General features: G+C 36.3%; 2 protein-coding genes across 2 annotated transcripts; both read right to left on the bottom strand.

The window, feature by feature from the left end:
* Window positions 1-28576: 28576 nt before the first annotated feature.
* On the bottom strand, window positions 28577-30131 carry LOC149033530 (uncharacterized). The gene is made up of 2 exons (XM_089177055.1): window positions 29174-30131; window positions 28577-28821 (listed from the first exon to the last, which is right to left on the bottom strand). The coding sequence occupies exon 1, from the start codon at window positions 29594-29596 to the stop codon at window positions 29180-29182; it is 417 nt and encodes a 138-aa protein (XP_089033181.1). The 5' UTR covers window positions 29597-30131; the 3' UTR covers window positions 28577-28821; window positions 29174-29179.
* A 21887-nt stretch (window positions 30132-52018) lies between these two features.
* LOC149033529 (uncharacterized) lies at window positions 52019-53890 on the bottom strand. The gene has a single exon (XM_089177097.1). The coding sequence runs from the start codon at window positions 53888-53890 to the stop codon at window positions 52019-52021; it is 1872 nt and encodes a 623-aa protein (XP_089033223.1).
* Window positions 53891-72089: the final 18199 nt, after the last annotated feature.

The raw sequence follows: 72089 nt of genomic DNA, 5'->3' as shown, positions 1-72089 counted from the left end.
AGCCGTTGATCTAAAATCATACCAAGAAGCTTAACCTCACTGGTTGGTAAAATTGTTTAATCCTTTATTTTTAATTCAATATTTCTGACACTTAAGTTGTACTTATTGAAAAAAATTAATTCACATTTATGTAAAGCCAATTCAAGGCCTCTATTTTTAAGAAAGTTTAAAACGAGATCAATGACGGGTTCGAGTTTTGTTAATGCCTTCTTGCGGGTTGTCACACTGAGTGAACAAAACCACGTCGTCAGCAAACTCTAAAATTCCTATATCTATCCCTAAAAGTGATTTTTAAAGCCTGATGTAAATGGCATAGAGAATAGGGCTAAGAACGCTTCTCTGTGGAACGCCTTTATTTACTAAATAAGTCGTATTATTATCCGAATTGAGTGGAATAAGAATCCGTTCGTTTATAAGAAATTTGATAAAAATAATAAATTTCTTTGGTAGTCTTAACTTGATCAAATCGTCAATTAATATATCAGGGATAATCTCATTGAATGCGCCTTTAATATCTAAGAAAAAAGCTGCTAGGCTTTTCTTTTTGTAAAAAGTTTCATGGATGTGTGTGGTCAAAATAGAAAGATTGTCGGCGCAGGATTTACCTCTGCGAAAACCAAACTGCGATGGTGAAAAGACGTTATTATTTTCTTACCAAAAGATTAGCCGGATATTAATCATTCTCCCAAATTTTTTTAAGATACACGATGCCATAGAGACAGGACGGACCTTGTCGCTATTGTTTTTCGGTATAAAAGCTAGTAGGTAATTAGACCAGTCTTCTGGGAACTGACCTTGACTGTAACAATCATTGAATATATCTAAGAGTAATCTTTTGTAAAATTCCAGGAGAGATATCAGCAATTCATAACTGATTTTGTCAGCACTGGGTGACGATTTAATATTCATCGAGTTAAGTTCAGATTCGAGTTCTTCAAAGGAAAATGGGATGTCCATAAAATGGTCATCATTATAACTAGAGTATTGTGATTCTATAAATTCAGAGAGATTTTCGTGAGGGGATAAATCTACATTTTTGGGAATACATAGTTCATCAAGGCAGTTTTTCGCATTGACCAATGCTGTTTTGTTACCATCCAGTGAGACGGGTCTACTCAAACCATTTTTGAATATTTTAATTTTACTCCACACGTCTGAAATTCTAGAATTACGATTAATTGAGCTACAAAAATTCTTAAATAAGTTGAACTTTTCTTCTCTCAATGTTCTTACGGTTTGGGCTTCTAACTTTTTATGATCGAAAAAAGATTCTCGATTGCACCTATCATGAATCGACCTAAATGATGCATCCTTTAGCCTAACTGCTTTATCACATTTTTCATTCCACCATATATTTTTCCTAACTTTTTTCTTACGCTTAAAAGTTTTATTATTAGAATTTGGCTTTTTCCTTAAACTGAAGTCGTCTAAAGCTTTATAAATAAAATCTATAAATGAATTATATCTATTGACAGCTGGTTGGTTAGTAAAAACTATATTATTGAAATTTGATTTTTTATCGTCAAGTAGTTTGAAAAATTTTTCTAAATCTATATTTTTTAGATTAATGTGATAATCTGCTCTATATTGTTCGTCAACTTTAAGATTAAAGAAAATAAAAATGGGGTAATGATCGCTACCCCACGAGTCCATAAGCACTGACCAGTCTGCCCTAAAAGACAAATTCACAGATAAAAAGGTTAAATCTACGTTCGAAACGGTATGACCTTTATCCGAGATAAAAATATGAGTAGTTTTGCCATTATTTAAAAGAAAGAAGTCGTCAAAGTCTGTATTATCATATATGATATTGCCGTTTCTACAAGATTTATTATTTCCCCAAAGTGGGTGATGTGCATTAAAGTCTCCTAGTAATATATATAATATAATTATATAATATAATATATATTATAATTAATATATATTATATATATTATAATATAATATATATAATATAAGAATTGAATGTTTTAATTTTATCTGTCAGTGATATCCATTCTCTTGAGGTTCAATTATTAGCTGTTTTGAGCGACCTATAGCAGGATACTATTACTAATTCACCCAAGTTACAGCCTACTGAAATAGCTCCTATTTCCAAACTATTTAGTGTAATATTTAAGTCTACTTTTTGATAAAAAATATTTTTTCTAATAAAAAATGCCAAACCTTTTTCTTTGCAATCGGGTCTATCGAATCTAAGGGTATTAAAACCGTTTAGAGTAAATCTCATATTGTCTATGACTTTCACTAATTTCAATCACATTTTTGTCATTTTCACTAATGACAATCACATCATAATCTGATGCGTAGTTTTGTAAGCATAATTTGTGGGAAATTGATCTACAACTCCATTGTAATATTTTAAAATTTGAATTATCCATAATAGAATAGTATTTATTAGTAAATTTTGGAAGATTTGTTTAATGATATAATAAAATAATATTCTACGCAATTTTATTGCCCTTAATATTCTTACTTTTATCTCTCGTATATGTCTTGAGTGTATTACTAGAATCGTTTATTCTATTCGAAAGTCTTGGACACACCACCTTAGAGGGCGTCTGCTGCTTCGGCCTTGGCGGTTTCGGCGGCCTCCCAGGACTTAGCGTCTCTTCCGACGACGTTCGTTGTGGCGGCTCATAAGTGCCGTAGGTTGCATCTTCAGCTGAAGTAGATGCAGTTGAATTATTTGCAGTAGCAATATTCGGTTGTTAAGTTGTGAATTCAGACGGTGATTGAGTTGCAAATTCATAATTATCAATTCGATAGGTAGAATTGACATCAGAATCCAATTCGTTATTCAATTTAGAGTTGACAGTATTAATTTGTGAATGCAAGTTCGGGTCCTGAGCTTGAGCCTCGGTAGTGAGATCACAAGAAGCATTAGGCATTTGCAACTTATTGATCTGAGAATCTCTTAATCTGTCTTTGGTGTTAATTATCTGATTTTTCTTATTCTTGTTAATAATATTTGAATAATTTTTATTCTGGTCTTGAGAGAGAGCAGGATAATTTTCTTTTGTTCTTATAGGCGCTGCCGATTCAGAATTTACAATTTTACTAGCTTCAGCGAATGAGATGTTATCATAGGCCATCATTTCATTGATCCGTAAGTTCTTTTGGTAGACAGAACAGCTAGAGTCAATAATCTTGTGCGGTACTCTGCAATTGGCGCACTTGGGCGTTGTCATTGGGCATATCTGCTTATTCTTTTCATTATCATGTTCGCTGGCATCAAGCCTGCCCATGATGCATTTTTTCTTCGCTCTACAAGTTTTAGCTGTGTGTCTAAACTTGAAGCAGTTAAAGCACTGCATTGGCTTATTCACATATGGTTTAACATCAGATCTTATATGTAGCATTTTAATCTCTAGAGGCAACACTTGACCAAAGAAAGTCAACTGAACAGTTCGCGTGGGCAGCCATTTGTCATCATCACTCGTAGCGTTATGGTTCTTTCTCATTTGCCGTCTGACAGCACTAACTTCGAAAGGTGAAATACTAGATTCAAGTATTTGTTGCTCTGAAATATGTAATAGAACTCTGGCTATCAAACCTTTCCTAGACTTCCTATATCCAGGAATAAAAGTTTCCAAATTACGCTTAATAAAACAATCGTCTGCTAAAATCTTATTGGCTTCATCTCTGCTCTTGCACAGTATTTTATCCTTGTATCTGCCTCTGTTTACTATATCATTAACATCTTTATACTTTTTGAAAATTACCTCGCCCACGGTGTAAGCGCTTTGCTCTCCACTATCATGAGCTTTTCTCCTAACCCAGACTCCAAAGGGACTCTTGTTATCAGGACTGAAAAAATTAACAGGCCAATTCTGTGCTTTTGGTGTAGGTTAAGCGCCCCCGCCATCACTCGTAGCTGGAATGCGCTTACTGGTTCTGCCTCTCTCTAGGTCTCCATCATAGCGTTCATCATTTCGAGTTCTTTTCTTCTTTGAGTCATTAAAACAACCACTTCCATCTACATCCATCTGCATCAACTTACCTTTCAAGTCTCCATCCATGATAACCATGGTGGGCGTATATAAAATAAAGTTGCCCGGCAAGCGGGGGCTATGGCTAGTAGCACCTCAGTAGAAGTTAGAAAATGTGCCCGGGCAAGCCCGGAGCGAATCACAATTATATGAAGTCAAAGACCTTAAATAAAACAATACGTTATTCAAAATAAATTATTTTTAGGTGTGCCCTTCTACGAGCTATAATTTTAATATATTCTTTCTATGTTAACACTATGTAAATAGGATTTAATCGATCACCACCACGTGCATAATCGATCATGATCGCGACGCGACTCCGTTAGCTATTATGTATCGTTTTATTTATTACGCGAAGCGCTATACGTGCAGTGATCCCAGAGACTTTAGTTCGTTTAATCGGCAGAAAATTATCGTACGCCCCGGGAGAATTTGAAATCCGACAAATCTCGGACAAAATTTTGAAAAAGTCGGAAAAAGTGTCCAAGTTCCAACTTTTTCAAGTTGATGACCTTTTTTTGTTTTTTTTTTTTTACTCATCAAGTTCCCGAACCCTATCGAACCCTATCATGAAGACGATAAAAACAAACGATCAAACGATCGTTCGCCGAAGGATCGTACGCCACGATTTTTGGATCGTACAGGACCTCAGATTATCGTACGAATGGGATCGCTGTATACGTGCTACTTACACTAAGCTCAACAAGGCAAGGCGGGCTGTGTACCGGCTGGTTAATTGCCCGCTTACCGGAGTGTTCCGGTTTCTCCTATGATATGCCGTGAGCGATTCCTATTTTACCGACCGCCGATCTTTTACTTTGTTTAATCTTCTGACAGTGTCTACTTTAAGACACTTTAATTTTATACTTTCCTTTGTTCCCGCCCTCCCCGCAAATCGGGCGTCGCCATTTCCCATCTCTTTTACCTTTATGACTACTCATTGACGACAGCCCACCCGGTTCCTGTTTTTAATTTTTGAAATAAAAACTTCTTTGGAATGGGAGTGATCTGAAAAGTAAATAAACGCGGTCGGCTAGGAAACGGCGCTATGAATCGGAGCTATGAAACGGCTGCTGTACTAAATAATGAGAGAAAAAGAGACAAACATATAGGATTGAGCCTGCATGAGAATGAGACGAAATATAGCTATATATAGTTTTTCCTATTCTGGGTCTCCTCTTTATGCTATGCTTCGTAGTTATTGCTCCTGGTTGTATGTATATGTGTGTATTTGTTGACGACTGCATGCTACAAAGCGTGAACACATATTATTTCGATGCTCGAAATGTTTGTAGGTAGGAGCGATAGAAGAGTAGAAGAATAAACAGAGATAAGCACGTAAGTATGCGACAAAAGTATATTGTCCAGTCACAATAGCCCTGAAATCGGATTTTTGGCCTATACGGCTGAAAAAATATGGAAATAATCAGAAAAATTCATACAAAACTGTGGGCAAAGTAAAAAAGTTCTCAACCTCCGGGAAAGGGGTGAAAAAATTTAAAACTACCCCAAAATACGATTTTGGGATTATTTGTTTAAAATATCAAAACAAGTTTTAAATAAAAGTTGTAGAGCATAAAATCTTAGGCCTATCTCTTTCAGACCATTTTCCCCCTAAAATGCACCCTTTCACCCCTACGACGGTTCAAAGTACTAAAAAAATGAAAATTCAATAAAAAATATAAAAATTAGACTTTTTTAATTTTTTTTTTTAATTATCTTTAAAAAACTACAAAGAACAATCGTAGGAAAAAAAATTTTTTTTTCATCCCTTCTATTAAAAATCAAGGGGTGAAAACGGTTTTTGCTGGATATTTCGCTTAAAACGGGTTATTTAAAAAAATTTTCTTTTTCATATGAATTCTTAATTTATTTTTTAAATTTTCATGTTGGATTTATATTTATAGATATTTACCTGTAGGAAATATCCCAATTTAAAGACAGGTAAGTAGTCCCTTAGTCCTACGCCTTTGTAGAAAGAAACAGAAAATGAAGCTATCTTGCTCTTACTCATTGTGACATAGGTCGCAATGGCACGCACGCGCAAACTCTTAGCTTACATGCGTGCAAGAAAGATAGACAACCTATTGTTGGCCTCGTTTCAATGAAAACAGTATAACGCAATAAAACACTTTTTCTTAAATATATTATCTTTTTCTTCTATATTCTCTATAGCTCGAGAGTCTCGCGCGCATCTGTGACAGCATGATAGATTTTTGAAAATATCTCCAAAAGTAAGCGAGATAAAGCGATTTTTTATAAATTATGTTTTGTAGACAATTTTATTTGCTACAAAAAAGGTCCAGTACTAAAATATTTTATCTCCCTTACTTTTCGAGATATATTAAAAAAATATGATTACTCTCTTACCTGATATTTTTTATTAAGTTTCACCACTGACAAGGACAGCGCAAGGTCTTGCCCTCTCGGATTTTGTTCAAATTTTGCAGGATGATAGATTTTGCTTCCCTTTTTACGAATATATATGGTTATAGGGGCCACTACTCAATAATTTTTGAGATATTTGCAATTAAAAATGCTTATGATGTTATCTAGTGTTTAAGTTTACTTCTCAAGTAAGGAATGGTATGTAATAGGTTTAGGATAATGACAACGATTTGGCGATTCGTTCCAATAGTGGCCGAGTCTTTAAGGGTTCGAATCTTGGGAGGTACATTTTTTTTTCTATTTTTATATGTAATGTTTCGTTTTATATCCATATGTTCGCGTCCGAACACATGGACACGAGTCGCTTTCATAGTGTGCTACTCCGGCGTGCCCGCCAAGTGCCAACTTCGGTTACACTCGACTTCTTTCGACATCCCGAACACACGGACATGGGTAACTTTCATTGTGTGCAATCCCACAGTGGCACAGGGAGAGGGTAAGATTTACCCACGATCTGGCAGCACAGTTTATAAATAGGATCAAGACGCGAAGCGAGCCATTTTTGTTCGACCTGTTGAGTCTTATGTTCTTTTTTTCGTTGGTAAAATTGATCTGTTTTACGTAAAATCAGTGTACCTTTTATACGGATTGATCGTTAACAAAAAGAATAATTTTGATTAAGCATAATCAAATTTGAGAAAAAATATTTTTGATATTACCTGCAACTAGTATTATTTTATTATTGGTTATTGAAAATGTGCGTGCCGGAGGTCTCAGTCCATGAGCTACTACAGAAAAGGTAAGAAGCTTACTTTAGTTCTTAACATATTGCATGCAGCGTTCTGTTATTTTAGAGCCCACATATTTTTGGGTGCTGTTTATGTATACTAATTTATTATTTATAATAAAAAATGTCGCTTTTATCACCAAGTTCATTTTCCTTTAAAGTATTATTTAGTACATCTGATATTTTATCGAACAAAAATTGACTTAAATTTTTATTTTCATTTAATACTATTTTAGAATTAGTGTTTCTTTCATAAAAAAGTTATTATAAATCATCATTTAATGATTAAAAAAATAATTGATTTTTAAAAAGCTTTTTTCTTACAAATTATCATAATACACGATTCTTGGAATAACAAAATGCCGAACAGTAAACCACTTTTTAAGTTAAGATGTGTAAGAAATATAATATGTAACTATATGTATATATATATATGTTTTTATGTATATTATATAGTAACTAATAATGTCCGTCTGATTTTTACGCTTTCGGACTGTAGACATTCATTTTGTTTTTCGTTAATGTTAGGAGAATATCATATATGACTTTATTACCTTGGTAACGTAACAAGAAAATTTATTTTTAATTCCTTTATTCAATCTTTTTAGTCCAAAAAAATCTGAAAACGATATACTCACACATTATGTTAGCATTATAACATTTTAATTTCTTATTTTAACTACTACCTCTTCTTTATTCTTTCCATTGTCCTATTGTCATTTATTCTCATCTTTTTCCTTAACTTTTTCTTTCTTTGAAATCCCTACTTCTTCTCTCCATAGCAGATAAACGATTTTATGACCGTGTTTTGTTTCTGGCCACGCCATAAGTACGCCGTGCACACAAATACAGACCAGCGCGCACGCGCGGATCACATACATCCGTGCATATACTTGTCTCATATGCTATACAACGCGGACAAAAGAAAGTATATCATTTTTTGTAGCTTTATTTCTAAGAAATTTATCTTATAAAAATATCTATATTCTCAATTCCAATAGCGTTTGTTATTCTACGTCCTTACATTTCTTCTGTTTTTATATATACATAATTCACATACAGCACAAAACACTGCTTCTGGTTCATTCCTGAATTTCTTTTATTGTTACAATTCTTTATATTATGTTTTGGTCAAGATTTTCATATCTTGATTAAGAAGTGGCTATCAGTCGAAATTACTGCTTTTAATGAATCGAGTAATAATTATTAATTTATTTTTATAATATAAATACTATTATAATTACTCATTTTTTTAAATATTAAATAAATATTTATTTCTTTTGTCTGTCAATACTTCATACGTTTTAGCTGATTAGACAGAAGTAGAAGTAGAAATATATTTTATTATTGATAGTACATTTATATGTTTAAATTTAATAACTAATTAAATAATTTATCAATTATATATTTTTTATTTTTATAATGTTAATATCTTTAATATTACATATTTTGTTGTTGTAATTTTTAATAAATATTTATTTTTCTTGTGGGAGGAATTTTATCAATATCCACATATTAGCTGATTTAGTAGAAGTAGAAATTGAAATGTTTTATTGTTGATAGTTTCAGTATTTAGTTAATTAAAGATAAGAGTAAATTGCATTTTATAGATTGTTTGTAAAAATAAGAATTTACAGGAATACGCGTGAGTCGTTCGTTATTTTCTTACAGTAGTATTTTATTATATAATACTACTGTTCTACTATTAAATTATTATAATCACAGACATTATATTATTTAATTATTTAGTTGTTAACATATTCGTCCAATTTTATTTAATTTAAAAATTAACATAAAAAGCGTTTATTTTATTTTTTTTTCGATTTTCTTTTTTCATATAGTATTTTTTGTTAAAAACAGAAAAATATATATTACGTCTCAACAATTAATTAATAGAACTCCTGTCATTAATGTAATAATAAAACATTCAATATAATCATTCTTTTTTCAACATTTGAAATAACGAGAAAACGTTCTTTTATTTTATAATTTGTCAAATAGTCACAGACAGAATCAAAATCGTAGGATGTTTATCGAGGGAAATAGAATTCTGTTTTAAATACACTATCGATCTCTTAGTAAAAGAAAACTCAACTCAGAGATTAAGAGGAATATTCTGGAGGACAATCAATTTCCAAACAAACTTTAGAATTATCGGGACATATTGGTGCGATAAAAACCATTGTGCTGTGTCGGGCTCTTCAAGTAGTTTCGGATTTCAATGTAAACACATGCAACACCCTAAAAAGAAACAATATTCCCTTATTTTAAAACAAAGTTTTTTTATGCAGGATTTCCACTACGTTCTTTACCAAAAACATAAGCTGTACCCATCGGTGGACTATAGGGGGTGGATCCTTTTGCTATTAGTCGATAAGATTCATAATCTCCTTCCTTTTCCAAGATTTCCATTAATCGATGGGTAGAGCTTTTGTTTTTAGTAAAGATCGTAGTTGAAATCATGCATAAAGGAACTTTGTTTTTTCTAAACAACGGAATATTGTTTCCTTCCAATCTCTGAGTAGAGTTTTCTTTCACTAAGATCGATAGCGTATTCAAACAGGAAATAAAATAAGGAAAAACCTAAATTTTATCGTCTACAATAGCGTATTTTAACAGGAAATAAAATAAAGGAAGAATTAAATATTAATTTTATCGTCTATAACGTCGTTCTTTTATTCAAATGTTTTTTTTTTCTTAAATTTAAAAATAACAATGTTTTTTCAAATAAAGAAACTGCACGAATATTAATGTATAATTAAACGTTAAGGGGGTATTCTGGTCTAGAGGCATGAATTTTAAATACTTTTTCAAGTGTAATTACAAAAAGACGAATAATATTTTCACTATGTAAGTTCTTATAAGATATTTATTAATATTTAAGAATATATTAATAAAAAAATAGTGAAAAAATTCAAAATTGAAAAAGATATAGGCTGATGAAGTAGGAGGGGGGTCCCAGAAAACCGGCTCGAGACGGTTGCCCGATTGAAACTCTCCTAGTAATCGGAAATAAAAAAGTAAAACAGATTATTAATTTAGAATAATGCCGCTATCGTACGAACTAAAAGACATGACAAAAATCTTTTTTCTCTCTAAATTACGGCTGTCTGGAAAAAAGATACATTATTTTTACAACTGTTTTTACTGTTCCGAATTTTTTCAAAATAGTAGAAATTGAAAATTGTTGTAAGAAGTTTGATAAGTACGATAGAGAAATGCATAGAGAAGACTCTCACCAAATTTCAAATAAATCGGTTAAGTAGAACTTGAGATATCATTGCAACCGTGACAAAAAAAACAGTTTCGAGAAAAAGGCGTTCAAAGTTTCGCGTAATATGGGTAGGGTATAGAATGCAGCTTCACTAAAACAGCTCCAAAAATAATTTGAATTTTGAAAAATCCTCTTGAGGACATATTCTTAAAAGGTTAAGTTTTGAAAATATGAAAAAAAATCGATTTTTTCAAATCGCCAGAATATCCCCTTGACATACAATTTATTTTCAAGTATAAGATTTTACTTCCTCATATTGAATATACTAAATTCTACTTCTTTTCTTTTGTTTGTTCTTTTGAAATAAAAAAAAACATATTTTTTCAAATGAAAAAACTGTGCACCAATATGTTATTCAAAACCAATCCGTCGTCCATGTTTTTTAGTTCTTTGGCGTCGTTCGGGGAGATTACATGGGAGTGTGATCGTCCCGTTAAGATCAGGTAATTAGAAGATATTTTGTAAGGTACACACCTTTCTATTACAATTTATAAAGGATATAAGCATCAATTTTGATTTTTTGAGTATATTTTGACAATTTTTATGCTCCTATATTGTTTTTTTAATCATTCAAAATTTTTCTTTATTATAGGTGGAAAGAAGAAGTACTGCGCAATGTTTTTGCGCATTACTTTCGCAGCTTTCTTACGAGCCTGTTTTAAGCACAGCAATATGGCGAATCTTTCAAATCTGTTAATCTGTCATTTGTATACTTGTTGCAGCGGATCTTGTTATCCCGTTATTTTTGGAAATTTTTTCAAATAATCTTCTAAATTACATCTTCCTATTATCAAATGATGTTATATATCAAATAATATATCATGTTATGTAATGAAATGATATATAACAAATGATAGCTACATGCAAAATTTTTATACGTGTTTTCATATTTTACTTTTTTTAGCTTCCTTGATATGAGGAGAGTTACACCACGAATTCACATACTAAACCTTTTAACCTTGTGACAGCTCTTTTATTTATTCTCTATATACGTCGAGGTGAGCATTATTTTTTTTAAGTATATTTGGCACATAGAAATTCTACAGAAAAAGAGAGAGATTGAGAGTGAGTGAGAAGAAGTGAAGTGAGAGAGAGGAAGAATAAGAACACAATACTCTCTAAATATAGGCTATTATAAATGTCTATGTATATTTCCAGATATTTCTCGAGTCGACTACAAAACGTTAACAGTCGATAACATTGGTATACTAGCCATGCGTTCGACACTCCCAAGGTCTCTTCTACCAAGGTTACGTAGTAACGTACCTCCTACTCGCCTTCTATTCTTCAACGAGACAACATGAACGAAAATAAGGCGTATTAAATTATTTAATAATTTTATTTCTAACGTTACCTTTTTGATTTTAATAGTTTAAAAAGTTTTTCATTGCATAGAATGGTATAAAATCTGGTTTATTTTTTATGTTACTCTTTATTGAGTTTGCTGATACAATTACCGTTTTATTTAGACAACTTTAAATATTTTTATTGATATTTATACTAACATTACATACTTGATATGTAATATTGCAAGCAAATAGTTGCATACTTTGATCAATTTTACAAATATTTAATAACTTGAATACCATTCTATCAAAAATATTCAATAGTTTTAATGTGTGCCCTGCCTTCAGAAATGATTTACAAGAAATATTGTAATATAGTCTTTAGTATGTTTCAGCTTTTCAGACTTTTTATTTAATTTTATTTTATACATTGTCATCCTAAGGGTAGGATACCCATCCTGCAGTCATCAACGAAGACTAAAAGTAAGTATATTTTACTATCAAACATTTCTATGATAATTTCAATTGATTTTTATTACAACAATGATATTAATTGTTCTTTTTCTTAATATGTTTCAGAAAATCATTGCAATCGAGCGCGTAAGCAATGAGGTTCTCGTGTGTTGCATCGTGTTAAAATAAAATATAAAGAAGTCGACAAGTAAATTCAGTGTTGATCGTCGTATATTAAAGTTTCGTTTGCTCGGTTAAGAAACTCGTAAGTTTCTTTTATTCAGTTTAAACATGTGCTCATCGTCATCCTAAGGGTAGGAGACCCATCGTGCATCCATCAATGAAGAAAAAACGTAAGTCAATTTTTGTATTAAACATTTTCTCAATAACTATAGTAATTTTTATATAACAACGATTTATATCATTTTATTTTTTGTGTTTCAGATCATCGTTGGAATGGTATTCACATTTTATTAATTAAATTCATTTAGAAATTCCTTTAACACTAGATTTGTTCACTATTGTTTTGTTCACTATTTTTTAAAAATTTACAAACATTGTTTAATGAAAAAGTGGATAGAGGAGAGGAATTAATATTTATGTATATTTCGTTACAGCATTAAAAATAACAATTATTTTAAAAAAATATTCTACTTTAAAATTAATTAAATTTAAATTTTATTAAATTACAATTAATTAAAATATTTCTATTTTATATATATGTAACAAAAAAAGTTTGAAATGAAACAAATTTGCTCAGTCCATAAATCTAGTGTTAATTGAATTAACTGAATATAATGCAGTTTTATAGTCATTATTTGTGCATTGTCATCGTCATCCTAAGGATAGGAGACCCATTGTGCATTCGTCAATAAAGATTTAAAGTGAGTATATTTTTTTAATAAATTATTCCTTAAAAATTTTAATGATTTTCTGTAATAGTAATGATATTAATAGTATTGTTTTTTATTTTAGTTTCAGATTGCAATCGTGCACGCATGGCCCATGTGAAGTGACCAGGAATGAAATTTTTATTCTTGCATTTGACTGCGAGCAATACAGTCTTTGAATTAGTGCATTTTAGAATCAGTGATCGGGCGAGCAATAAGTTAAAATAAACGCGAATTAGAGTCAGTGTTGTTCGTCGTATAATAAAATTTCGCTATCGCGATAAGAAACTCATCTATAGTTTCTTATTTTCGTTTATACCGCGCGTTATTAGATTCACGCGAGGTGTGGCATTACAATAATGCCATTGAACTTCATCCCATTAGGATGTGTTGTAGGTATTCATTTTTATTTACCTTTTATTCGATTTTATTTTATATGATTTTGGATAATATTTCAGATAACTTATCGTTTTGTTCTATTTTATTTTATAGATATAACTGTGGATTCTCTTCCTTTCAAAGATGTTGGATGAATTCTTTAATAGATCTTTGATGGATCTTCAATGGATCTTCTTCAATGTCAAATAGAGTATCGTCTTCCATTGTCAGATTACAATACTTGCTGCGAAGTAGGAGTGTTTTGGAGCAATCGCAGAACTTCTTAAACCGTGAGTTTTTATTTAAAGTCCCTCCAGTGCTCAATCATGCCGAGGATGAAAGATATCCTAATCTTCACGAGTTACTGGGTGTAATTATTTAAATAAATTATTGACAAACACATGAGTAATTGCTTTTTAGGAGTTACTCATGAAAATTGTATATTTTATTTTATGTTTTATTATTAGTTCAGGATAGGTTTTCTTGTCTGATCGGCTAAATTCATTTAATTAATAATCCAATTAATGAATGCACTCTCTTTTATTACGTGTTTTGTTCGTGGTCAATAGTTATGAAATCGAGAATTAATTTATTCGTTTTCGTCCAGAAAAGTATGTAATAAATGTCTTACATGCATTGCTTCGTACATAGTTTATCTAATCGAGATTAATTTTGATATGTCGATATTTCAATATTTTAAATAAATAGGCAAGAAGACCAACTCATTCGCGACGGATAGACTTTGGCATTTAAGTGGCAGCTCAAAGCCCAGTTCTTTCATTAGAATAGAAGCTTAGAAGAATTATAGGATAGATGGATAGATGGATAGATGGATAGATGGATAGATGGATAGATGGATAGATGGATAGATGGATAGATGGATAGATGGATAGATGGATAGATGGATAGATGGATAGATGGATAGATGGATAGATGGATAGATGGATAGATGGATAGATGGATAGATGGATAGATGGATAGATGGATAGATAGATGGATGGATAGATGGATGGATAGATGGATGGATAGATGGATGGATAGATGGATGGATAGATGGATGGATAGATGGATGGATAGATGGATGGATAGATGGATGGATAGATGGATGGATAGATGGATGGATAGATGGATGGATAGATGGATGGATAGATGGATGGATAGATGGATGGATAGATGGATGGATAGATGGATGGATAGATGGATGGATAGATAGATAGATAATGTATGCACTGCGTCCCTGAAGGGTTACACTCCTTTAACACTTATCTCCTTAACCTATCTTAGCACTACCCTCTCCCTCATTTCCCCTTCCTCCCTTCCCCCTTCACCTGTTCTAAACCGCGACTTCTTCCTCCCTTATTCCCCTTCTTGCATCTTCTTCTTCTCTCACATACTCCCAATCCTCTTCGTCTACTCCTCCCATATTCCACTCTTATCCAAAATTTCCTTGATCCTCTCTTCCACTTCTCTCCCGTCCTCCTTCCCAACAGCTTTACTGCAGCCCTTCAACACATGCTACCATGTCTCTCTCTCCCAACCACACACCCTACATTTTTTCTTCTCCTCCTCTTCCCAGTATTTCCTTCCCTCATCTTATTCCCCAATCTGTATCTCGCCACTCTTCTTTTTCTCTCTTCACTCCACTTTCCTACCCAATATCCTGGCAAACCCTCCGCTACCACCGTCTTGTACCACACGTTGTATTTGGACTCCAGTATTTTCTCCCATCTCTCTCTTAACCTCGTGTCGCCTTCTTTCCTCCCTCTCAATCGCCTCCCACCTTTCCACCACCTCCACCCCATCCTGCGCTAACCTCTCTTTAAACTTTATCCTCTCTACTTCCCACTTTGACTTCTGTACTTCCTCCTCCCCTTCTCTCTCCTGCGCCTCCTTCCAACACTCTCTCGCAAGCTCACTTTCCTCTCCTCTCCTTAATTTCTCCTCGTACTTCCAGGCTCTCTTCGCCGCCTTTATTTCAAATTTGTCTCTTTTCCCTTCTTCTCTTACCATATACCCTGGTGTCCTCCAGTCTACTTCCATAGTCCACCTCAAAAATCTTTCCTGCACCCCCTCGATCTCCTCTTACTCCTCCCACCCCCATATCTCTGCTCCATAACTTAACATCGTCCACCTAGCGTGTCAAAAAGCCACAACCTCCTTACCCAATCCTTACCGAGCATCCTCTTTCCCAATCCCCAAATCTGCCTCATTGTAACTCCTGCCTTCTTCACCCTCTCCTTCACGTGTGCATCTTGACCACCATTCTTCCTAAACACATAGCTCAGATATCTAAATTCTTTCACCTCCTCTATTCTCTTCCCCTTCCAGTTCCAATCAATCTCTCTATTTCTTCCCCCTCCTCTCCTAAATCTCACAATCTTTGTTTTCTCAACACTGACCTCCAATTTCTTCTTATCACAGTATCCCTACATTCTCCTCAGCATGCTCTCCATCTCTTCCTCCCTTTCCGCCAACAACACCACATCATCTGCATAAGCCAGTAAGCAAACCCTCCTTCCTCTCACCTTAACCCCACCCCATCTTCCTTTCAACAGCTCCTCCTCTAATTTTGCAATCAGAAGGTTAAAGAGCTTCGGGCTCATTGGGCATCCCTGCCTGACCCCTCTTGCCGTCCAGAATCTATCACCCTCCTCCCCCCTGCCTTCACCCTACTCACCGTTTCATTCAGCACTTCCTTCATCCTTTCTCTGAGCCCTTCTCTTATCCCTCTCTTCTCCATCCCACGCAGCAGCACCTCCCGATCCACCGAATCAAAAGCCGCCTTAAAGTCTAGGAACGCCGCCACCAGCTTCCCCCTCTCTCTCCTCCCTTGTCTTCCCACCAGATAATTCAATACAAATATATTATCTATCGTTCCAAGGCCTCTCCTAAACCCTGTCTGGTTCTGCGGCACCAGCTCCTTCCTCTCCACCTCTTTCTTCATCCTGCCCGCCAGAACTGCTGCGTACACTTTATACAGAGACGGCATGAGTGTTATCCCTCTATAATCCGTCACCTTCTCACCTTCTCCTCTCTTCACTATCGGTATTATTAGCCCCTCCTTCCACTCCTCCGGCCAGCCCTGCCCTCTCCACATCCCATTGCACCGCCCTAATCATCTCCAGCCCCTTTCTTTCTCCAAACTACCAGGCCTCGTTAGGAATTGAATCTGTTCCCGCCGCTTTTTCTTCCTTCAGCTTCCCTTCTACCCTTTCCATCTCTTCCATACTTATCTCCTCTTCTCCACCTTCTCCTCTCCCCACCCCCTCACTGTATCTATTACGACTCTTTTCTCTGTCCCTCACAGCAGCCTCATGAAATGCTCTCTCCACTCCCCTTTCCCTATGTTCTCACTCACCGTCTTCCTCCTAACTCTTCCTCTGTTCACTATCTCCCAAACTTTTTGTTCCGTCCTCGCTCCCTTATCTCTCTCATCACCCTGTCTCTCTCCTCCTCCTTTTTCCTTTCACACAGCAGCTTGTACTCTGCCTTCCTTCTCCCTCCCATTCTTCCTCCTTTCTCCTCACTCCTCACCATTTCTTTTTTCACCTTCTCCGTCATCTCCTTCACTATCTCCTTCACTCCGACCTTCTCTAATCTTACTTCACTTATTCCCTTTTGATACTCCTTTTTCATCTCCTCCGACCATTTGCCTCGTTTCCCTCCCTTTCCTTCATTTTTCTTCAGTCTACTGCCACTCCTTCCTTTCTTCATGGTCACTATCAACGGATGATGATCCGAGTCTATCCTATCACCCACTACTACCCTCTCTATCCCACTCCTTGTACTCCCATCCCCTAACACGTAGTCAATCACCGTGCTCGCTCCCTTCTGTATATGTAAACTCTCTATCCTCATCCCCCTCAATACCTCTATTCAAAATCTCCCAACCAACCTCTCCCATCATATTTGTCAACAACCGCCCCCCCCTATTTACCACCTTATCCTTAGACCTTCTACCTCTTCCCCTTCCTCTCCACTCTCTCTCCCTTCTGTCTTACCTGTCCTCGCATTGAAATCACCTTCTATAATTACCTTTTCCTCCTGTTCCTGCAACTTCATCCATCCCCTTATCTTCCTCAATTTCCTTTCCATATCTCCATTCACATATACTGCTACCACCGTCCAAACCTCTCCCCCTGCCTTCACCCTCCTCACCAAGTTTCCCTCCTCTTCTTCCTCCTTGTCACCTTCCCCCTCCTCCGCCAACTCCTTCATCGCCCCCACGACCATTCCCCCTATCCCTCTTCTCCTCTTATATTTCCTCTTCGCCCACTGCACCGTCCACAAATATCCCCCCGTCAATCTTCTCCTTACCTTCTCCCAGCTTTTTTCCTCCATCCATGTCTCGATTATAACAATTACTTCCCACTTTTCTATTACCCTTCAAAAATCCTTATCCTTATTCAATAATCCTGCTACAATCCAGAACCCTATCTTCCAATTCCCTCCTTCTGTCTCACTCCTTCCCCCCTTCCTTTAGTTTTTTCCCATCTTTTGTTCCCCACCTTTCTTTTCTCCCTGCTTTTCCTCCCTCTCTTCTTCCATTTCCTTATACCCCCCTCCCTACTAGTTTTCAACTTCTCTTTTCTTCGTCCCATACCCATATCCTCCCATCTATGAATATCTTCCAATACCCCACTCTTACCCTCTACCCTTTCCTTGCCACCCTGCTCCTCACCACCCTAAGCATCCATTGCATTTTCCTCTCTTTCCACGTCCAATCATCCCCTAATAGCTCCCTCCTTTCTTAGGGCTAGCTTGTTTTCCACATCACTTCCCTTTTCTCCTCCACATTTCTTAGCTTCACCTTCAGAACTGTCCCCTCCCCTTCCCTCCTCCTCCTTCCTATCTCCTCCACCTCCTCTACCTTCACTCCTACCCCTATTCTATCAAGCAACCTCTCCGCCGTTTCTTTCGCCGAACCTCTCCTTATCACTCTCCTAATTATCAAATTTCTTCTCCTATCCTCCCTTTCTTTCATCTCCATCCTCTTCTCCATTTCCTCTACTTCCCACCTTATCCCTTCCCCCTCATCCTTCTTCGCCCCCATATCAACTGCTCCCCCTGCAACCCTCTTTTCCGCTTCTACCCCAACCTTGCTACCCTCTCCCTCATCCCTCTTTCCCTGCTTCTCCTCCAACTCTTCAATCCTTTTTAGTTTCTCTCTTTCTTCCCTCCATTTCGCTTCTTTCTCTTCCATCTCCTCCCTCCATTTCGCTTCTTTCTCTTCCATCTCTTTCCTCCATTTCGCTTCCTTCACAACCATCTCTCCTCTCACTCTTTCTAGCTCCTTTTCCACCCCACTAATCTCTTTCTTTACTATATTCTTCACCTCCTCCACCCACTATTTGTCCAGCTCCACTCTTACTTCCCTTCTTCCGATCTCCCTTATCCGCTCCTCTTGACAATCTTCTACCGCCCTTTTCTCTTGCTCGCCACCTCTTCCTTCCTCCCCCCACCCGGCGACCTAGTTATCTTCTGGCTTGTCCTAAACGCTCTCTCTTCCTCTTCCTCCTCCATCTCCCTCTTTCTCATCCACATTTCTTTCACTCCCGCCGTTCTCCCTCGGCACTTACTTCTCGTTCTAAGCATCCATCCGCGTTTGTCTTCCTCCCTCTCTTCTTCTCACCTCCTAACCCCTTCTCTTCACTTATCCGCTTGCTTGTTTCCTGCCTCACCGTATCTTTTCTCCAACCTGATTCCACTCTCTTCCACCGATGTCGCTGTCGTCGCCACAACCTCCTAACCTCGCTTTTACCTTCTTCCCTTTCTCACCTTTTTCTTCTTCTCTCTCACAAATTCCCCCTATCTATCTCTGCCTCCTGCTCCCTTTGACTTTCCTTCTACCTGCTCTGACCTTCCACGTCTTCTCCACTCCTCTATTCACTCACTTCCACCCTATTTCTCCTCCGCTCACTTTCACGCTCTTTCCCTCTACAAATCCCAACCGAAAGTCCTCGCTTAGAAGAATTAGAATAGCTTAATGAAAGGAGTCGTCCGAGGTTTTGAGATACATTAATTAAATATATTACAAAATATTTAGTCATTATTTATGAAGTAACTTGTACAGTCATTAGTCGCTTAGATTATTTTTTATGCAAATGTATTTATGTGTTTGTCGTAATCATATTTCTTAGATTAGGATTTTCAGCTTCTAATATACTAATCTTTCGTTTCTCCCCCCTACTTTCTGCGTTCTCATCTATGCATGTGCCCAGGTGTTACACAAGTATGGGTGAGAAACAGTTAGCGTGGGTTTAGTTTAAGTTTTTTCCCCTATTGGTGGCGGCTGTTATTGTGCTAGTGATTGCACGATGTACTTTAAATCTAAGTGTGCGTATTAGGTAGTGTTTATTGTACATCGTTTCGCTATATTTTTTATTCATTTAATACATCATTAAATACTGAAAGCACTACTTCTGCATATCACGTGTAATGTGAAACACACACACATACGCGTTTCTATATTCCTAAATTTATATTGAATATTTCTCATTTTTTGAATAATCGTTTGCATAGTAGAGTTACTGCATTTATTTGTGGAAACTCTGATATACTTGTATATTACTAGTATGCATATATATGTAAGCAAACGTTATCCGTTCGAATAATTGTTTCAAAAGGGACGGTTAAATTTTTTTTCTCTTATGTGTAAATCAAATTGTGTTGCTATAAACAAAAGTCTTTTTATTTAAGGTAGTTCTAACACAAATCAAAAGTTATGCCAACTTAATGAATTTTTATGAGATACTAAAGAAATTATTGAAGAATTCTCCTGCAATATTTGAGACTGTTTCACCATACTATTTCAAGATATCGTTTATCAAAAATTGCGAATTTTGCATACAAGCAAATGGCTTAGACGCTACGAAATGAGCATTTTTCATATAAATTTAGTCACCAAAATGTATGAAGGAGTCATGAGAAATTCTTGAAATTTGGCAAAAAAGTATTTTAGTATATGAAGAATAACATATATTTTACTGTAAATTTTCCACAATACAGTAAAAAAGTATAGACTCTTATGCAGTGATCCCAGAGACTTTAGTTCGTCTGATCGACACAATATTAATAGTTTTTTAGATTATACTTTAATATAACCTAATTAATAATCATTACAATTAAACTTTCAAAAAAAAACATAAGAAAATTAATAACAATAATTTTAATTATTTACATAGTTCAACACATAATTATTAATAAAACAATTAATTTGGCTTTTCTCAATCGTCCATGTCGGACATTTCTAAAATCACTTCTTCTTCGTTATTGTTTTTATCATTATTGCTTTTCTTTTCACTAACATATAAAGATTTTTTTATTAAATTGTATTCGCGTTGACTGGGTCCATAATTAACAAATTTTGAATTTACTCTGACTAAACAATAACAAGCACTTAAGCGTTTCTACAGATAACTTATTACGAATCTTTGATTTATTTAAATAAATTTTACTAAATATAAATGTTGAAGTATAAATTCTTCTATTTCAAAATTTAAAGCCGTCGAAGAAGTTTTTGTTTTTCGAGAATTAGATCTTTTCCTTTCCATATCGTAAACAATATTATTAAAATATAAAATAATGCGTCCCACTGCTCGAGAAGCCTAGTAATTACAGCCGTTACTGAAAGCCATCGAGTCTCCACTGGACACAAAATTTTATGATTTTTCAGCTCTAAAAAGTGTTGCTATTGTTTAAATTTATGCTGCCGCTTAGAACTTGATGAAAAGTGATTATAAATTGAATGAAATAATTTTTCACAATCAGACGGTATTGCGTCACAAGCTTCACTGGCACAAAGGTGAAGCGAATGACAAATACATATCATGATGTAAATGTTAGGACAACTATCTTCAAATCTTGTTCTTACTGAATTATGTTTACCCGTCATCGCATTACAACCGTCTGACCCGAAACCAATAATTTTATCAAAGGATACAGACAAGAGTTGAAAAGATTCTCGGACACAATTGAAAAGATGCTCTGCTGTAGCAAATACTTCTCTAGAATCGTCATTGAAAATTCTACATAACTACCAAAAATGACTAGCTATTCGTCCTATAGATTCATCGTAATACCGTACGATAATACACAATGTTTGAGTCATTGAAATGTCAGACTTGCTTTATAATGTCACTATCAGGAAAACACTCCTTAAGTAACGGTGTTAAGTGATCCATAATCTTAAAAGGTACATTGCGCTATGCAAAAAAACTGCACAATTTAATTTCTGCGCGTGAGATTTTACCTTTCATTGATTCATTTCGAGCTTCACTTAAAGCTTTATCTATAAAACTAGCAATTTTCGTTTGTTTATTTAAACCTTTTAACATTATTAAATGAGATTTACTAGTCGCATGTTTGCAAATAGCTGTTAACTCCGCAGTGATTGTTGCTTTGCAGAGTGAGCATTGAGCTTTTAATTTATCAGAATGAGGCAGAAGCCACGAACAAAAATCCAGATTACTAAGCCACTCCTTACGGAACTTTTGTGGCCGCCGTGTGCTTTGTTTTTTTAATTGCGTAAGAGATGTGTTATCTGTCATTATAAATATAATCAATTAAAAATGCAAAAGAAATAAAAACTTGAATAATTAAAGAAGAAATGTTACAAAATATGTTTCCAAATTAGTTTTTGAAATATGCTTTTGGGAATTTCTTTCCTTAGACACTAGAAGCGTTAAGGTGCGTTCTCACTAACGCGAGGAACGGGCCGCGGAGAAAAGAATGGGCCAATGAGACTCCGTGCGGAGGAAAGAAACTTCCGATTATGTTTTTGATCCCGTGGGACGAGATTTTATTTATCGGCGTGGTGTGCCACGTGCTTACGTACAAAGGTTACACAGAAAATAATGTTGGGCAAGAGCGCGATGAGAAGAATGCGACCGGACGGTTCGACGGGCGAAGCAAGAGTGATGATATTTTTCTGCGTATGCACCGCCGCGGCGATCCAGGCATCCGGAAGTAGAGAGAGCACCGGTCGCAGTGGTCACTCTTCCGCTCTGACCAATCAAAGGCGTGGTCAGGCCAATCAGATGCCCCTGCGGAACCGCGTCACGAGGTGCTTGCGTATGTTAGTGCTGGCGGCCGAGAGGTGTCAGCACTTTTCCTGCGCGCGCTGCTACAGCTGCGCGCTGTTGACCGAGAGGTGTCGGCACTGCGCTAGTGCGAGACGCCACATGCTTAAAAATCAATAACAGATATAAAAATGTACTCTTCTCTTCTAGCAGCAAAACTCAAACGTTCGTTATTATTTAGGGAATACATTTTTAGGTTAAATTAAAACATGTATAATTAAATACAGAAAATGATCGGGTCATATTTTTTACTATGAACTTCATTAGATAATGTTACAACAGTAATAATTTGCATAACATAATTAATTTATAGCGTTAAATGACTGAATAAATAGACTAATAATTAAATTGTTGAAAAAATTATAAGACTATATTCAATTTTAAGGATGTGTTTATCCTTTAAAAAATACCTGGATTAATAATTATCAAATAATGACTTGGTCAATTTTTTAAATACTTTTTTTGTGCGATCTTACGTGATGTTACTATATGTTAACATAGGTTTATATAGACTTACTGTAATTATAGTAGATTCTGTAGCGGCTAGTTTATCTGTCCTATCTGTCCTATCTGTTCAATCAGTTCTAAATGTTGAAGAAGTCGCCCTGTTCTAAGTGTTAAGACTAAAATGACAGAATAAATAGAATACTAATTAAATAGTTGAAAAAAATTCAAAGACCTAATAGAATTTTGAGAATATGTTTATCCTTTAAAAATTACTTTGATTAATAATTTTAAAATATGTGGGAGTAGGAGCGTCTGTTGTATGTGTGTGTGCGTGTGCGGCGTGAAGAAGCTTCAAGAGTACGTTGCCTGGTAGCATAAACAGGGGCCAGTTCGTGGCGTTTTGAGTCGTAGCCATGGGTGAGCTTTCCCTGGCAGCGCAAACTGAGACAAACTGGTTGCCTGGCGAGATGTTGCCACGGGAGTATCGCCTAGCAGCCAAAACAAGGGGGCTTTAATATATAAATGGGGAACAAGAGAACAAGAGAGAGATTTAGAGAGAACTATACGTGCGTACGAAGGTGTGATCGAGTGCGATTAAAAGGCGATTAATAAATTAACGATTTGCGAGATAATTTGAGCGAGAGTGTTCCCGGAAAAGTAGTTTAGTGCGTTCCTTTACTTTTGGTGTGTTTACTCTTGTTAACGTTTTGTTTTGTGTTCATTAAAGTGTTTTTCCTTAATCTTCTGTGTGGTACCGGTTTTCTCGGGGAAATCGGATATCCTTAGCTGGATACATAATAAGTGTTTTCCCTACAAATTGGGGGCTCAGCCGGGATATTAATATCAAATTCCGGTACTGCGGTGTGAGATTAGAAAAGGTGTTTAAGTAGTGGTGGACTGTGGAAGAAAGTTTGAAAAATGAATACCAATTCGTACGGTGATTTGACAGTGACGCAGCTTAAGGAGCGGCTACGGGAGTTAAACCAACTCTCTACTGGAACGAAAGCCGAATTATTATCGAGGCTGATGAATTTCGAGTTAAGCGGTGTGCAAGTGGCAAGAAATTCCGGAGAGGAGTTTCGAGATGAAGCATGCGCGGAGGTCACAGGAAGAGACCAATATTATGGAGCTGTTCCTCGAGATGTAAACACGAACGTCGAGGAACGAGACAATTTGCTTCACCTTGAGATAAGACAGTTGCAGCGAAGAATGGAGGAGATCTCTCAGCAATTGGCATCTGCTCCAGCCGAAGGGAGAATTTTGGGAAGACATAATTCTTGCTCGATGTTTCACGAAGAGGAGAGCCGATCGCGGATAAGCTTGATGGCAATTGCGGAGATGTTGAATTATTACGACGGCGAGTCACCTTATGACCACTGGGAACGGCAGTTTCTTGCCTTGAAAAGGATACATCGTCTATCGGACGGAGAAGCGACGGTGCTATTTAGATTGAGATTAAAAGGGAAAGCGGCGGAGTGGTTCCACTCAAAAGCGGAGTATTCAGATATGTCGAATGAGGACTTGCTTGACGAAACAAGGAAAATGTTTCGTCACCTCTCTTCTTGGGCGGACAGGAAAAGAGAGTTTCTGCAGCGGCAGTGGAAGCGTAGTGAGCGTTTTAGTGAATATTATCATGATAAAGTGATTCTGGGGAACCGTGTATCCGTTGGTGAAGAAGAGCTTATTGAACACTTGATCGAGGGAATTCCAGACTTGGTTTTGCAGAACACAGCAAGGATCAGGGGTTTCCGAGATAAATCTGAACTCTTCACTTCGTTTAAAAAGGTGCAGTTGCCGGTTGGATTCGAGACGAACCGTGAACAGAGTAAGCCGGAAAGAAGAGGGGAGTGGGCAGCAGGACGGAGGCCAATGGAAGTGGGTGAGGTAAAGCAGCAAGGATCGGATGGTCAACAGCGGATCCTCGAAGGTTGTCATAACTGCGGAGTGAGGGGACACCGTGCGGCCTTTTGCCCATCGAGGGAGAGAGGTATGAAATGCTTCAACTGCCAGGAGTTCGGTCACATCTCAGCCGGATGTCCCAAAAGGACGCCAACGGTGACGGTTGTGCGGGTCGACGAAGGTTCATCAGCAGATAAGGAATCTTTAAAGAAAACTGTTACGATAAATAATGCTAAGGTTTCCGCGTTGGTAGATACGGGCAGTGAAATTACGCTCATAAGAGAAAGCGCCTTCGCTGAAATAGGAGCGCCGCGAGTGGAAGATGAATGGGTCGTTTTCAGGGGTTTGGGTTCGGGCTTGATTAGGACACTAGGTCATTTTACGGCTGCTATCGAGGTTGACGGGGAAGAGTATGAAACCAAAATACATTTAGTACCTAACTCGTGTATGCGCCATGACCTCATCTTAGGAACAAATTTCCGTGACAACGTGAAATTGTTGATAGAGTCCGGGCACATTGAGATCCGGCGTTCGGGAAAAGCGCAACCAATGGAAGGCAATCTGCCGAACGTTTTAAGTATAAATGTTTGTGGCTCGGAGAGTCGAGTTGATAAGGATGGGATCTGTGGGGAAGTCGCTGCAATTTTAGAAGATACAGATTTTATTACAATTTTAGCAGAGAAGGTGAGACAACGGTTAGAGGAAAAGTTGGGTGTAAATCTTTCGGCAAGAAAAGAGGAAGTAGATGATTTAGTTTTAGAGGGTTTACAAGTAAAGCAGGTCAGCGAAAGGGGAGAGGGTTTAAAGCCCGCAAGGGGAAGTCCAACTAAAGGAACATCCAGTAAGCGTAAGAGGGATTCTTCTGCTCATGAAGAAAGTGTTAGTGATAGTGATATCGACGAATATTGGGTTAAAAACAAGAAAACTCCTAGGAACAGTGTTAAGAAAGGTAGTGGTAGGGGCAAGGGTGGAGATCATTCTAGCGCTATTACATTGTCTCCTAGACTAGCGGTAAAATTTAAAAAGGCCAGAGCATTGCGAAATAATTGTCACGGAATTTGTAAGCGGGTGAAAACGAGGGACAGAGGAAGACCAGAACGTAAGCCGAAAAAAAAAACATGAAAGCATTAGGGAAAAATATGTTGGAAGCTATAGTAATAATTTTCGTTCTTCTTAAGTAAAGACTCAATTTACCGTTTTGTTCATCTAGTAGTTTCAATTTTGTATGACTAGTTCATAAGATATTTGACTTTTTATATTATTAGTAATATTGTGTAATTGCGTTAAAACTTTGTACAGTGGTGTTGCGAGACAAAAGCGATGGAATGAATTTAAAATGTAAACGTGTGTGAGAGTTTAAGATGTGAAGCAAGTAAGAGTGTGAAGTTTTCATATTTTAAATCGAATGTAACGCAGCGTTGTCGCTTGTAATATGTGTAATTTCGTTGACAGTTTGTATAGCGTAAGCATTTGTGTTGGTTTTAAGAAGAACGAATATCTGAGGCCAGATATCATTTTCAGAATGGCCGAGTGTGGGAGTAGGAGCGTCTGTTGTATGTGTGTGTGCGTGTGCGACGTGAAGAAGCTTCAAGGGTACGTTGCCTGGTAGCATAAACAGGGGCAAGTTCGTGGCGTTTTGAGTCGTAGCCATGAGTGAGCGTTCCCTGGCAGCGCAAACTGAGACAAACTGGTTGCCTGGCGAGATGTTGCCACGGGAGTATCGCCTAGCAGCCGAAACAAGGGGGCTCTAATATATAAATGGGGAACAAGAGAACAAGAGAGAGATTTAGAGAGAACTATACGTGCGTACGAAGGTGTGATCGAGTGCGATTAAAAGGCGATTAATAAATTAACGATTTGCGAGATAATTTGAGCGAGAGTGTTCCCGGAAAAGTAGTTTAGTGCGTTCCTTTACTTTTGGTGTGTTTACTCTTGTTAACGTTTTGTTTTGTGTTCATTAAAGTGTTTTTCCTTAATCTTCTGTGTGGTACCGGTTTTCTCGGGGAAATCGGATATCCTTAGCTGGATACATAATAAGTGTTTTCCCTACAAATATTTACCTGTAAAATTAGTAAAACTTCTTTTTTGACGTGTGATTTTTTGTGACGTCCTAATGTTCGTAATATGTTAATAAATAGAAAAGCTGTAAAAGTAAAAACTGAAAAAAAGGTAAATGCTAAAATAGAAATTGGAGAGAGAAATGTTTCGATGCTTTCTGAAGTATTGCTGTTATGCAAATTGTGCTACGCTGCTCTGTAACAATTTTTCCAACCGTTTTTCAGTTTTCTTCTGTCTTCTTGCTTCTTTTCTTCATTTTTTTCTGTCTTCTTGCTTCTTAGCTTCTTTTCTTGATATCTTCATATATCGTCATATATCTTCATATTTTCTTCGTGTCTTCTGTTTTCCCGTTTTTCATCTCTTTAACTTTTGTTTAACCGTTATAACATTTTTGCCCGAATTCCATTTTTGTTCCAAAATTTTCCCTTTTCTACGAAATTCCATTGACTTATTTTTCAATGTAGCAGATTTTAAACAATTTGACAATCCTCTGTTTACTCTAATTGTGCCACAGACGTTTGTTTTATGCTTTAGTAACTCCTCTGCAACCTTTACACTATTGGAATAGTTATCCATATATACATCGTGCCATAAATTTAAATATGGCGATAGCACGGACAATATTGTCGCAATTAGCGATTTTCCTTGCGCGCAATATATTTCTAAATTGCATATATAACCAGATGTCGCCTCATACACCATACGGACTAAAATTCTATATTTTATAATTTTCGCAGGATTATATGTACGAAAAGATAGCCTGCCCCTCCATGGAATGATACCTTCATCCAGCGATAATTCTTTCTCAGGTTTATACATTTTTTGAAACTTTTCTACCAGATATGAGTAGACTGGTTTTATTTTATCAAGGCTTTCTTGGCAATGCTCATTATTACTGAAGTGCTAATACTTCCATAACTGCCGAAATCGGTTCCTTGGCATAGTATTCCCAAAAATAGGTGTATGTAATACAGGGTGAGTAGACCAATAATCGTCTTGTTCTGGTTTTTTTACTATTCCCATTAGGATAACAAGCCCTAAAAGTTTTTTCATTTCTACAACATTTGTATCAACCCAATCTTTATTCTTCGTTGATGCATTATTGTTATCATTATTCTGCTGATTATGATATAAGTTTGTTTGTGTGGCAAACAAATTAAATAAATCGTCCTCAATGAACAATTCCACAGTTGATAATATATCTGGTGTGCATGGTACCTGTAACCCAAACCGTTCCAGGCAAGCATGAAAGTCAGGTTTAAAATCAACTTCTGACCAATCATTTGCCACTGAGTTCTCTTCATCACTTTCAGATTCACTAATTATTAGTCTTCTCTTATTTTTGAATCGTCTCACAATTATATCGCTTCCACTGTCCGAATCATTTTCACTATCACAGGAATTATCCTCTTCTGATAACAGATCAGTATATATTTCCTCATCTACAAGCATTTTGAAGGATATCTAACGTAAGTTTTCCTATATTCGAAGGCAGCGAAAGACAGTCTCAAACTATCAAGACAAGCGTCCGCGAAAAAAGATTCGCGAATAACAGACTCTGGTGAATGAACCATTTTGCTGAGAGTAGTTTAGCGAACGTGTCACGAGAGGCAGCACTCGTAGTAAGGACAAACAAAAAATTTCCATTTAAGGGGACCTTCTATTCTGAGCACCTAAAAAAAAGGCTATTTTCGCGAATTTTTTCCAAGAAAACTATAAAAGATATCGATATAAAAGTTGTTGGGTTTGTTAAATTGAGTCTTAAACTATATAAATGAATTTTTATTTTTTCATTTTAATTAATTTTTTATTGCAAAAACAGTAGTATAAGAAAACACCTTAAAACTATAGTGCTTTGGTAGCTCCATCAGAACTTGAGAATGGCTTACCTGAAACATAAAAGTAAAATGGTTTTATATTCTGTATGACTTCAGCTACAAAGTGACAGTTTTATATAAAAATTTTATCAATAAATACAAAAATGGTGGACAAATTACAAAAAAAACGTAAATTTGACCTTTTTTTTCATTGTTTTTGACTAAAAATAAATAGTAAAAATTAAAATATAAGAAAAAACTCTCCGTCACTTTGTTACAGCTCATGTGTAGAATATGTGGATTAAATTTTATAAGAATCGGTTTACTGGTTCGTGAGATACGATGGAGCTAGTATTTCAAAACATAGTTTTGAGATAAACGCGTTTAAAGTTTTTTTCTACTCAAAATCGTTAAAGATTCTTACCTAAACTTAATCTGCGATGCCTGGACCGTACAATAGACCTTCTTCTTGTTCATATTCTTCAATTTCTTCCAGTCTTGCCTTCTTCCACTTTGATCTGGCATCTTTTGAGCACTCAGAGCTTCGACGGTTCGCAGATTCGATACGTCGGTCGTCGCGTCTTTTAGCAAAGTCGATCGCTCCTGGCCCAATTTTCATGCCCATCGTTCCCTTTATCTTCATAACTGTTCGGAATCCTTCGTTGAAGATACATGCCGAAACTTTGCACGCAATTTCAACAACTTTTTTGCCGTTAAACATGTGTTTAGGTGCCATGTGCCTTAGATTTGAGGTACTTTCACCAGTCGATGGAACACTTAGAATGCTTCGGCTTGGCATCAGTCGAATTTTTGTGGTAGTATCCTGCCCACAAATCTCGTTACGCATATCCTATGAAGAATTCAAATTTCTTCTGACTGCTAAACCGTAGATCTCTGAGAGTTCTTTCATCAATTTGATTGTAAATTTTTAGTTTTTACTTCAGGAACTTTTTTCACAACAGTCGTTTTTCTCTTCACTACTGTTTTTGCTACGGTTCTTATTTTTTTTGGCGGTTAGGCGTTTTTCTTTTAAATTTTCTTCTTTTGTATGAGAGCTTTTCTTGCCTTATTAGCGCGCTTAAAAATACGTTTTGCCACATGCAAAATACACTTCAACTTTTTAACAATGAAATCTTTACCGTATGGATGATAATAAAGCAGCATTTTAAAAGTCTTGGAGTCTCCGTAGCCGATATAAGAACCGTGCGCGCCGATCGCTCAGGAGAGCGGTCCGAGATAGTAACGTTCAGGCAGCAAAAAAATGTAGTTAGAGACATCGGATCTTTTTGAAATTTTAACACAATGTTTCTACATATATATACATTCGAAAAATGTAAAAAAAAAAAAAAATTTTTTTAAAACTGCAGAGTAGAAGGTCCCCTTAAGACAGTGTTATTTACGCTATATTATATTATTATTTAAAAATAATATATATACACAACAAAATTTTTTTAATAACCACTATGCCAACAAAACATTCTAGTTTTGCGAGGTGTACGTTGGATAATCACTATCCAGAGGAAAATGTGTTTTTTATACCATTTGTAAAACCTCATATTGACGAGGTTAGATGCAATAAATGGATACATGCGTCAAGGAGAGTGGATTTAACAGTAGAAAAAATTAATAAATATTCATATGCGTGCTCATAACATTTTATCGGTGGAAAAGGTACAACTGTAGAAAATCTTTTTATTAGAATTACCTGGATAAAATTTTCTTTTTCATCATTTTCACTAGAATTTTTTGTTGATTTAGCTTTTTGATATTCAGCATTAATGATACTTGAGGGATTATTTCCAGTTTTACGACCTTGATTCCATTTTTTTATTTTTTAAGTACAAGTCAGTGGTTCGAATCCATATTGAAGCGTATATTCTTCAAGTTTAAAAAGTAACGTGACGATATGTGAACAATTTAAAGATTCTGATGCTGGGATATTGACATGCAGCATTTATGATGTATCCATCTTCATAGAGACCTATTACCACATCATAAATCGTTAGTTACTTTAAAAGATGACTGGATTTTTGCCCTTAAATAATAAATATTATTACAGCTATTATCTTGCAAATTTTTTATACGATCGCTGATACAATATAATCTGCCTCTTCGGATGGATTTAGAATTACCACAAACAGGCATTAAATCATCATCTGTTACTTCATCATCATCGCTTTCCTGTAAACTTCTGCCCTGTGTTATATACTCATGTATAATACCATAACAAAATGAACGGGGAATAATCTATTTAGATGGAAAAATTTGCCAATTATCATAAGGATAAAAAGTTGTATGGATAGGCAATGGTGTAAAAGTATCTTTTGTCAATGTTGATCAAGATGTAGATGCCGATGTGACCGTTGAAGATGCTTGTAAGCGTTGTTGTTTCTTAATTAACCATACTCCTTTATCAATACCTTCAAAAATAACTCCTTCTCTTCCATTATTTATACAATCATTGACCCTAATGCATTCCAATAAAAGATTACGAAATTATAAAGTTCTAAATAACTAATAAACTAATTACTTAGAATCATCAATTAAATGTATTCAAAATTATTTTTGACATTAATGTAATGAATAAAAAATGAATAGCAAATTTTTTTCACAGTTATTGGATATAAATTAGAGTGACTGAATTGAAATTAGACTGACTGAAATTTATTTATTATATCATTTGTTTATTACCATTTATATTTCATTCATATTTCACTCTGAAATAAATCTTAAATTTATAATTATTTTCCATTTCTCTTGTTACAGTTTGAATTTACCGCTAGTTTTTTACTAGAGTTTTTATACTAACCTGTCAATTAATTCTTTTTTTTTTCCCGGTAACTTTCAAGTTACGGCACGCAAGCCAACGTTTTAATGTTTAAACGCTTTAACTGTTGCAAATTTTAATTCTGCTCCAGGAACGTCGTCTTCGGTCAAAAACATGTTTTTTATAAGTCAACTTTACCATGTGTTTAAATAGAGCTCTTACAGTGTATGTCCCTACCGAACTACTAGCGCTGCTAGTGAGTAATTTTTCGTACTTCAGGAAAATCGTTCATTGGGAGAGGAAAACAGTTTAAACCAATGTTTCCTGATCGTCAAATGTTTTGCTATAGTATGTCTATCTATACAAACGTCGATGTGAAGCATCATCGTTGGCGAAAATAAGTCATGCCAGCGTAACAGCGGCCCGCAAAGTGTTAAAACTTCATCTTTAAGTGCCATACAGTTCACTGTTTGCGCCTCAAATATTTGTAAGAGAAATTAATTCCGCAAAATAAAAACATTTTATATAAATCATCAATACTTTTTCCTGGCAGCTCAAAAATAGATATAAGATTTTGTAAATCTTCGTTATCTTTGAGAATAGAAATTATACTTTTTTATCCTTTTTTTTATAGAAGCTACTGGTTGAGTCACATCCAGAAAATGCATGGGCAAATAATATAAATGGTTTTAAATGCCGATGATTTGATATCGAATATAAAGTATTTGTTGTTTTGCTCGATGTCAGTTTATAAAAAAGAAGATTTTCCATTTTCGGAGTAAGTGCAATTATTAGAACAAATAAGTCCACGTCATTACCGACTATTGCCACTAAATCACATTTTTTGTTGAATTCAAGAGCGGTTTGGACGATCAAACAATCTGCATCTTAATCGTCAATTTGAGTATTGATATTGTGTCTCCGTAAATACGCAGATGACATCTGTACAAATCTATACTTGTTCGCAACATTTGAAAGAAATTTCGCTTGACTTAAATTGACCAACTAATCTTCTGCTATCGAAACATTAGCACCTACATTTATCAACCCTTGACGGTATCTTTCGTACGACTTTATTCCAATCAATTCATTATTATAACCATCGAAAACTATCAGAGCATTAGATTTAAAATTTTAAACGATATAATCTAAGTATATTCGAAAAATATCGCCGAACTTCATACTATGTTGCCAACTAATGTAGTAAAGTAACCAACCTCCATCGATCTCATAATTAGAAGACTTTAATAATTGTTCAGACGAAATACTTGTTTTAAAGATTTTATTAAGTTCAGATTTAGCTGTCTTTCTCATCAGCCCACTTTCGTCAAATAAACTTAAAGGAAATGGCGCCAATTCGTACGATAGTGCATTACGCTGTTTTTCTTCATCGCCATTAAAAGCAATGCAAGATTTTTGGAAGAGTAAAAAAGAATCTACGGATAAGAAATTGTGGAATCTTAAAGGAAATCCATATTTGGCTACTGATAATGGTTGTATGTTGTAAACTTTTGACATAGAAGCTTCGGCAACGCTATTACTTAACACTGTAGCCATACTTTTTTGTCCCATTTCTATTGCCAAATAGCAATTAATGTTTGGACCTCTTATTATTCCAGATGATAAAGAAATTAAAGAATTATCGGGTTGAAAGGGATTATGTTGTTGAAGTCAAAACAAAAGTATCTATGTCTTTATCGTCTTTTTTATACGACTACTAGACAGATCCACTTGCTGTTCACTTAAAATTGAGGAAAAGTCGAAATAATTTTCTAATAATTTTCTATTCCATTATATTGAATACTGATGGCATGGTTCATAAATATCAAGCGACAATAGAGCGTGTAACCTCTCTGCCCTGAGTAAAATCTATTCCAAAAAAAAAAAAAAACGGTTTAACTTTTGTTCTATGATAATATCCGGCCACACACCAGACCATGCTTTGTCTGTTCTTCGAACTGTAAAGTAACCTTCTGTAGTAAAAAGCTCGTACTCTTCTGCACCCATAACATTTACTAAATTTGCCATATCCTGTAAATACATTTGTGCTGATTTTGCTTAAGCAAAATGACCAGTTGCAGGAAATAACAGTAACATTTTTTCAATACTTTGTAGATGTAAATAAAAATCATCCATTTGTTCAACTTCTAAAAATTGTAAAGCAACAGTAATGCTTTTAAAGTATTGAATTCACAGTTTTGCTGTGTTTGTTAAATTTTCAAGTGACTGTAATTTCATTATTAATTTATTTGTTAAACGTTTCAATGTTAAATCAGCATTAAAATAACCGAGATGCGGAGGATCTTTCGCTCAATCCCTAAAAAAATGTTTAACAAATTGTTCACTTTCTTGCGTCATATTAAACATTTTACAAATTTTTATAGCTAAAGCTGCAAAAGTTAAAATGTGAGCTCGTAAAGCTCTAGCATAGGCATGCCTGTTTAACATTTTTTTCACGGATTCACTGTTGCCGATAACTCTTCTTAGCCACTTCCTTCCATAGTGGGCCTAATTGCACCTAAGTATGACATCAGTAAATCAAACCCACCGAAACGAATCACAATATTTTTTAAATTTAACACTAAACCTACCGACATTTCATGTATACCTAACCTTACTATGAGCGATCAAATGACCGCTTCAAAATAGCATATGTATCTTAGTAAAGTAGATAGTAAACAAAATATTTTTCTGATGCTACAATAAAAACTCGTTCCCCGCTTTTCGATATTGTATGTTTTGTTTACTTTTATGCATTTTTATCACATTTTTTAAAAATTACAGCATTTTGTATTGCACATTTTCCACATACGTATTTTTTACATTTTATACAAATTTTGTTTGTTTTATTGACTTAACAATATCTTATTTGACAAGATGTCTGTTCAGAAGAACCCGTATTTGTATTTATTATTGTTTTGGATGAGCATTCCTTGCTTATCTGTTTCTCTTTCTGATATTCGGTCCCAAGTTCTTCTGCCAATTGAAATAAAAACTCTCGCCTCGATATTTCCTCACCCGTCCTTTTAGTAATTTCATAATAGCTTTTTTGACTGCAGCTTTCGACTTTTTAGAACATTCAGCCTTCGCCCGATGCACTTTTTTCCTCAGTTTCATTTTCTGTAAATAAATAATACAAAACACAATTATATACCTTACTTGTTAAGAAGTAACTTGATAAAATTTGCCATATTACGGAATTCATCAAGTAGTTGTAGCTGCAAAACTGATGAACTTCGATTGTAGTCCAAAAGTACTCATCATATGAGGTTTAAATGTAGCATACATATTATTAATATTTTCTTAGTACATATTGCTTATTTTAATGACACAAAAAAGTATACGTAGTTTGGATCTTAAATAGTGGCAACTATTTATTCACAACCGATAGAAAAGAGTTACATTTTTGCACCTGTTACTGTCCTTGAAAGTAGTCACCAGCGTTGTGTAGAACCCGTTGTCATCGATTTGGAAGGCCTAGTATACCGTTAGCAGAGCCTGTTCTGTTGATGGAGACGGTTTTGTTGGTGCGAATGGAGCGGTCTACTGCCATGTCTCATCCAGTGTTACGATATGGCGTAAGAAAGCCTCTCCTTCGCACATATAGCGCTTCAAGTTCATCTGAGCAGCGTCGTAATGCATCTATTTCTGCATTTCCGTTAATTCATGCGGAAACCATCGTAACATTCGCTTCAGAACTGTTTCAGAGACTCGAGAGGCAGTAGACCGCTTTATTCGCACCATCAACAGAACAGACTCTGCTAACGGTATACCACGTCTTCCAATCTGCTGGCAACGGTTTCTATACTACGCTGGTGACTACTTTGAAGGACAGTAACAGATGCGAACATGTAACTCTTTTCTATCAGCTGTGAATAAATAGTTGCCACTATTTAGGATCCAACCTACGTATAAGTAAATCTTTCTGTCGAAATACAACAATTACAAAACAATTTCATATCGTAGATAATTCTGGCGTGTAGGAGCTTTTGGGAATTTCTTTCCCTAGACACTAGAAGCGTTAAGGTGCGTTCTCACTAACGCGAGGAACGGGCCGCGGAGAAAAGAATGGGCCAATGAGACTCCGTGCGGAGGAAAGAAACTTCCGATTATGTTTTTGATCCCGTGGGACGAGATTTTATTTATCGGCGTGGTGTGCCACGTGCTTACGTACAAAGGTTACACAGAAAATAATGTTGGGCAAGAGCGCGATGAGAAGAATGCGACCGGACGGTTCGACGGGCGAAGCAAGAGTGATGATATTTTTCTGCGTGTGCACCGCCACGGCAATCCAGGCATCCGGAAGTAGAGAGAGCCACGGTCGCAGTGGTCACTCTTCCGCTCTGACCAATCAAAGGCGTGGTCAGGCCAATCAGATGCCCCTGCGGAACCGCGTCACGAGGTGCTTGCGTATGTTAGTGCTGGCGGCCGAGAGGTGTCAGCACTTTTCCTGCGCGCGCTGCTACAGCTGCGCGCTGTTGGCCGAGAGGTGTCGGCACTGCGCTGGTGCGCGACGCCACAAACTTAATCTACACAAATTACTTGATATAAAATTTAATCAATGCAGAAATAATAAAACAATTATTTTTTATTTATTCTCATTGTATTAAAAAAGTACAAATGGGGTGTCTTTAAATAGACTGCTATTAATTCTTCGAATGGAATTAAGCGTTGTATACAAAATTATTCTCTATTATTATTATTATTATTCAACTGTGGTGCCGGTAGGACTCGCACTGCTATGCAGGGAATCTCTCAACGAGGCGAGATCCCTGCCAATCGCAGGAGCGAAAAGACCAGTCATATTAAAATTATCATTAATATGGGCGTTCCAGTTGGTGGGCGATGCACGATTGGCTGTGGTAAAGCGCAAGCCTCTTGCTCGGTCGGTCCTCTCCCGTTTGAGGCCATGTATGCCAACAATATTGACCTAGCTTGCCCCAAGTGAAGAGGGAGATCGGATGGGACCCATCACGGCAGACAATCTTGTGGTGTTAACGTCCGCTCCAGCTGGTAGTTCAGACACTTTAATCCATTCAAGGGCCGCGGAATTCGTCCCATGTGTTGGTTTTCCAACAACCATCTTATATTTATCGGCTAGTCTGTAACAGACTCCCGAAACCCGTGCAACCAATTTGGGGCTTCACCGAACTTGCCCCGCCGTAGTGTCTTCACTAGGGAAGACGACGTCGGAGATGGCCTGTAGGCCTTCTGGGTTCAGCCTCTCCACGCGTGCCCTATATACCCCAGAAGGTTCTCGTTAGGCGTTGTTCCATTCGGGAAACAACCCTGCGGAAAGGGATTCCAGTCCGCGAAGTTACGCTCCGTGTTTTGCGTAACGGTGGCAGTCACAAGCACAGATGTAACATAGGGTGAGACATAACACTTGTATGCGTTATGATTATCAGCAGTGACTCTGCCAAAGAAACTAGACGGCACAGCTTGTTGTTCACCAGCCTCTAGTATCGGCGGCTGGGGTATGCCCGCGTCAGGAACGTTGACTTTGACGAAATCACCCTGAGATGTAACAGCGTTAGCTACGCTGCGCATGTACTTAGCTATGGGCCCCGGTGCAACGAAGTCATTAAAGAAAAGATTCAATGGGGATTCCTCATCTGCAAATCTGTCCTCGGTATTAACCGATCTAACATGATCGATTAGTATTGCGTTTAACGCACTAGTGTATACGTGCTGGAACGCACAATAAGGAATTTCTCTTCGAAGCCGAGGATTCTCGATCTCCAAATCCGCGTAGACACGTTTGCACAGTAATGGAAAGGTGGAAAAGTCCATGTTGTGAGAGTAGATATGTCTCCCAGGCAATGTGCCATTGTACGCGCTGTCCACATAGAGTGGCTCGTCCACAAGCTTTTCAGTTTATGCCTTTCTCAAATTGGGAACCGGCCTGGTAGCCCTAACCTCAGCGGGATCCTGAATCACCGGTGGTGTCGCCTTTGGTAGAGGTCTTCCCCTCCATCCCGCGCTTCGGAGGGTCAGTCAGCCACGGTTGATCTTAAAATCTGGCCTCTGTTACCTCTGTTTGGCTTCGACTTGGTCGTACCAGTCGCCGCCCTCTTCAGCCTTTTTCATGTTATATTGCTGCATCCTCCTTTGCTGACGATTCATTTTGTTCATCTGAGTCTTGTCAGGAATAGAAAGTTCGATATTGTATCAAATTATGAGCTCCGCTCTGGTATAAATTGTAATAAACTAATTCCGAACAAAATGTAAATTAAAGCAACTAAAAACGACATAATATTGGAGTACGCGCGCAACCGCCGAAGTGAAAGCATGCTCCTTTGTCGTCGAGTCGATAACTTCGCACTCTTCGTCAAAGGTATTCGAGAATTATCACGTATCTTGCTGCCAAAGAAACGAGTATAGGCGCGTAAAGATAAATGTGAAATGTGAAAAAGGTGAAAATTGAACATCATCCCCATACAAAATTAATGTTGAGGAGGAGGAAAGAATTGCAAAGTGAATAACGCTTTGTCTTTATTTGAAAAGATAACGTATTAAAGATTCTAACTAAATGAAAAACTCATAATACAATGTCTTCGACAAATATTTTACAAAATATTTGAAACCAAAAGCAGATGGAAAAAATCAGATATTATATGCCTAATTTCAATAACTACACCTGATGGATAGAATTTTCCAAGTAACAGGTTACGACCAACCGTTAAATTTACACAAAGAGATTATAAATACCTCAAACTATGTCAATGTGAAAAACATTAAACAAGGTAAACATGGTTAATCTCCACAGAGAACATATCACAAGTAAATACATAAATAGATGAAGAACAAAGCTTACAGTTAAATAATGTTTATCTGAAAGAAACTGTAAATATAACAAACAAACACTGAATTTAAATCTAACGACTCAGCTTAAATCAAACGTTTGAAAAACTATTACAGAACTTGTCTGGGGATAGACAAGGAAAAATCTCAAATACGTGAGGAGGAAGAGTACAACCTCCCAAAAAAAAAAAAACAGGGCTCATCTGTCCCGGATGTTACCACCCTGTAAGGGCTCCTAGTCAGGTTTACGGCAGGGTCACGAGGACTAGCGGGTACGTTGACGCTACCCGAAAGGGATGTGCTGGATGATTCGTATAGCGCAGTTCCCGTGGAAACTCCCGGCGTCAACGCGTCGCACCCACGGGAGTGTCAGGATGTCGATGAAGGAAGTAGGTGAACGGAAAGGGCGGATGATTAATTCCCGCCCTTATAGCCAAAAGCTCTCGCAACAACAGGGGTAGTTACGAAGGTGATCACCCCCCCCCCCCACTTCTTGAGACACCGCGTTCGAAGACGGTCTGACACTCTGAAGTAATAATATAACTTATGGAGAAACAAAAACAAAATCAAAATCAAAATAAAAAAATGGAAAAAGATGGAAGATAGATCGCTGAGCAAAGCGACAAAGGTGAAGATTCTCAGCTTGCGAAGGAGACACGACAGGATGGAGAGAGAGAGAATCTCGCGCAAGCGTGATCTCTCCTTGCTAATATGATTATTATTATTAACTGGCATTAGGGACTCGAAAGCTCATTGCCGCACGTACCAAATCCCGCCATTGTTCCCGTCCCTGAGCGCGATCCTTCTATTCGTGGTCTTCGTATCCTATTTCTTTCAGGTCCCTTTCTCTGTTAGGAATTAAAATATGTATGAATTTTCAAAATGTTTATAATAGGACGAATGTACAATTCTTATGTGAAAGCTATAGCTATTTTAACACTACGATTAATATACAAATCCATTCGATAATTTAAAATAAAACATATTATATATGAATCGTAATAAGCAATAACGTCTTAATCAACATTTTTTTTCGCAATTTAGTCAATATAATATTCGGGCTTAGACATAATTAGTTGATCAAAATACACTGTCAACAAATTTTTTTCAACAATGTTAATTAAGACGTTATTGCTTATTACCATTCATATAATTTTATATAATTTCAGTACTATAATCTTATGTACTATAGATTACTTTTAAACTGCAATAATTAATATTATTATTACGTAACTCCTTAACACTAGATTTACCAGCTATTTAACACGTTGCGTACCGCGTCACCCGTACATGGGTGACACTTTTCTTGTTGAAGTTAAATAAGATTTTCAGTTGCATTTTGAAAACAAATTTAATGGAACAAGTTCTGAAATATAAATATAGAATATACAGCGTAGAAATATAAAAAATATACAAATAACACTCTACTTTTTATTAATTTTATATAGGATGACATATTATAACATTATACTATGTCGCATGAAATTCGTTGAAACAGTCCAAGCACATCTATGGCGATTTTAGGCAATTCAAACAATACGTTGTTTTTTTAAGGTTTTTTTTTGCTTGTTGGCGTTCGACCATTTTCTTTTCTTTTTGTAACAAAGTACGCACATCTTTCTTACAGGCTTCCCCTGCTGATTTCTGCGGATCTCCAAGTGGTGAGACAGTTTCCTTTTTTTGAGTCTATTAGGGTTGGGCACAGTATCTATTAAGGACAACCATTCAGTGACTGAAAGTTCACGGAATTTTCTTATATGTATTTTTTTTTTGTGTACCTCTCTGATACACTATATTGTGCATTTACTATCGTTGTACCTAAAAGTAAATATATTGCTAATTTGTTGCAATATATAGTTATTATAATAGTTATTGCACTTTTACCAATATTATACTCACTTATCGCCAAAGGTTTCATTTTCGTAGGACGCCCGCGACATGTAGAATTCGAGCTTGGAGTCATGATGGGAGGATGTTTTGTGGATAAGATTGTGACATCGCGAACATCTCTCCATTTTAGTACTACAATACCATTTGGATCTTCTCGTGCCACCATTTCACCTTTTTTCAACGGATACGACATTACACAACTTGGCATATTTTTTTTTATTGCGCTGTATCGTTCCAACCACATGCGTCTTAGAATTTAAAAATTTAAGTGCTAATTCATAACTAGTGTAAAAATTATCAACAAACAAAGTACGCCCTTCTTTCAATAATTTGTCTGTAAGTTCAGTGCAGACACTCTCTGCTATGCCAACTTTTCTTTTTCCGCCGGTATCTCGTCCAGAATATATTTTTGAAGACCATGTGTATCCTTTGGTGGAACATAGTTTGAACAGTTTTACACCGTACTTATGTGACTTTTTTTGAATATACTGCCGAAATACTAGTCGTCCCCTCCACGGAACCATTGTCTCGTCGACAATAATGTCTTTGCCTGGTGAAAAAACCTTTTGATAATTAACCATCAATATGTCTACAAGTGGTAAAATTTTTCCAAGTCTGTTATTTTGTACTATCGTTTCATTGTTAGCAAAATGCAAGTTTGATAGCAGTTCTTCCAATCGATTGCGGGACATTGTGCTGCGCGGCAATGAAAAATTGTATACAGGATCCGTTGACCAACATTTCTTTAGCGGTGTTTGTACTAGACCCATCCAAATCATTAATCTAATAAATTTTTTAATTTCTTCGGAAGTGGTGAGATTACATTTATTTTATCCAGCGTGACCAGTCGTTTTATGTTCAAATAATTTCTGCTCTGCATATCTATTAGTTTCTGTGACTAAAAGACTTATTACTGTTTCATTCAAGAATAGCGAAAGAACTTCACCAGGGCTAATTCAAGACGGCAAATCCAACAAAGGCCCACTTTTTCCAGTGAACGGAAATGATTGTTGCCTACTATCGAACTCGTTCCATTGGATATTTTTCACTGAATTATCAGCTGTTTTCAATTTCTCTTCTTCGTCTAAAGCTAGTTCTTCTAGTAATTCTTCAATATCTTCACTTGCATATGATTCATCAGTATCCGAGCTTGAACTCGACGAAATTCTATTTCTAACTTTTCTTCTAAAACTCACAACGTTTTCATCACTACTCTCATTTTCAATTGTACTTTCACGACGTCTAATAAACATTTTTGGGATAAAAAATTACTGAGGTGCGTTTCAGAAAAAGTATGCTTCTAAACTGAATAATTTATTCATGAAAGATGCATGCTTTCCAGGGAAAGCGATAAACGTTTCCAAATCCAAAATAAGCTACTTACCAATAAGATTATTTCAGAACAAAACAATGTATCAATTACATAGGTCGATAGCACTGTAAGTGTAGATAATCGACAATGCATGGATCTACTAGAGTTAAATTGTTGGTTTTCCTGCATATCTCTCCGTTATCGTTCTAGTGCGCCGAGAAAAAACTTGGGCCCGGAGGAAACAAAACGTAACAACGCTTGATACGCAACGTGTTAACCTTTTCGCTACGGAGCGCTTGCGCCAAAATGTGATCGCTGTGAACGGACCGCATTACTGAGTAGTTGACACTGAAGTACGAAGTGCTACGAAGTAATTGGAAGTCGTTTCTTGTTCTCTAAATTTTACAATGACATTTATTATATTCAGTAATATCATCTTACTTTCTAAAATATAAAAATGTATAATCGAAATTTATTTTTTAAAATATTTTATTTTAATGTTCATGTGATATTTTTTAATACAACGAAATGACTAAAGTATTTAAAGCCAAACCTAATATTAATTATCAACTTTGGTGTGATAAATTTGAAAGCATGGTACCACACATAACCCCACATTACATTGTGAACAATAGTATTTCGACTCACGTCTTTTTCCTCGTTTACTGCAGACGACACATTTTCGAACTTAATTTTTTTTTTGACGCCTCATTCGAATATATAGACGGGAAATGCCTTTCAGAAAGTCTTTCAGGATTATTATTATTTCGTGAAACTGAACATCTCATATCTAATGTTTGTTTCCCGTATGTTTGCAATAATTGTCTTATAAGAGTTGAATGAAATTTGGCAAACGGTAATTTTGTCGCAGTTGCTGATTGGAATAAACTATATGCATCCCACATAATCATGTCTAGCATGTGAAAAAAGTATTTTTTATACCATTTTAAGCTTTTACAAATACATTCAACCGATTTTGAAACCATATCAATGTTGTCAACGGCTCCCATATTGGCATTATAATCAATGACGCAGGTCGGTTTTTGTCTTGGTAGTCCGGTACGATAATCTATCTTAGTTTTATCAACGATGTCTACCGAATGGCAAGTTGTTATCATCCAAACATCGCGTTTGTCATGCCATTTTAATGCTAATAAATTATTGCACGAATGGAATTATATCTCGCCTCTTTTTAAGTGATTGGAAATTATGGGCATATTTTTACGGTTTTTTTTTACCGTTCCGAAAGCATTTGTTTTCTGACGTTGTAATTTTGTAAATAAAGCGGGACTTGCATACCAATTATCGACAAATACGGTATGGCCTTGTTCAAGATATGGTTCTAAGAGTGTCATAACGACACTTCCTGATTTTCCTAAATTGTCATTGGACTGTCCGTTAAAATCTGTAGTTTTTCCTGTATATACAATTTATGATAGTCAATTGCTTAAGGCATGCAGCGTTGCCAGATACTCGATTAACAAAAGTATCTCATATAAAGTATGAAATCAAAGTATATATGGTATGAACGTATATATACGCTCTTCGTACCCAGGCGCCCACTTTTCCAGAGCGTATATATATACGCTCTTCGTACATGAATGGTCATTCTTCGAGGGCGTATATATACGCCCGTCGGAGCGAAAGGGTTAAGCTCTGAGTGAAGTTTTCTTTCACTAAGAGATCGATAGTGTATTTATAACAATTCTATTTCCCTCGATAAACATCTTACGATTTTGATTCTATCTGTGACTATTACATTCAGCATTCCATTTTTATTGTTTGAATTTGGAAAAGTGTAGTTTTTATCACCTATTCCACCCACTGATAATGCAGGTGCTCTTTTTTATATATGGTAATATTATATTAAATAAATCCTACAATTATCTTACTCTTGAAACTGTGCATTCGTCTCATTCTCTCGTAACTTAGTTTTTTGAAGGTTTCACTTCTAACACTCATAGATATTAATTTTTAGTTTCAAAAAAATATAAACTTTTGCTTACGTTTAATTGTCCAAAAAAAGGTATACATTTTTAAAAACATTAGGATAAATAAACAATTCAGTAATCAATTAACCTTACTTTTGGGTTTAGTAATTATTATAGTATAACAGATAGTTATAGGCAGACATTTGTTTTTGAGAAAATAAAAAGTTTTTAATAAGAAAAATACTTTGTATTTATTTTAAATAATATAAAATTCACTGTTTTTAGAAAGTAGTATTCTACTTCGAAGCATATAGCTAATAAAAAAATATAGTCTATTGTAAAAGCTGTTGTAACTGAAGAAAGGCCTAAAGTTAAAGCACACATTGCTATTAAAAATATTTAAGTTGGTTGCAAAATAAAATGTTTCATTGTGGCTAGTATTTAACCACTTGACCTATGATATAACTTCACGGTGGTGGTGCCTTGCGCGACGATTTAACCAGCGCTACAGTGTCCCATTCCTCACACTTCGCTTCGCTTCGAAGCGCTTCGGTAAAACCAAGATATTTTGACATGTTTAAAATCTTTTTTGCTTCGGGACTAAATCTATATTGTTTTTAGACATTTAAAGTACACTTTAAGCTAAAAAAATCGATTTTTTGAAAATTTTAGAGTAGTGTTACTCCTCAAGCAGCGCCTCAGCGTGTTGGTAGGACGTATATTATACGTAGCTTTCAGTTTTGATACAGAAGCATCATGACGTTTGGTATACGTCATTATAGGTCAAGTTGTTAACACGTTATTTACAAGCAGTATGGTTAAAGGGTAAAATCTTATCGGATGTTTTAAAAGAAAAAAATATGCCGGAGCAAACGTAAAGTTCTTTTTTTTTTTGAAAATTTTGTTTAAATTTCAAATGTCCCTTTATAATAATCTATTACCGATTAGAAGAAAGTATATTGAATGCCATACGAGTTGAAGCCGAGAGATGTTGAACGGTGTTTCTGTATTTGTAAACAACTGCTTAAAAGAAAAAAACTGAAAGGATTTTAGCATCGCACTATAACTAGTGACGAAAAATAGATTTGTTACAATCTCATGCACTGAAAATTATTGGGTTAATCCCGTTCACGCCTATGCGCTGACGGCTAAACCGAATATTCACGGATATAAGGTAATGCTTTGTATTTGGTAGGGCCAGCTTGGTGTAGTATATAATAGCTTAGTAAAACAGTCTGAAACAATCACAAGGGATCTTAATCAGAGGCAATTAATGCGTTTGAGCCGAACATTGAATGAAAAACGGCCGCAATACCTCGAAAGACACAATAAAGTTATTTTGTAACATGACAATACTCGGCTTCATGTTGCAAAAATTGTCAAAACGTACTTAAAAACGTTTGAAATAGGAACTTTCACCCTATCCGCTGTATTTTCCGAACGTTTCTCTCTCTGATTATACCTTTTTCGATCGATTGCACACGGCCTTGCGTATGAGCACTTCCGATTTTATAAACAAGTCCAAAATTGGATCAATTCGTAAATCTTTGCAGAAGATGACTAGTTCTTTCAACGCGGGAACCGATTACTGGTGGAATAATAGGACAAGTTAGTGAGAAATAATGGACAATACTTCGAAACATAAATGTATCACCAATTTTTTAAAATAATGGTTTGAATTTAGAAAAACTGGGGAAGCAAAGCTGTATACCTACTATGATATGAAAGAGATATTGCCGTTGCTTATGGAAGAATTCAAATGTAGAAGCAATAAGAAAGATGTTTTCTGTATAAACCAAATATTAGACGCTATAATTAACGTAGCACCACCACGACATGAAGAAAAGTTCCACAGTGCACGAGATACCAGCAATACAGACATACCAAGGAATTATTGTAATAAAATACCTGCGTGCGTAAAATATGCACAAAATCAGCGACAAAATGCTCTATTTTGAAAAAGAAAGAATAAGTAAGATGCTATAATTGCAAAGGAAATTATTCAAATAGTTCCAAAGCTTGTGAGGATTGTGAGATTTAAAAGCAGTTTTAAAGAAAACTCTTGCCACCTTTTCAAAGCGGAGTTCTTACTTAGAAAAATACACAACAAAAAATAGAAGTAACTGACTTAGAAGATTACACATACTCTGTTTCAGATACTATATGGAGAATTATAAAATTTATTGATTTGAGATGTTATTCACAATCGACTTCTAATTCAACATTATTAAACGAAAAGAAAACAATTGGTGCTACATAAATTAAGAAACTCCTCAAAATATTATTTAAAAATACAGAAATATTAGAACACTAAGTACTGAAAGTCCGCCTGCATAATCAGTGAGTGGATTGAGTAGCTCAGTGGTTATGTTGCCGGTCCTAAGCCCGGATAAACGATGAGGGTTGTAAGGTTAGGTTAGCTCCCTGCCAGACGTAAAACATATAACACGTTCACAGACCCACAGAGTCGCCTCGGATTAGGACTGATACACGGAAAACGACTCAGGCACGAAAAAGGACAGCGAGATAGATACGGAAAATTATTCTGAGAATAGCTTCCTGGAATGTCAAAAAAATTTAACAGTAAAGAGCAAGAAATACCAGAAGAGTTAAAAAATCTGAAAGTAGACGTTGCTGCATTACAGGAAACAAAGAAAAAAGGCAAAGATCAAAAAGCGTACTGGGAATACGTGGTAATATATAGTGGTGACAAGAATGAAAGAGTTAAAAGAAGGTGTGGCTATCGCTTTACTTATGAAATACACCAACCAAGTGGAGAATGCAAAAATATATATCACCACGTATAGTGATGGTAAAGTTGATGACCCAACTATAACCTCTGCATATTATATCGGTCTACGCGCCAAAAGACAACAAGCCGAAACAAAAGAAGGAAATTTTTTTATTGAACTTTTGAGTATCGTGAAGTCAATACGACTAAGGGAGTCAATTGTCATTTTCGGAGATTTTAATGCTCGCATCGGTAATGAGCCAGTATCCGGAGTCATGCAACGGTTCAACAAACACATAATTAATGATAACGGGAAACTTATGATCAACCTCTGTTCTCTGACAAGATTTAAAATCAATAACACCTTTAACCATAAAACCCAACACAAATATACGTTTCGTATCACTTGAGGTCAAAAGTCAACTATTGACTACGTCGTGACGAACAGATGCATACCACCTTTCGAAATTTTAGATGTCAGAGTACTCAACTCAGCTCATTTGGGAAGCGATCATGCTTTACTCCTTGGCAATTTGGATTAAAGTATATCTTAAAAAAAAAAAAAACAACACCCAGTCAAAGCAAGAGTAGAAGCTCTATGGGACTCAACAATTCGAGATCTGTACAGGAAACGATTAGAAGAAAAAATGGAACTGCATCCAACCACCAACTTGGACGATCTCAACACAACTTAGAGCAAACTAAAGACAAACATCAGAACTGCAGCTATAGAAGCTAAAGGAACAAAAACATAGAAAAGCCAAGGTTTAAAAAAAAAAAAACACTATGGTTCTGCGAAGAAGTTAAATAACAGTGCAGAAAGAAGAAAAAAGCATACATAACAACCCGAACTGCTGAGTCATACAATGCATATAAACAAATTCGGAATGAAACCGATGCTGTGGTGAGACAACTAAAAGACAGGTACTCAGAGATCTTTTCAAAGCGACTAGAAAGAGTCTTTTACGGGCTCTAGAAACAGATGTAGCGATTCATAAGAAGCCAAAAGATAGAAACAAGGGAGTTCATGCCCGCTAGTCAAATTAGTAAGGAAACGTGGACCAGTTACCTAAAGGACCTATATGAAGGTGCATCCATGTTACAACCAGCACCGAGTGTGGTAATAGTCGACCAGATATCAAAAAATGATCAAACATTTGAAAAGCACTAAATAAGCTCTAAAATGACCTGCAAAGGCTCCTATATACTTTTAACACAGTTGCTAAGACACTCGGGATGTTGATATCAACATCCAAGACTAAGTGCATGACTACATCTAAAGCACCCTAAGATTTAAATTGCTTTTCGACGACAAAATTATACAACAAGTGATGGAATTCAACTACTTAGGTATAAAAATTTCGAGATTCGGTGACATAGAGTCAGAAATAAGAGGACAAGCCGTCAAGGCACCAAGAACAGCCTCACAATTAAACGACACCATACTCTGAAATAAACACCTAGGAATAGATGCAAAAGCGCGTATATACAAAACCGCTATGAGACCTATACTAGCATATGCGGCAGAAACAAAACCTGAAACATCTAAAACACGCAAAATCATGGAAGAAACTGAAATAAAGATCGTTCGCAGAATAGCTAGGAAATCACTATGTGACAGAGTAAAAAGCAAAGACCTTTAGGAACGCATGCCAGATCGATAATATCAACGACTGGATATTAAGCAAAAAATTTGAGTGGAATGACAACATCACTCGCATGGCTGATGACTGAGTAGTCAAAATATCCCGAAATAAGTCACCATCGGGGAGACGAGGCGTTGGAGGACCTCGAAAGCGCTGGAACGACAGTCTGACTATATGAAGCGCATCGCGATGAAGAACATAAAGAAGAAAACTTACTTAGAAGAAATAAAGAAGAAAAAACACTAACAAAAATAATAATCAAACGAAACGCAATACTAAAACAACAAACAACAATTATACTACAATTGCTACCCTTAAAACAGCATTCTAAAACGTTAATAGATTGCTACAAAGGGTCATAAAAACAAAAACATTCTTACACAATAACAATACTTATAATATACTTCTTCTTTTGAAAATATACTTCACTACAAGAAACTACAAGTATATTAAAAGTCTATATTACAATATATAGGACACAAGACATTCATCAGGGAAGGGGAAAGGCACATCGAACACCATGTACATAGTCGAATTATCCAAGAACACCTTAAAGCAACTGCAATTGTAGAGTACAATTTGATACCAATAAATTTCCAATTTCGGTTGGATATGAACCGCAAGGATAAAAAATGACCTTACAGAAATATTTTGATTACTTTCAATAGAAAGTCACAAATCCATCTCAACAGAAGGTAGTAATACCAAATGTATTACTTAGGATTCGAAAATTATAACAATTAATTAAACATTAAAAAAAGCGTTTCCTAATGTTTGATATAAAGACCTACACAGAACTAGAACCCACTAATCAATACAAATTCATAATCTACTTGCACCATATTTAAGGTACAGGACAGTTATTATAAAAATCAATAACGTAATTAAAGAAATGAAAGCTGACGTACTTCAAGCAGTTTTTCGCTTGTACTAGCTAATCATTCTAGACCCAGATGTAGCAGTGATTTTGACTTTGTTACAAGAGCACACAACAAAAATAGACAAATGAGCTAAAGTAAAAAGGATTAAAACGAAAGTTAAACAAATGCATTTGAAAATAAATTTAAGGTATTTTAACGTCAATATGAAACCTATATGATATATCACTACGGTGGATCGGCAGCTATGAATCATATAACAGAGCTGTAATCAATGCAATCAAAAATATTAAGAACTGTAGTCGACGCACCATGTTTTACATTAAATGAAGATATACGCGAAAGGACATAATATTCACGACAGTAATAAACAAAAAAACAAAATAAAGATTTATTTGCAACTGCAATATACTTGAAGAATGTAGCTATCAAAACGTAAACTACTCGCAATAGAAAAAGACTAAAAAGAAAACATTTTGCTGACTTACGTACATGAAAAAAAGTAAAAGGGAAAAAAGAAAAAGGAAAAAAAAGCTAAGAATTTTTATAACTAGAATTGTAAGTAGAAAAAAGACAATAACCCTTTGACTGCTATGGGCGCATATATGCGTCCTACATAAGCCATCGATATAGATTCTTGACGCAAATGTGCGCTCGGCGAAGTTTTGGGTTTTTTACTGCTGTCTTATATGTATGCTCAGAAATACAAAGGAAAAAAAAATAGTATTCAGTTCTCAGCGATCCCTTCAACTTAAAGTACTTAGCAGTCAAAGGGTTAAACGCACATATCCTCTACAGTTTAGATCTTTTACAGTTTACCCATTGATTGCTATTCTTATTTAGAGCGTCTTGCCTTGGGTGCTAAGGCTATATTATTTATTATCTAATCATATAAGTTATAGTTTCTATAAGAATTGATAATTAATGTTTTTTACACCGTATAAATATATTATTCATTGTTTTAATTCTTAACTGAAAGAGCTATTTGTTATTAGTTTAAAATTGCAGCACACAATACAGGATATCTCGTAACTAGTAGTCAATAAATTAAAAAACCTACTTTACAAATAAAGCGCTTAAACTGTTTGAGGTTTTCAATTCTATGCAGTTTATTGAATATAGTAACATTTCGCATTAAATTTAATCAAATAGAAATTTGATAAATTTTTTGTAATATTACAAGCTTCCAATGAACTAGTTTGTTTGGTGAAAAGTGGAGAAATTTCTAAAAAATTTTTCGTATTATAAGGACAAAAAGTTTATTATTAAGATTAATTAGCAAGGAAATTAATATACTAGCCTTAGACAAGATATATTTCTATCCTAATTAAAATTACTTTGTATTTTAAATTTTGTAAATGTATACCATAGGTAAGCGACCTAAATTAAAAAAGAAAAAAAAGAAAAGAAAACATGTATACTTTTTTTTCGGACAAAAGAAGTACTTCCTGGTTTTTTTGTTTATTTTAAGTGTTGAGGAATTGAGTGGGTTTAAATGAGTAGAACGCCGAGCAATTGCAGTGAGTGGTCAGATTTATTAAAATTACGTACGAGTACACCGCGTGTCGGTTGAGATTTGAACTGAGTAGCCGTTGAGCGGACTACGTTCCGAACTTTCACTTATAGTGTTATACTGAGTGGACTTGAGACGGCGTGATTGTATTAATCACTTATGAATCGAACGATGTAGATTATATTAATCTCACCGAACCTATGACTTTGTGAGAAGACGTAGACAAAGCCGAGAAAACACGTGTGAATGGAACGAGTTGAAAAGAACTAAGATGAGAAGAAACGTGTGATATCTGCGATGACAAAGAGATGACTGCCTGAGAAGCCGGCGTCACGGCGCTTCTTCACCGCCGAGATGAGTTATGGCGAGTCTGCATTTAGCGACAACTGTAGCGAGTTCTGATTGGGCAAATTAATTCCCAAACATTTCCGCCCGCCATCAGCAACGAAGTTGATGATGAGTTATGCTGCCTTCTGAGCGGCCACTAGGAGGACTGCGAGCTTGGTGATCGGCCTGGTGAGTGTTGTGGTAGCCGTCTTCAGCGATACCACCCTGGTGAGTCCATCCTCCCCTGACAGCAATTTGAGCACCCTAGCCATGGGCCATTTTCCTGGAGGCAAACGCTCATCAGTAAGGAGAACGAGAGAACCTACCTTAATCTGGTTGTGAGCGTGATGCCACTTTGAGATGGCTGGTAGTTGTTGTAAATACTGAGTTGACCACATGCGCCAGAAATGTTGAACTCGTTGCTGGATGAACTGCCATCTGCAGAGTCGACTTGCTGAGATGTCCAAGAGTGAGCCCTCAGGAACAGCATTGAGTGCCGTTCCGATGAAAAAGTGCCCTGGTGTGAGCACTGAGATGTCTTCTGGATCATCGCTGAGTAATTCGAGTGGTCTTGAGCGTGAGCGGTCCAGCTTAGCCAATGCCTGTGTGAGAGAACGGGCGTGATGGAGTGACTTGCGCCAGAGGTAGTTGGCCCATCAGTTGCTGAGCACGGATCCCCCTGTAACGAGCACACACCACACGCCTGAGAACATATGACTTCACTGGGGCTCTTCCTCCGATGATCCAGTAGAGTTGTCTGATGAGTGCCAGAGTCGACTGCGAGCCTCCATGCATCGTTTTCTTGTGAGCATAGGCGATGATGAGTTCTGAGAGCTTGGAGCTACGAGGGAGAATAGCTGGATGTTTTGCCTCGTACATGAGTTCGGACTTTGAGAGGCGACCGCCCACCCTGAGCACACCGCCGGCATCAATGAATGCGGTGAGTCTAGAGAGTGGATGCGAACTTGGCAGCTGAGATCGTCTTGAGAGCACTGAGATTTCTTCTGAGTAGTACGCCGATTGAGTGGCCTTGACCCAAAAGAGTCGTGAGTCTTCCATGCTTTTGGCTGAGATACAGGCTGCTGGTGTCGAGTCAAGCTCTCCTGAGAGCCTCTTGAGAAATCTATTGCAGAGAGCTGTAACTCGAAGCAACCTGCTGAGCGATGAGTATCGATGAATAAGATCCCAATGATAACTCGGAGAAGATCGTGCCGTGTGATGTGCAACACGAGCACGAGCTTCTTCTGCACATGAGTCATCAGGAGTTGTATCGATTTGAGCTGGCCATGATGCCACTGATTGAGTGAGCCATGGTGGTCCCGTCCACCATAGAGAGTGCTTTTCCAGCTGATCTGTGGTTATCCCACGCGATGCACAGTCAGCTGGGTTTGATGTGCCAGGCACATACCTCCAATGAGCGTTCCTTGAGAGTTCCTGAATTTTGATCACGCGGTTGCGTACGTAATCTTTTCATCTTGATGGATGGGCTTTGATCCATGTGAGAGCTACCTGAGAGTCCGTCCACAAGGTTGTCTTATTTATGATCATGTTTAGAGTAGCGCAAACATGATTCATGAGCGTTGAGAGTAGCAGCGCTGCTGAAAGTTCTAACCTCGGGATGGTTAGCCGCTTGAGCGGTGAGACCTTCGTTTTTGAGCAAATAAGAGAGACCTTGGCGCCAGTGGACGACGAGTTAACAATGAGATACACAACGGCTGCCATTGCGAATTTCGATGCATCAGAGAAGCCATGTAGTTCAACAGCTGAATTAGAGAGAGTGTTGAACCAACGTGGGATAGAGAGCCTGGCGAGGCTAATGAGATCTTGTCTGATGCTGAGCCATTGTGAGATGAGCTGTTCCGAGAGTGGCTCGTCCCAGTCGAGATTATGCAACCAGAGAGCCTGAAGAAAGATCTTAGCCTTAATTATGACTGGAGATGCGAAGCCTAATGGATCAAAAATTTGTGCTACTTCTGAGAGGACAAGACGTTTTGAGTATCGTTTGGAGGGAGAAGCCGAGATTGTTGAGAAGTCAAACCTGTCCTGTTGAGGTGACCATCGAATACCAAGGATTTTGGTATCGCAGTCGTTGAATGAGATGCCTGAGGTCTCGCCAAGCTCAGACGAGACCTCTCTCAACAGTTCCTGAGAAGTAGAGTGCCACTTAGCCAGCGGGAATCCGCCCGCATGGCAGAGCCGTATGAGTTGTTGAGCAGTCTCCACGAGCTGTTCCACTGTGTCGGATCCCCTGAAGATGTCGTCAACATAATGCCCATGAGTGATCGGTTTGACAGCAAGAGGATACTGAGAGCCTTCGTCTTCAGCAAGCTGAAGGAGCGTTCGTACAGCCAGGAACGGTGCTGATTTGGTTCCATACGTGACTGTAGTGAGCTGAAAATGAGATTCCTCCTGCTGTTCATTCACCCACACGATGCGTTGCAGATCCTGGTCATCTGGATTTATCTTGATTTGCCGGTACATCTTAGTGATGTCAGTCGCAAAGAGATACTTGAGTTGACGTATCCAAATGAGCAAGTCAAAGATGTTGAGCATCAGATTAGGACCAGCGTGCATGATATCATTGAGCGAGTGACCAGTGGAGCTGGCACTTGAACCGTTGAAAACAACCCTGAGCTTGGTCGTGGAGCTGTCTGGCTTAAGTACCCCATGATGAGGCAAATAGTAATGTGGCCTTCTACCAACTGAGATGTCATCGAGCTTGAGCATGTGCTGAGATTGTTCATACTCTCGCATGAACTGAGTGTACAATCGGTCGTACTGAGTGTCTCTGCCAAGTCGCCTGAGAATTCGTTGGAGCGATCGATGAGCTGTCTGATAAGAATCTCCCAGGACTGTTAGGGGCGATTTGAGAGGCATCCTGACGATGTAACGCCCTGTTGAGTCCCTTGAGTGAGTGGTCTTGAAGTGGAGCTCATACTCTTGCTCCTCAGGAGTAAGCGATGAGTTGTCCGATGATGGAGGTTCTTCTTGGACCCAGAACCGTGTCAACAACTCTCGCAAGGACGAGTTTGATACCTGAGAGCTGCCGAGATGAGTTGTCCTTGCAAGCGTGACCGGTGCCTGAATTGGGCCTATGACCAACCACCCAAATATTGATAACTGAGCAATGGGAGTTCCTACTGAGTACCTAATGATATTAGGCCTAATGAGTTGGCCGTAGAAGTCTGCTCCGATTATGACATCTACTGCCCTTGGAACGAGAAATTCTGGATCAGCTAGAGGTAAACCCTTCAGGTGTGGCCATTCGGGTTCCTGTTGAGTCCTTATGGCCGGCAGGATGGTGGTAACTGTCTTTAACACGTGAGCTGAAATTGTCACCATGAGTGGTCTATACCTTGATTGAAGGTTGAGCGTGACAATTCCTCTTGTTTGAGACGTCCGTGTTCCACCGACACCATAAACGTCCAGCCTTGAGTGCCTTCGTTGTAACTTGAGCTGCTGGGTGAGCTTTTCTGAGATGAATGAGATTTCTGATCAAGGGTCGATGAGCAGACGAACTTGAGTTGTTGAAGCGGCTGAGACGACTATTGCTGTTGCTGTGGCCAGCAATGTGAGATGACTGAGATGGGCTGAGTTAGACGTGAGATGATCGCAACTCTCAAAGAGCTGCTCTGAGCTTCATGCTTGAGAGGACTTGGATGAAGGAGCGGGTGTGCTAGACACCTCCTGAGCGGTCTGATAGTCATTTCCAGATGGTTCGAAAACGATTGAGAGGTCTGCACCATGCAACAGGGTATGATGGTAGTTGTTGCATGATTTGCAATGCATTGGGCTATTGCACCTCCTTAAATTGTGCCTGCCTAGGCAATTGCAACACAGACTCCTTTCTCTGATCAACCGTACCCGTTGGTTGACCGAATAGCTTCGCATCCTTGGGCAGACTGCGATGTAGTGGTCTTGCCCGCAACAGTCACATGGATATGCAGCCCGTGACTGAGCAGGACGAGAAGTCTGATGAGTAACAGGCCTTGATGAGCTGACTAAGGGTTGCTGAGAAGCCTGATGGGAGCTTGTCCGAGTGGTCTTAGCCCCTTTTGGCACATTGGGTTGAGCAGGCGTGGATGAGGATTCTATAGTCTCCAATGTGCGGGCACGAGCGACCAGAAATTCGGTGAGCTGGCTGAGTGTCGGAAATTCATCTGTAGATGCAAGAGATGTCTCCCACCTTTCGCGAGTGTCCTGATCGAGCAGTCCAGTGAGCAGAGTGACCATGAGGCAATCATTATTGCTCTCCACTGTGAGTGTTCTGAGTGCCTGAGTGGTCTCATTAATGATGTTGACCATCTTAGTCAGCGATGTGGCTTGGCGCCTTTGCATCGGTTTGAGCAGTCTTTCCAGGTGTGATTTTATAATGAGGCGTTTGTTCTCAAACCTTGATGTGAGCAAGGTCCAAGCCGAGTCGAACGATGAATTGTCAGGCGTGATGTTGGCAACGATCTCATAGGCCTCACCCTGCATCGCTGATTTTAAATACTGGAACTTTTCCAGATCACTGAGATCCGAGCGGTCTGCTATCACTGAGCTGAACATGGCCTTGAAATCAGGCCATTTCCGGCAGTCTCCACTGAATGTTGGCACTGTCAATTCAGGGAGCCGGGAGCGGGCACGAGCACTATCGTCGGGTGAAGGAGTGGGCTGAGCGTTCTGAGTGAGTCGTTCCTTAATGCGACCAAGCAGTCGTTTTGTCTTGATCATCAATTTTGTCTCACTGATGCTGACCGTCTCCGTGAGGTAAGGATGGCTCATCTGGTTGGGAGGCCAACTACATACCAGTTGAGCGTGCTCTTGGCGGAACGATCCATGGAGCTCATCTAGCTGCTCGAGCAACATGGTCACCTCTGTCAGGGTGATCGACTCGGATGCGTCACTAACCTGACTAAATATATCCTCTATCGACACGAGGATCTCCCTTTGTGCCTGCACCCGTAACGTGAATTCTGTCGTGAGTGCCGCAGGCGATTGGCTTCTTGACCGGGTGCCTTGGCCATGAGTGGACGTCGAGGGTACCGTCAGGCTGGTCGCTTGAGCTGTCTGAGAGGTCGTTTGATCATCACCACTGCTTGTGGTCTTGGCCTTTTGGTCTTCATCCCGCACAAGCACCATTGTGATAATTAAATGAGAAATCCGTAGAGATAATCACTGTTTATTCGAGATCGTACTGAGAGTCACTGATAATAAGTAGTGCCAATGAGAGAACAATGTCGCAATAGGTAACAGCACTATTTGGTAAACACCGCGAACGAGATGACAATACCCCGCTACTCGGGAGTGAGAGTGGGAGAAGTATTCGCGGGTCGCGCGAAGCGAGTGAGCCGACACGTACTCGCAAGAGAGATGGCTATATCCCACCCTACTCGAGAATGAGAGAGGGGGCGGCTCACGCGTCACACTAACGCGAGCGTGGGACTATTTCTCGTGACGTAAGAGCGGGCGTGAGACGGCACTACGTCACGCGTAGCCACACAACTTGAGATGGCACTATTTCGCGCGAAACAAAGCGACTGAGATGGCACTACTTTTCCGAGTAACAGAGATGGCGTGACACGGCACTACGTCACGCGTAAGAGCACTACTTGAGCTGGCACTACTTTCCTGAACAAAGGAAATGAGATGACGAAATATACCGCACACAATGAACTTTACCGAATTTTTACAAATCTGCGCTGCAAATGCTCGATCCGGCTCGAAGGACCAAATGTTGAGGAATTGAGTGGGTTTAAATGAGTAGAACGCCGAGCAATTGCAGTGAGTGGTCAGATTTATTAAAATTACGTACGAGTACACCGCGTGTCGGTTGAGATTTGAACTGAGTGGCCGTTGAGCGGACTACGTTCCGAACTTTCACTTATAGTGTTATACTGAGTGGACTAGAGACGGCGTGATTGTATTAATCACTTATGAATCGAACGATGTAGATTATATTAATCTCACCGAACCTATGACTTTGTGAGAAGACGTAGACAAAGCCGAGAAAACACGTGTGAATGGAACGAGTTGAAAAGAACTAAGATGAGAAGAAACGTGTGGTATCTGCGATGACAAAGAGATGACTGCCTGAGAAGCCGGCGTCACGGCGCTTCTTCACCGCCGAGATGAGTTATGGCGAGTCTGCATTTAGCGACAACTGTAGCGAGTTCTGATTGGGCAAATTAATTCCCAAACATTAAGAGATATAAAAGAGTTTATATTTTTGACCGTTCATACTAGGAAATGATACATATAGTAATAATTATTTTATAATTGGAATAATTATTGTGTAATACAAAATGATTAATTCTTGATAAATTTTTTTTTTACAACAGATTATTGACGTTAAGGAGTATTAATTTTATATTGAACTACGAAACAAGAGACATAATTCGATAAAATAGAAAATTGGTGGTAATTTAATTAGAAAATAGTTTATAATTTAAATGAAATGATTTTATAATTTATAGCTGTTTTATTAGTTAACTTATGATTAGATTTATCAAAAAATAAGAATAAATATAAAATATCCTATATATTTTTGTATCCTTATATTATGTAATGCATAAAGACTTCTTCAGATGGATCTCTAGCTTATCGTCACTGTTTATATTCTTGAAAGATAGCATTATGTACTCAGAGTCGCAGAATTATCGTTTTCTTAAAATAATTATCGTATAAAAACTATACAATTTTTTCCGTGTTTTAAACCAAAATGTTATAAATTTCTAATACCACACTGTAAAGTAGAAATATGTAAATATTAATTTGCTTCGGTCTTTTTTTTTTTTTTTTTTTTTTGAAAAAAAAAATGAAAATAATTGTGTTGTAAGATAAATGTCTCAGCTGTAGATTTTTAAGCACCAAATACTAATGAAAATCATTATAAATTTCATATTTTTATTAATTATATCTAACTTTAAAAGCTAAGTTAATTTGGAAAAAGATAAATGTTTTTTATTGTTGATATCTCTTATTACAACAATGCTATGTAAAAAAAAACATAAGGTATTTATAAGAACAATTTTTATTTTCATAAATTTTTTTTGAGAATCTGATTCTAATTCGTTTGAAATGATGATATATAAATATTATCTATAATTATTTATTGTAAAATTAAATTATAATCATTCAAATAATATGAAACCTTTAAAACACACAGTTTCCAGAAAATGAGACGAATGCACTATATCAATAGTAAGAATATTGTAGGATTTATATACAATATTATAATTTTGTTACTATATACATCAGAGGGCACCGGTATGATCTTGGAATAGGGGTTAGTCACTTTTTGAATTGTTTTAATGAAGATAAAATGTCGAATGGGAAAAGATAATTTATTAATTAATAGAATTTATTATATAATTTTTTATTATATATATTAATTAATAAATAAAAGTCTATATATAAAAAGTCAGTGTCACATTATGTTTGTCTACTAATAATTCTGAAACTGCTTATCTTATCTTAATGAAATTTGTTTTATTACATGCGTCTTTTTCCAACTTAGCACCTAGTATAATTTCAAAACACTAAACATTCATTTCTTTAATTCATTGTACTTAATAACATCAATTAATCTATTTTATATTTACATATTGCAATAATATCATAATCACTAATCATAATAACACAAATAGAAACGTTTTCAATCTGTAAATGCCATGGAGTGTACGATGTTTTTCCGTTCGTATTTTTGCACGAAAGTCATAACTTCCTTTATTTATTCTTGCATGTAACGTGGACTGCCTATGTACGTTGATGGTAGAATGACTGAATTACCAATTTCTACGGTGTCGGCGTTGTTTACAATAGCGTCACGCAAGTGAATGTATTCTTACGCACGCAGTTTCTGTTGATTAAATCGTAAGTATCGTAGTTGCTCGCTCTCTATCTTGTATCATCTCTCACGTACATATCTACTATGTGGCCAAGTTTACGAAATCGTACGATGATGTTATCCTGACCGCGTCTAATCATCAACCGATACGCATAGTAATCCTTCGAGCTAACGTTCTTGTTTGTTTCAGCTCCTTTAATAATATATTCATAAATATCAAATTAAATTAGGTAATGATGCTTATAATGAATAAAGTACTTGTTACGGGATGTCGTTATTTAATATTTATGCAATATCCGTCTTGTCCTTTATAGAACATCAGCGGAAATTGAAGAGCGTCGTATGAACGGTGTGTATCAGCGATGAACTGAAGATTACTATTTCTTCTTCGAATCACGATTTCTCGCGAAGCTGTATGGTCGCCAATCCTGATTCCAGCAACGTCGTTAAAAATAGGTGCAATGAATCTACCAATGTGCTCTTCAGCTGGTCTTTTATCAGGATTGATGATAATAGCGTGATTGTCAGTTTCTAATTTAGGCATGTGTGATTTGAATATTTTCAACAACTCATTGTGCTCATTCAAAAGAGCGTCTAGCTCGCCAACGATGCGTTTGGCCTGAGGTGAATTGAGGTTATTGTAGCCGCAACGTGCATCCACGCGATTTTTGACTGCGCTTTTGGAGTCCTCACCGCCCATAAAGTATATTTGCAAAAATTTATGTGGTTCGTTTAGCATTGGTAGCAATGAGCCTATTTTGTGATAAACTTGGCCTTTGATTTTAAATGTTGAATTAAATAGTTGATCATTCTCACCATAATTTTGAACTATTTCAGTAGCTCCAAACGATGTCATTTGGAAACATGAATTGAATGTTCGAATTGACTTTAGGAACTGGTTAGAATCTGGATGCGTACCGATAACTAAATCGTTCAATGATTCTGGTAGTGTTTCAATAGCCGGTAGTTGCACTTTTCCTGACGCGCAACACATCCCGGGTGGGTCATTTTTAAACTTCAACGCATTACAATGCGGACATTCTTTGTCCATAGCACTAATACTTACTTTCAAATGAGAGTAATATTCAATATCGGGCTCATAATGGAATGCTAGACGAAGGAATGAATCGGATATAAATTCTCGATGTACTTGTTGGCGTTGTAGGTCATTTGATCTTATTGTGGTAATTGTGAACCGGCGTGCTTGTGTTTGTTCCAATTATCTTTGCTGATACCGTTCAGCACGTGCTTCTTGCGACTGTGATTCCCACAATTGCGCCGTTCTCACGCACTGATCTAATATATAAATTGTCTAGCCAGATTTGTTCGTCTGTTCTACGGGCTCTTCTATTTCGCATGGTTTTAGCATGAATCGTTAGACAGTTCAAATTTGACCTACTGCGTTTTGGTGGTATACTGATAATATATTTGTTTTTTTATTACTATACCTGAGCAGATATATCAACTATAAAGACTTTTGGATAAATATGCTAAAATTAATAAAGAAAATTGAACATGTAAAAATTGAAAATTGAACACTTAATCAGATATATCAACTATAAAGACTTTTGGGGTTAGTGATTAGTTATGATTGGATAAATATGCTTAAACTAACACTTTGCAGGCCGCGCATTTATCGATGTGCCGTAACGCTTCCGCCGGCGAGATTCACGCTGGTTCTACTGCTCGCCAACGGTGATATTTACGCAATTTTTCGATACATAAGTAGTTGTGTTAAGGAAATAAGCAGGCTTATTGATTATTTATGAGAAGCCGTTGAGCAAATGACGTGTCGTATCTTTACACAGAAGTTATTACAATGAGAAGACTAGAGCAGGCCTGATTATATTAATCAGTCAAGAGCTGAAGGATGATGATTGTATTAATAACACCGAACTTGTAATTAATGAGAAGACTTATGATTGAACTGAGGAAACACGTGTTGTTGGAATGGGATCGAGAGTATTAACGTATGTAACAGCAAAGAGATGACTAACTGAGAACCCGAACAAAGTCGCCGTCGATGAAAAAAATGCCGTAGATCGGCCAATGTCCAACTGCTAGTGTTCGGCCAAACATTGGCTATTAGTGATGGCCTAATCTTGGTTGATTACTGGCGCTTATAATCAATAAAATATTTTTTTAGAAAAGGTTTCTTTTTTTAATTTATATTTTTTTAAATTATTATTTTGTATTTTTCGAATGTATTAACTCGTTCGTCGCTATGTCTCCGTTATACGGAGACGCTCTTTTTGTCGTAGTTATAATATTTTCGGTAAATAAACGATATTTTTATTTTTTATTATTTCCGGTAAATAAACGATATTTTGTAGACGAAGAAACTAGTATTCAGTTCTTTTCTTTTTATTTTATTATCTAGAAAAGAAAACTCTATTCAGAGATTAAAAGAAAAGATTACCCATACGAAGTCGCCGTCGACGGAAAAAATGATCGGCCGATATTCAACTGCCAGCGTTCGGCCAAGCATTGGCTATTAGTAATGGCCCAATCCTGGTTGATTACTGGCGCTTATAATCAATAAAATATTTTTTTAGAAAAGGTTTTTTTTAAATTTATATTTTTTAAAATTATTATTTTGTATTTTTCGAATGTAAAAAAAATTTACTAGTATTAATTCAGTTAATTTGCTTATGAACAACTAATTATTGAGTGATTTTAAAATATTGTAATTGAAGTTGTTAACGCCGTCTTCTGATATAAAACCGGTGGTTACATAACATCTTTATTAAATATTTTTGAAGTGAAAACTTCTTTAGAATGGGCGAGACTAAATAATAGGAGAAAAAGAGACAAACATATAGGATTGAGCCTGCGAGAGAATGAGACACAATATAGCTACACAGTTCTTCTTCCTATTCTCGGTCTTTGATTCGTGGTCCCCACTCCTGGCTACTAAGCTTTGTGTGTGTGTGTGTGTGTCCAGTGTCTTGCATTATCTAGACTAATAAAAATTTGAATACAGACGGGCAGTTAAATTTTTAAACAATTATTAAATAACTATTCTAATTAAGTAATTAAATTATTATTTAAAAACTTATTAACTATGTAATTCATAAAAGAAATATAATAATAACATAATTAATAATAATAATAATAATAATAATAATAATAATAATTATGGGATGAGCGCCTCCATGTCAAACTTTTTAGGCATTCGTGAGTAATATAAATCAATTGCTTTGGATAGCTCAATTGGTTAAAGAGCAGTCATAATCGCCCGGAAAGCGAAGGATCCGTGGTTCGAATCCCGACGGTCCCCCAGTCAAGTACCAGCGATTTTTTTCACGAATCCCACACGTGGGGGCTCAGCCGGGATGCGGAGTGGGGCGTCTGTTTCGTGACATGTTCCACAGTCTTACACTACCACGAAAAAAAAAAAATTGAAGAGTAAGAGTCAGTGTAAAGAGAGTTTATGTGATGTTGGGTGGCATTTTATAATTCGGGGTCGAATGTTGTTAAAGGAGGGGAAGGGGGTGGATGTGGGACGATCGAATCCCGGTCCAATTTTTTTTACGAATCCCACATAATAATATTTTTTATTTTATTATTATTATTATTATTATTATTATTATTATTATTATGTTATGATTTGCTGTCCATGTGCCGTTAACGGGCCAATATTTATTGGAATAAACGGCGTGTAATTAAAAACTATTAATGGGCCAATAATTTGAATATTTGGGTAAATGGGCCCCATTGCTGGGCCCATTAATCGGCCGATGATTAACTACCATTAATGGGCCGGGGTTATCATTTGGATATTCAGCCGTCTATGGGCCATTAGAGAACGCCAATGATCGGCCGTTAGTTGTCATCCTTCGCCCGGCGATGGGCCATCCGAGAGCCTGTTTTCAAACTTTGTATGGGAAGCCGGCGTCCAGTGATCCCAGAGACTTTAGTTCGTTTGATCGACACAGGGGCGCAAAATTATCGTACGCGGCAGAAAATTATCGTACGCCCCGGGAAAATTTGAAATCCGACAAATCTCGGACAAAATTTTGAAAAAGTTGGAAAAAGTGTCTAAGTTCCAACTTTTTCAAAGTTGATAACCTTTTTTTTTTTAGGTAGAAAACGTTAAAAAATCAATTAGTGTAATCGGCGATTTGATAGCTGTACAGGAACCCCAAAAACGATTATTTTTTTATTTTTTTCCTTTAAACACTATCGTTCCAGCAATGGCGGAACAATGCAACACAATCGATATGTACTGAAACTTCGATATATCGATACTTCGATATATCGGTATATCGACGTTTCCATACATATCGATATCAACGCATATGGAAAAGAATTCCACTGCACTTTCAAATCTATGCCAACATCATTGCTCCATTATTAAATGGAATGACAAGTTTTCTAGCAATTTTTTTCCTTCAATACTCATATAACGCATTACGATGCTGCAACATATAAGCATAACATTACGCATTCTTACAGGTATTACAATTAAAGTATCAAAACATAATTTATTTAAATGTTTATTATTACTGATTTATTAAACAGAAGTATAAGAAATCATCCACTTTTCATTTTCTTCGGTAATAACATTGAATTAAACATTTCTTTTTTATTTAAATAGTTTTTTACATTATACTTTAATATTACCTAATTAACAATCAATTCAATTAAACTTTCAAAAAAAAAACATAACAAAATTAATAACAATAAATTCAATTATTTCAATAGTTCAATACATAATTATTAATAAAACAATTAATTTGGCTTTACTCAATCGTCCATTTCTGACATTTCTAAAATCACTTCTTCTTCGTTATTGTTTTTATCATTATTGCTTTTCTTTTCACTAACATATAAAGATTTTTTTATTAAATTGTATTCGCGTTGACTGGGTTCATAATTAACAAATTTTGAATTTACTATTTGACTAGACAATATCAAGCACTTAAGCGTTTCTACAGATAACTTATTACGAGTCTTTGATTTATTTTAATAAATTTTACTAAAAATACCCTCACAATCTGCGTTTGACAACGGTAGTGACATTATACTTAAAAAAACTAGCTAGATTTTTAAAAGACCAAATTTCGTCTTCATCTTCAAATTTTTTTAATTTGTGCCTAAATGAATCTACAGGGTCAGTGACTTTAATATTTTCTGGTAAAATAAAATTTGGTAGCTGTCCCCACTCATCCTCGATTGATTGGTAACATTCTTTAGGGACAAGTCGAGGTTGTTGTCGCATTACTGGTAATAAAGAAGGTTTTATATTTCGAGTAAATTGAGCAATAGCTTCTTCAGGATTAATAAAAGATAAATTTTTTAATAGTAAGTTATCAAAATTATACCTTTTTTTTATTGCTAAGCAGCCTTTTACGAAAAATTTTCTACAATTAGTAAGAAATTCGATTTTTACTTCTTTTAGTGAAGATGTCGAGTAGTCAGGCTCGTTAAAAAAATCAATTGAATATTCACCCGTGTAAACATTCAGAATATTTATATATTTTGACTCATCGGCCGGATTAATCTTACTTAACGGTGTTTTATTAACGTTATCCGGGACCATAAATGTTTTAAATAATTCTGCATATGTAGAACTCATTTTTTTATGAACGACTGTAATTAATGGTTTCTCCGACTGAAAAAGTTTGTTTAAAGTTGTGAATTTTGGTAAAATCCATTCCAGAAAATGATAATATAATTTTGTAATTGGATTATTAAGATTTTGAAGTATAAATTTTCCTATTTTAAAATTTAAAGCCGAAGAAGTTTTTTTTTTCGTGAATTTGATCTTTTTCTTTCTATATCGTAAACAATATTATTAAAATATAAAGTTAACGCGTCCCACTGCTCTAGAAGCCTGGTAATTACAGCCGTTACTGAAAGCCATCGAGTCTTCACTGGACACAAAATTTTATGATTTTTCAGCTCTAAAAATTGTTGATATTGTTTAAATTCATGCTGCCGCTTAGAACTTGATGAAAAGTGATTATAAATTGAATGAAATAATTTTTCACAATCAAACGGTATTGCGTCACAAGCTTCACTGGCACAAAGGTGAAGCGAATGACAAATACATATCATGATGTAAATGTTAGGACAACTATCTTCAAATCTTGTTCTTACTGAATTATGTTTACCCATCATCGCATTACAACCGTCTGACCCGAAACCAATAATTTTATCAAAAGATACGGAGAAACGTTGAAAAGATTCCCGGACACAATTAAAAAGATGCTCTGCTGTAGCAGATACTTCTCTAGAATTGTCATTGAAAATTCTACATAACTCCCAAAAATGACTAGCTATTCGTCCTATAGATTCATCGTAATACCGTACGATAATACACAATGTTTGAGTCATTGAAATGTCAGTTGACTCATCTGTCAATACACTAAAATGAGTTTTTTGTAATTTACTAGCTAGTTCTTCTTTTTCAGCAAATTCGATTACGTTTTTAATAACACATGCGCTTTTAGAAGATTTTAATCGGACTTCCTTTATAATGTCACTATCAGGAAAACACTCCTTAAGTAACGGTGTTAAGTGATCCATAATCTTAAAAGGTACATTGTGTTCTGCAAATAAACTACACAATTTAATTTCTGCGCGGAAAACTTTATGATTCATTGAATCATTTCGAACTTCATTTGAAGCTGTTTCTATAAAATTAGACATTTTCGCTTGATTATTTAAACCTTTTAACATTATTAAATGAGACTTATTAGTCGCATGTTTGCGAATAACCGATAACTCCGCAGTGATTGTTGCTTTGCAGAGTGAGCATTGAGCTTTTAATTTATCAGAATGAGGCAGGAGCCACGAACAAAAATCCAGATTACTAAGCTACTCCTTACGGAACTTTCGTGGCCGCCGTGTGCTTTGTTTTTTTAATTGCGTAAGAGATGTGTTATCTGTCATTATAAATATAATCAATTAAAAATGCAAAAGAAATAACTTGAATAATTAAAAGAAGAAATGTTACATAATATGTTTCCAAATTAATTTAAAGAATATGTTTAAAAAAAAACTCTTCTCTTCTAGCAGCAAAACTCAAACGTTCGTTATTACCTAGGTGTTGAGGAATTGAGTGGTCTAAATGAGAAGAACGCCGAGCATTTGCTGTGAGTGGTCAGATTTATTAAAATGCGTACGAGTACACCGCGTGTCGGTTGAGATTCAAATGAGTAGCCGTTGAGCGGACCACGTTCCGAACTTTTCACAGAGAATATCACAATGAGTGGACTAGAGACGGCGTGATTATATTAATCACTTATGAACCGGACGATGAGGATTATATTAATCCCACCGAACTTGTACTTTGTGAGAAGACGTATAACAAAGTTGAGAAGACGCGTGTTGTTGGAACGAGTTGTTGAGAACAATTGAACATGGCTGCCTGAGAAGCCGGCGTCACGGCGCTTCTTCACCGCCGAGATGAGTTATGGCGAGTCTGCATTGAGCGACAACTGTTGCGCGTTCTGATTGGGCAGATTAAATCCCAAACACCTAGGCAATAAATTTTTAGCTCAAAATAAAACATGTATAATTGAATACATAAAATGATCGGGTCATATTTTTTACTATGAACTTCATTAGATAATGTTACAACAGTAATAATTTGCATAACATAATTAATTTATAGCGTTAAATGACTGAATAAATAGACTAATAATTAAATTGTTGAAAAAAATTATAAGACTATATTCAATTTTGAGGATATGTTTATCCTTTAAAAAATACCTGGATTAATTATCAAATAATGACTTGGTCAATTTTTAACATACTTTTTTTTGTGCGATCTTCCGTGATGTTACTATATGTTTACATAGATTTATATAGACTTACTGAAATTATATAATAGATTATGTAGCAGCTATTTTATCTGTCTTATCTGTTCTATCTGTCCTATCTGTCCTATTTGTCCTATATGTCCTATCAGTTCTAAATGTTGAAGTCGCCCTGTTCTAAATGTAAAGACTAAAATGACAAAATAAATAGAATACTAATTAAATAGTTGAAAAAAATTCAAAGACTTAATAGAGTTTTGAGAATATGTTTATCCTTTAAAAATTACCTGGATTAATAATTTTAAAATATTTACCTGTAAAATTAGTAAAACTTCTTTTTTGTCGTGTAATCTTCTGTGACGTCCTAATGTTGCAAATATGTTAATAAATGGAGAAGCTGTAAAAGTAAAAACTGAAAAAAAGAAAAACTGGAAAAAAGTTAAAAGTAAAAGTAAAAACTGTGGAAAGAAATGCTTTGATGTTTTTTGTTGTATTGCTGGTATGCAAATGCTGCTATGCTGCTCTGTAGCAATTTTTCCAACCGTTTATTCAGTTTTCTTCTGTCTTCTTGCTTCTTTTTTTCATTTTCTTTTGTCTTCTTGCTTCTTAGCTTGTTTTCTTTATATCGTCATATATCTTCATGTATCTTCATATATTGTCATATATCCTCATATTTTTTTCGTGTCTTCTGTTTTGTACGTTGTTCATCTCTTCAACTTTTGTTTAACCGTTAACCGTAGAAGCGACTTGTGTGCAAATTTGATGAGTAAAAAGAGAAAAAAATAAAAAGAAAGAAAAACAAAGGACTTCAACTTTCAATTTTCTCACTGTGGGGTTTCCTATGGAGCTATCAAACCGCCGGATAGACTGACGTCATTAACGACGTTTGATACGTAAAAAAAAAAGAAATAAAACAACAAAAAAAGGTCATCAAGTTTTCGAAATTCCAAATGGATCGTACACCACGATTTTTGGATCGTACAGGACCTCAAATTATCGCACGCGTAGGATAATTATCGTAAGAATGGGATCGCTGCCGGCGTCACGATGATTCTTCAAGAGCCGTGATGAGTTATGGCGAGTCCGCACAGAGCGACAACTGTCGCGAGTTCTGATTGGGCATTAGAAATCCCAAACAAGTTGGTACATAATTATTATTAAAGAAGGCACTAAAATAACTGTTACACTATTTTTATTCCATTTTATTCTAATTATATTTTTTAATTAAAAAATATAAGTATAGTACTAATTAGTATAAAATATATAGTAATAAAAATATATAGTACTAATTAGTACTAAAACGTTTTATTTAAAAAATTTAACTCCTAGGATCAATAGTTCTTTTTAGTATGATAATTTTGAAAACATTTTCCAACATGCAGAGGAACGTTGCAGGAAGAACACATGTATGCAGTGGAATTTTTTTTCTTAGTGGCACTGCAAACTTTACAAGCCCTTCCCGGGTTTTGAATTCTCCCATTACCACTAATACATGTTATTTTATGTTTTCTCATGTTCGTAGTAAGTCTGCCTGGTGGATCCAACCTCGGCGATCTTTTATTACATTGAGCAGCTGATCTTGATTGTTGCTCCTCTTCATTCCCATTAATCCATGCTAGTGCAAGGTTTAGTAAAAATTGCTTGAATCTAATAGGATTTTCAAAATTTTTGATACATATCTGGAACGCGTTGAGTAATGCACAGTTTATGAGATATAAAACCGTTTTTTTTGTCCATTTTTTTGTTTTGCGATGTATGGAATAACACGATAGGTATTGATCGGCGTGATCAACACCTTTCATAAATTTGTTATACTCTCGTATGCAAATTGGTTTAATGTACTTCTTTTTGGTTCTTTTACTTGCACATTCGACCATGTCTGCTGAATGTATCGTAGAAATCATCGTTATCAATTTTTTGTCCGAATTCCATTTTTGTACCAAAATTTTCCTTTTTCTAAGAAATTCCATTGACTTATTTTTCAATGTAGCAGATTTTAAACAATTTGGCAATCCTCTGTTTACTCTAATTGTGCCACAGACGTTTGTTTTATGCTTTAGTAACTCCTCTGCAACCTTTACACTATTGGAATAGTTATCCATATATACATCGTGCCATAAATTTAAATATGGCGATAGCACGGACAATATTGTCGCAATTAGCGATTTTCCTTGCGCGCAATATATTTCTAAATTGCATATATAACCAGATGTCGCCTCATACACCATACGGACTAAAATTCTATATTTTATAATTTTCGCAGGATTATATGTACGAAAAGATAGCCTGCCCCTCCATGGAATGATACCTTCATCCAGCGATAATTCTTTCTCAGGTTTATACATTTTTTGAAACTTTTCTACCAGATACGAGTAGACTGGTTTTATTTTATCAAGGCTTTCTTGGCAATGCTCATTATTACTGAAGTGCCAATACTTCCATAACTGCCGAAATCAGTTCCTTGGCATAGTATTCCCAAAAATAGGTGTATGTAATACAGGGTGAGTAGACCAATAATCGTCTTGTTCTGGTTTCTTTTACTATTCCCATTAACATATTGTACGCCGGTGGCATCTGAGCCATTCAAAGTCTGAGCGCCGGCACCGTGTCAACCGCCTAAAGCGTGGGCGCCGGCATGATTCGCTTGTTGACGACTAATGAATAGGTGAAGAAAATATTTAAAATTTTATACATTATTGTAAAACACTAAATTTGGTTTGCATATTCGTTATATGCAATTTAACGATAACGAAAAATAGAAGCAAAATAAACAAATTTAATTTATAATTATAAAAAAATACACCTGTTTTATTTGATGATTGATTATTACACATATATATATATATATATATATATATATATATATATATATATATAATATAAACACAAAGAAAAATATTAGTATTTAAGGGATGTATGGTATTGTTCAAAACATTTTCCAAGATGTAAAGGTACTTGGCAAAGAGAACACATAAAGCTACTCTCGCTTCTTTTTTTGCTAGCAGAGCAAACTGTGCATGGACGTCGTACATATCGGTTTTTGTTCCCAGATCCAATAATTCGAGTAACGTTGTGCTTCTTCATATCACCCGATAGTCTCTGATGGTGATCATATTTTGATGTGGGAGGTGTAGGAACTAATATCGAAGGTTGTTCGCCACGAACATTCGATACATCTTGAGTACTTGTATATTCATCGATCCATAAAAGTGCAACAGCATGTAAAAATTTCTGATATTTTATAGTGTTACCATTGAACTCAACATATAATCTATATGCATTGAACAATGCGCAGTTTAAAAGAAACAAAACTGTTTTTTTTGTCCATTTCACGGTTTTCCTCATAATGGAAAAATATGATAGAAACTGATCGGCCAAATCTACGACCATCATATATTTGTTATAATCTATGACCGATTGAGGTTTTATAATTTCTTGTTTTTTTCCAATGTACTTTTTTTGTGTTTGTTAGTTCTCCCGAATGTATTGTAGAAACCATGTATACGATTTTGCGTTTTGGCTTCCATGCCTGTACTAAAAATTCATTTTTTCTTTTAAATGTATAATCTCCAGTTTTTCAACTGATATGCTTCATAGATTCTGGAACACCTCTATTTACTCTCATTGTACCGCAAACTCGTGTGCCATTTTTCAGAAGCAATTCTGCGGTACGAATACTGTTATAGTAATTATCCATGTATACATGATATCCCAAACCTATATTTTTATCGAGCAACGACATTATAGTTTGGTCAAGTTTTTTGCTGTTCGCACAGTATATTTCCAAGTTGCAAATATATCCACTTCTAGCTTCACATAACATACGACAAAGTAGGCCATACTTTACTATTTTTGCTGGATTGTACGTTTTTATAGACAATTTTCCACGCCATAGATTGATGGATTCGTCAAGCGAAAGCTCTTTTTTAGGCGTGTATACTGATTTAAATTTATCTAGTAAATAACTTAGTATCAGCTGAATCTTCTCGAGCTTATTAGAACCAGCTGTTGTAAGATTATTTGAAAAATGCCATGTGTCCCAAATCTGGCGAAATCTGTTACGCGACATTACCGTGGAGAACGATGGTGTTTTGGTATAAAACTCTGAGGACCAGTAATCATCTTTTCGATCTTTCTTTACTTGGCCCGTCAATATAATCAAACCAAGAAATTTCTTCATGTCGGCCAGAGAAACATCATTCCACTTAGGCATTTTTTTACCCTTACACATCTTATCCTTATTTTCGTGATAATAGATGTTTGATTCATTTACCATCAATTGAAATAAATCATTGCCAATAAACATTTCCACAATTTCTTTTATGCTTTGCTTATTGGCAGGAAGGACTTTTGGACCAGATTGCGCAATAAAATCTGGTACATTAGGAGCTTTATCAACATCCAACCATGATTCGATGTAACTAGGTTATTCTGTAAACATTTCACTATCACTCAGATCATCGGAATCACTGGAATACTGTAATGGAGCAGCTCTTGATTTTCTTTTTGGCATCACATCACTGTCACTGTCCTCGACCCCTATATCAGAATCTTCTGATTGTATTGAATAATCTGATAGAGGATCAGCAATATAGTCAGTAAATTCACTCATATTAGAGGGGTAAAAATGCACAGAATAAGAAGGCTTATTATGCTGTTCAACTAAAAGCGTAAAGCTATGAAGGATGTACTGGCTACGGAACACGATACTCAAGAATGACCTTGTTCCTGAACCATCGTATACATTTTGTTTCGACGTAATAAAAAATGACGATCGGCGTAGTCATGACGACAGCAAACAAATCGCCAAAAAAAAAGAATGTTGCATTATCGCAGAGCCGGCGCTGAAACGACAGACCTCGAAACCCGCGTTTTCGCGGGGGCGGCGCTCAAGCGATAGACTTCGAATCCCGCGTTTTCGCGGGGCCGGCGTACAATGTGTTAACACATTGCGTACGGCGCTCTGCACGTTCAACACGCCGTCAACGCCCGCACATTTTCGAACGCTTCAGAAGCATGCTTGGCAAGCAATAGGAAGCGGATACACACATTTCTAATTTGCATTTGGTATTATATTCACATAAATTATTCTTAAATATTACTACATATATATAGTTAATACATTTATTTATTTTATAAAATTTTTTACATTTAAACTATAATATTATTTATTTTACAAACTTGAATAATGCTTTAGAGTGTGGTATCTGGTAAAGCATACTCCTTTGTGCAATGCTGTTCGGCATAATTTGCAACAGTATCTTGTTTGGCTCCTTTTTCCATTGGACGAACAAACTTTACATTGTTTGGTTGGGAACTTCTTCTTGCCTTTACTCGTTATTGGTTCCAGTACGTGCTGTTTCATATTACCAGCGAGTCTACATGGTGGGTCGACACGTAGATGATTTGTTGTATTTGAAATACCTTGTTCTATGTCCATAAATGTATCCGTTGATTTTTCTTCCGTCGTCCATAATTTCATCGCAGCAAGTAGAAAATCTTTATATTTCATTTTTTCATCATTACACGAATTATAAATCTTGAATGCATTGAACAGGCCGCAGTTGACGAGATATAATACTACCTTTTTAGGCCATTTAATTGTTTTTCTCAATATTGAGTAGTACGACAGATACTAATCTGCAAGGTCCACACCGTTCATATTTAAATTATATTCAACAATGCACTTCGGTTTCTGTACGGTTTTATATTTTCCCGTGCATTTAACCATTTCAAATTTGTGAATTGTTGAAATCATTCTCACTTCTCTCTTGTCTTTCCAAACTTGTAACAAAATATCACCTTTCCGTTTGAAAATACTCTCCCCTTTTTTTAGGTTCAACGATTTTGTTTTTAAACATTTTGGCAATCTATTAGCGCGTATTGTGCCACATATTCGGATTTTATTTTGTAATAAAAATTCAGTAATGTTAAAGTATTA

This window comes from Polistes dominula, unplaced genomic scaffold (assembly GCF_049000335.1).
Source record: "Polistes dominula isolate Pdom_NZ unplaced genomic scaffold, Pdom_raw_medaka contig_533, whole genome shotgun sequence".
NCBI lineage: Eukaryota > Metazoa > Arthropoda > Insecta > Hymenoptera > Vespidae > Polistes > Polistes dominula.
Note: the sequence above shows the minus strand (reverse complement) of the source record. Positions and strands in the feature narration are given on the sequence as shown.

Bases quoted from the DNA above. Each gene is read 5' to 3' on its own strand.
- LOC149033530 (XM_089177055.1), bottom strand. From the start codon at position 29,596: ATGCGTAACGAGATTTGTGGGCAGGATACTACCACAAAAATTCGACTG.
- LOC149033529 (XM_089177097.1), bottom strand. From the start codon at position 53,890: ATGGTGACAATTTCAGCTCACGTGTTAAAGACAGTTACCACCATCCTG.